The 72,089-nt window shown below is 45.4% G+C and overlaps 1 protein-coding gene across 1 annotated transcript; it reads right to left on the reverse strand.

Annotated features, from left to right (window-relative positions):
- Positions 1-17,335: 17,335 nt before the first annotated feature.
- Positions 17,336-22,650, reverse strand: SOX11 (SRY-box transcription factor 11). Its single transcript, XM_081068829.1, has one exon. It carries the CDS (start codon positions 22,594-22,596, stop codon positions 21,277-21,279), a length of 1,320 nt encoding a protein of 439 aa, XP_080924955.1. The 5' UTR covers positions 22,597-22,650; the 3' UTR covers positions 17,336-21,276.
- Positions 22,651-72,089: the final 49,439 nt, after the last annotated feature.

A 72,089-nucleotide genomic window follows, 5' to 3' on the forward strand; every position in this document is an offset into this window, starting at 1 on the left:
TCCATGGCAGTGAATTTTACAGCAACCGAGGTTACCCTGTTAGTGCTAAGCAGCTGAAATCTAAGTGAAAGCATTTTGGATGAAGAGCTTTCAGATATACATAAAGCATTTCCCTGCTTTTTCCATCAGGATACAGAGCTTATACATGTTTCTGTCTAGCAAGATTAATAATTCTAGATGGTGATGACACTACATCACTCATCTTTATAGTCCCCAAGTCTGGCATAGTGTCTTACATGTAGGAAGGGCTGAATACATGCTTTTGGAATTGAAATGAATTGAGTGCCAAATATAAAGTCTTATTAACAAGTTGGCTTAATCATAGGAAACATCAATTATTTATTATACTGTGTACAATAAAGTGACCCCTTCAAAGGGACTCCAGGGGTGTGGGGCAATTTGGACCACCACTAAACATTTCTAAATAACTACCATGTTTCCCCAAAAATAAGACCTAGCAGGACCATCAGTGCTAATGTGTCTTTTGGAGGAAAATTAATATAAGACCTGGTATTATACTACATTACATTACATTATATTATATTGTACCCGGTCTTATGTTACATTAAAACGGGGTCTTATATTAATTTTTGCTCCACAAGGAGCATTAGAGTCGATGGTCCGACTAGGTCTTATTTTCGGGGAAACACGGTAGTTATGCCTACATTTGACAGTTTGCCTATCTTCCTCAGCAATTTTTTGTTGTTTATCTCCCTTAATAGCCTTGACATCATGCCTCCTAATTTGTTATTTGTCATCAGGAGACCTGCTCTTGCTAGTGCTCACACCCATCCAGGACATACCCACCAAGGGCACACCCATCCAGGGCAGGCCCACCTCAGGTGCACTTCCATCTCAGGTGCTCTTCCTGTTCCCTCTCCCTGTCTTTCATCAACTCTCTTCATGGCTTGGACCCGCCCCCACTCATGTCTCTGCTCCAATGTCACCTAGGCATAGGCACCTTCCGTGAAGACGCTGTGTCCTTTATCAAAGCTCATCCTACCTGCATAATCCCTCTCTATCCCCCAAATCCACTTATATTTTCTTCAACAATCTATATACATTTGCTTGTTTATTTAGTGCCTCCTCTTCTCATCCCATGAGAAGGGAACTGTTTGCTCATTGCAGTTCCCCAGCTTGTCACATGGAGGCCCACGATGAAAACGTGTTGGTTGAAAGAGACAAGATTGAGACTCTCTCCAAGATCAAATATTAATGAGACACTGAAGAAGCCTTCTGTAAGTCACGGTAACAAGGTACAGACTTTGCATAATCCATTTCAACTCATCAGAGGCTTAGACAAGTGGGGAGGGGATCTAGCAGTTGTCTTTCCAAGTTCTTGGTTGGGCTCCAGTGGCTGGGGTTACAAAAAAAACTTCCCAAGAAGCAGAGTGTTAAGGGTGTAGTTACCAACACCTTCCTCCGGTCTGAGTTGGTTTTGTTTACAAGCACTTCAGTTTGTAGAAATGTGGAAAAACACTTGTTGTTGACTAAAAGGTGCACAGCCAATTATTCTCTGTGTCTGCAAAGGTCAAATTCGTGGTTTCTGATCCTTCACACACTGACATCCGTAAAGGATTATATCCTGACAAAGTAGCTTGAAGGTCTTGGGTCCGGTGTTCAGAGCCAGCTCCCAGCAAGGGAGCTGACCCCACACCCAACAGGCTTTCTCCAGGTGACCGCAGGTTTACACACGGTGGCCTTTCCCAGCACCTTCTTTTTAGAGATGACAGACTCAGAGATACAGGGTCTTATTAGGGGGCTAACTGGGGTAGAACTGAAGTTCAAAACACATTCCCACAAACGCGGGCTCAATTCCACTTGGAGGGGCCCTTCCTAAGGCCTGGATAGGGTGAGGGAGGGCCCCCTGTGTCTCTCTGGCTGCACAGACCCTGCTCCTCCTCTCATCATATATGAAACCCATAAACTATTTTTGGAGCCACAGAATGAATACCCATACCTGTCTTACCCAAATAAATGCACATTTTACTCATCCTTTTCTGTTGCTGTTTTCCTCCTGATTGTGTTAACAACCTAAATAAAGGATTTGATCCATTTCACATTAAGCAGAATGCATGTCGGTCAAGTACAAAAGTACGGTGTGCTAAAGGAAGCCCAGCTGTCAGTGACAGGGCATACAGGTGCCTTCCAGGGCTGTGACACAGACCCCCTCCGATGAGCAACACAAAGCCATTCCGCGAGAATCAAATGGAGGAGAGCCATTAAAAAGATCCGTGTGTCTGTACAAACTATGTAACATGCCTACCAATAGGGGGAAGGCTAATTAACTCATAATGTAAACACATTATGTTAATCTTCTGAAATTATTCATGAAAAAAAGTAGTATCAAAAGCTTACTTATAATATTAGGCGAATAAAAGCAAAGGATGAAAAACGGTCTTTAGCACGCTGCCAGTGTTGTAAGATTCTGTGTCGGTGTGTGTGTGCACACACTGGGTGGGTGCAGAGAAAGCAAGAACCACACCGATATTAAGCACTGGTTGAAGCGGACAGGGTCATGTGTGTGCTTTTTTCTTTGTTTTATCATTTCCTGTATTCGAAAAACCTCTATGATGTATGTATTCAAAAGATATCAAAGTAAATTTGTTTTGATTCTATTTCCCTTCTTTCAAGCCACCACATATAATAAAAGGGTTTCATGAAAGATTTCTAGCACTAGTTAAAATTTTCTAGACTATACAGAAAGTAGGGCTCACAAATTCTTTTTAGATACAGAATAAAACAGGCCAACGATGGGGTAAGTTATATACAGTTGTCCCCCACCTTATAATCGGGGGATACCTGCCAAGACCCCCAGGGGATGCCTGAAACCATGGGTAGCACCAAACTCTGTGTCTACTATGTTTTTTTCTATACACACATACTCTTACGCTTCTCTTTGGCATACGAGTATATGTCTTGTGCTTTAGGGCCATTATAAAGTAAAACAAGGGTGACTTGAACACAAACACCATGATACCATGACAGTCAATGTGATCACCAAGAAAGCTAGTGGGCACAGATCCACTGGACAAAGGGACGAAGCAGATTTCATCGCACTACTCAGAACGGTGCCCAATTTAAAACTTATAAATTGTTTATTTATGGGATTTTCCACTTAATATTTTCAACCGCAGTTGATGAGTGAAGCTAAGGAATGTGAAACTGTGGAGGAGGGAGGGAAAACTGTATCTGTAATCAGGTGTAGTGTGTGTTTGTATATGTGCAAACATACGTGTGTGACATTGGTCTATAGGTCTTTTTTATTTCTCCAACATCAAAATCCTCTTCCCATCTTTGGCAAATGTCCCACCTTATAAGTGCTGCTACCTCTCACTGTCGAAGCTACAAAGGGCCAGGACACACACTCCCTTCCCAGCCAATTAGATGCTCCTATTCTGCACGTGGTATCAGAAATGTGAAGACGTGGTATTTCTGGGGAAGTCCCAACTGTGGGGACAGTGGGAGTGAGCCATATGGAGCGCTGACAGAGGGTGCAGGCTGTGAAACCCAGGGTTTCCCCAAGGCAGCCCAGAGGGCCTCACCAAACGGATTTGTGTCCAGGGTTTGGGGCATGGTGCTGGCTTCTACTAGCCATCCTTGTTTCTCTCTCTCCAAACGATGTTCTGAAACTTTCCACAAGGTTTTATTGTTCAATTTGTTTGTTTTCTACTTGTTAACCAGAGTTAATTTCTACCACTTGTACCTAAGAGCCCCAGTAGCCTGGGGTATTTGTTACATGACAGTGCACAAGGCATATGTGGTCCCAATGTGACCTTGAGAGCACATAACCTTATAGTTCAGACACTATCACAGACACACCACACACAAGGGCGACTGGCTTAAAGGCTAAAGAAAGATACAACTTCCCATTTAGGAAGCCTGAGTCCATTACTGAACTCCACTAATAGGTCAAGAAAAGTAATAGCTAGTAAATATTTTATTAGCACTTTTTCAATGTTGCTAATGGGAAAACCAACTATTTCAAAAGTAACATTCAACATCAAGCCATTACTCAATGCTTCGAGTCTGCTTTTCTTCTGACTTTTTATGGAATAATTAGAGAACGTCCAATAGAATTATGTAGGCAACTGTGAATATTTTTATTTTTCTATTGAAAAGTATCATATATTCTTACCTCCGTATTTACCTACATTATGTATTCAATATTAATTTTCTATTTATGGCACCATAGATTTATGTATGTTAATAAGTTAATATTTCTCCAACTATGAAATGAAATGAGTGATATTTACATGTTTTGTTTTTAAAATATTAACTACAAAAATGCGTTAAATAAAATAAGTCATTACATGGCATCTTTCATCCTGAAAATTATTACAGGCCTTTACAAAGTAAAAGAAAAATAACCAACAAAAAAAGAAAAATAAACACCCCAAAGCTAATAGAACCACCATCCATCACTGAAATAGAGCTATAATTGTTTTCTTTTCTTAGCCTTTCTGAAATGTTACCTCTCAAGAAAAAAAGAATCAAGTTTAAAATACTAAAAAAAAAAAAAAGCCAAATATTTTTCTTAATAATTAATATGACTTGCTGATTCTCTTTCATGTAATGTGTTTTACATAGTTTGGAGTTTTAGAGAACGGAATTAGTTGGAAATAGGAGAAAAGTCATTCTGGATTTAAAAATAGGAACAGGGTCTGCATTAGCCAGAGCTGTCCAGAGAAACAGAACCAATAGGATAGTTGGATAGATGGATGTAGATAGATAGGTAGATACTGATTGATTGATAGATAGATAGATAGATAGATAGATAGATAGATAGATAGATAGACAGACAGACAGACAGACAGACAGACAGACAGATACTGAATATGGGAATTGGCTGATGTGATTATGAAGGTTGAGAATGCCTCGCTCTGCCATCTGCAAGCTAGAGACCCAGAAAGCTGGTGGTCTAACTCACTCTGAGGCTGAAGGCCTGAGAACCAGGACAGCCACTGGTGTCAGTCCCCAAGGTGAAAGGTCCAAGAGCCCTGAGCTCCGATGTTCCAGGGCAGAAGATGGGTATCCCAGCTCACAGAGTCAAGAAGGGGTTGGTGGGGGGGTGGAGTTAGTGGTCAGAATTACCTAGTGGAGGGGAAAGGGATGTTGAGATTGTAATCATGATATCCACTACCAAGAGCTTCACAGAAAAGGTGGAATGCAGAATCTTGGATAGTGCAGCGCTCCATTCCACAGAATCAAAGGGTGACTTCTTGTTCAAAGCGTGGGGGAAGTTAGGGGCAACTCCAGACAGCAAGACAGCAAGTCTGCAGAAGCCAGATCCCTGGGTCCAGCCCCAGGCCTGTTATTTACTGGGTGTGAGAACTTTGGCCAATTACTGAAACTTCATCTGTAAAATAAATCGGAATAACGAGGACCCCTGCTTCACTGACGGCTGTGAGGATGGAATAAGCTACGTAATGTGAACCCACTAGGATAGCGCCTCTCCACAGTGGTCCTCCATGGTGACTACTGGTACTATTGTACCTCCACGGGCACTATTGTTCCCAGACCAGCTTCCTTTCCACAATAGCATCTCAGGGCCCTGGAGAAAGTCAGCAAGGAAAAGGGGCCAAAGGAAGTAGGAAATGACATGTGCAAGGGGCAACACAAGAGACCAGTGTCACAGACTGACAACTTTCCCAAAAGGTAAGTAAACGCAAACTGAGTTTAGGGAAAAGGTTTGGGACCAGATAATAGAGGCCTTGAATGCCAGGTTCGAGAGGTTGGGCTTTACAAAAGGCATAGCGCATTATATATGGTGTTCCTTAAGTTGTTAAAGGGCACGTCCAAAATATTCGGAAATACTTTCACAGCATTGACTGTCTCCTAGAAGCAGACTTCCATAGTTTTAGGGGCAGAGGCCTTTCACATTCTTGTCATTATTCAACAGGTCTCTGCTCTTACCCTCTGTGATGGGTCATTTTTATGTGTCAACTTGGCAGGGCCATGTCACTCTGATATTTGGTCAAACATTATTCTAGATGTTTGGGTGAGTATGCTTTTGGATGAGACTAGCATTTAAAGTGGTAGGCTGTGAGTAAAGCCGATTGCCCTTCATAATGGGTGGGCCTCATCCAATCAGATGAAGACCTTAAGAAAACAAAAAGAGTGATCTTCCCCAAGCAAGGGGGACTTCTGCCAGCAGACCTCATCTCAACATCAGCTATTCCTGAGCCTTCAGACTCGAGCTGCAACTCATTCCTGAGTCTCCAGTTCAGGAATGAGACTCCATTCTGAGTCTGCTGGTCTACTCCAATAGATTTTTTCTTTTGGTTTACCAAGCTTCCATAAAGCCGTGTGCCAATTCCCTCGAATGAATCTTTCTGTATATATACACATTCTATTGGTTCTATTTCTCTGGATAATCCTGACTAATAGCTCTTCTAATCAAGCTGCTTAAGGGAGCAATTCTGTAAGTGGACTTTGATGGAGGGAATGGCGGCCCCATCAATACTAAGTTGCTTCCATGGCCTCCTTGTAATTCTTTGAGGCGTCACGTGTGTTATTCTCCCGGACCATTGTCTAGGCCAACTGTGCAATTTCTTCTGGCCTAAGTTCCTCATGGGAACCACCTCTAACAACACAGTGGATGATGCTGGAAGGGCCTTGATTACATCACTTATCTCAGTTTCCGTGTAGCAAAAATAAACTGTGTTTCTGGGGCATGGCTAATCTCTACTTTACAAAGTTTTCCACCGATCTTGGACTTTAGCAGAAGATCTGCCTTCTGGTTCTTGAGCCATCATGGGTTCTTGCTCAAGTCTAGTCTAGTCAATGGTAGCAGCCTTCTGCTGCAAAGGCACTTGTGTTTTCCGTCCCTTTTTCTATCTGAAGTATATAAACACCACTGTCACTGTCGAATTGTATCTCGTTAACATGATAAATCATTCAGATGCACAATACCATCTTCTCCTGTTCTTCCTGTCTCCTATATGTATCTGTATTGACATTCTAATTCTGAGAAGTCTTCGATCAACAATATGTGGTATTCAGGAGGTAATAATTCACCTTACATTACACAGGGGCTAGCTTTATTTTTTTATCCGCTCCTTGCAATTAGGTGGGAAACGCCCTTTGGTTTTATTCTTTGTGATCTCTTGCAGAACATCTCCATCTTCTGTTTTACGTCGTATGTTAAACCAGATAACATCGTCTGTCCCAAACTGGACTTCTCCTATTTTCCTCCTCTCCTTTAGTACCCAGTTCCACAGCTCATGTCACTCCAGGCCAGTTTTAACACCAGTTAATTTAAGTCCATTGGTCTAAAAAAGCTTTGCAAATGTTAGTCAAGCAAATGAAGCAAGGATGATGAGCCTTATTTTACAGGTGGGCAAAAAATCCAAACACACAAGGCTTGAGTGACACACACTTGGCCATTATTTGAAAACTGTCATTTTCATGGCCATGCCTTACAGTATCAGAAATATGGCACAGGTCAGCCCTATCGTCTGACTTTTTAATGAGAAAATAGTCTGAAAACTTGTCAATTTCCGAACTCTTAAATATTTAGAAGTGCTCAATATTCACAGCCTACAGGGTTTCCCATTTTTCTTTATCTTCTCCATTTCCCTCCCCACCCTATGGTAATATCACTCAGCGAGCCAGCAATGAAAAAATCAAAGTGTGGATTTAATAAGGTTTGGTTTTCACTATCTCCCAGACTTATGACATATGGGTCTCTGGTCTGATCATGGGGGCGGGCAAGAAGCACAAAGAGAGTGGGGAGGCACAAAGACGTTTACACACCAGAGACGCAATTCGAAACACACGTGTCCCATGCCAGAACCACCCCAAGAATTCCACCAGCATGTATGTCCTGGCCCCCTGCACTGCACCGCTATTCCCCCTACACTGTAGCTCCAGGCATGGCTGCTACCCTCTTCCTCCCAGGTGGCCTCCAGGACTCACACATCCCTGCCTGCGGTCAGGCCCTGTGCCCACCTCAGCCACAGCTCTCAGTGTGTGGGTGGACATGGCGGCTGTCTTCTAGCTGGGCTGACGGTGAAGCCCTAAAGATAAGGGCCATCTTGCATGTGTGTATGCCCAACAGTGAATTGAATTCACCAAAGGAAGCACGAGCATCAATGGAACACAGGTGGCCAGCCCAGTGTGTTGTTTTTAATATAAACCCCAGTATTTGTTCCCAAAACACTGATTTTTAGCAAAACAATGTTTGTTTTGTGTGACTCCCTTCCTCACTGATATAGAGCCATGGCTTTCAGAGGCTGCCCTGTGGCTCCACAGCCCCAGAATCAGCTGGATACAGTGATTAAAGATACAGCCTCTTGGGTGTGGCCGGTTAGCTCAGTTGGTTAGAGCATGGTGCTGATAGCACGAAGGTTGCTGGTTCGATCCCCACATGGGCCACTGTGAGCTGAGCTCTCTTTAAAAAAGAAATAGATAAGTACAGCCTCTGGGTCTCATCCCCAATGCACTGCATCAGTATTTTGGGGAGTGGGCCCCGAAGTCTGTATGTTCGACGGCATGGTTTTAAAGTTTGTTTAGAAAACAGAGTCACAATTCATTAAATGTTATAGTATCTGTATTAACGTTGGCACATATTTATTCCTTCTCAAAAAGTCTGTCAGCTCAAATAGCAATATAAAAAACATGCCTTTTTCAAGGAATTGTATCAAAGTTGAGTTTGAGAATTTGCTGGCCAGGACAATCATTGTTTCTGCTCGCCTACCTTAAAACGTGCAGCTCGGCAGTTCTCTCTGGAATCAGAGGGACCACAGCCTCGAAAACCACAGAGCAGGCCCCACACAACAAGACACAATGTGGGCCCACGGCCCGAGTTGGGCCAAGCGGGTGTCTGAAATGTTCTGCCTCTGAACAACTTCAGTCAGCGCTTGGCGCTCCCAGAGGCCCTCCAGCGGCTCGCCGTGTTGCCCTGTTCTTCCACTGACATTACCTGCCATCTCTGAAAGCCTGGGTTTATGCCAGCGCCTCCAAAGCGCCAGGCACGCTGAGGGCAAATAAATAGTCGCTGTTTGTGTTATTTGTTGGCCCTGAAAGGAACCTCAAATGCGATCTCATTCCGTCCCCGACTTATGCATGAAGAAACAGACCCCGAGAGGCCAAACTAGTTACCGAATACTGCGCAGCGACCCTGAGAACTCAGTGCGAGTGGGCAGCCATCCCTCTACTGTCCCAGCCAATGTCCCTTACGGCGAAACCCGTCACCTCCTCTCTGTTCCAGGACAGCGGCCTCCAATCTCGTCTCACCCTGCAATTCTAGCCAGTGAATTTTGTGAGCAGGCACCCCCAATATATGTGTTATTTGCAAAATTATGTACCTGTGTTAATCCAGTCGCTGAAGGTTAATAAAGGACGCTCTCTCAATTTTCGTAAGCTGGAAAGTAAAGACGAACAGAACACTACCATTTCTTCCCACCCTTCAAGCGCGTCCGCGCAGGGAACCACGGCTGACCGCCCGTCCCGAGGGTCTCCTGTGGCCTCCGGGCAGCACTGTGTCCCCTGCTTCCGAGGGGAAGGACGACGCCGCAGAGAGACGTACCCGATCGCCTTTCTGCCCCCGGCGTCCTCCCAGGGGCCCTGAAACCCCGGGCCTCGCCTCGGGGGCCTCCGGTCGCACAGGCTGTGCCACGCGCTGCTCCCGAGGGCGCGCTGCTCCCGAGGGCGCGCTGCTCCCGAGGGCGCGCTGCTCCCGAGGGCGCGCTGCTCCCGAGGGCGCGCTGCTCCCGAGGGCGCGCTGCTCCCGCTCCCCCACAGCCCCACACAAGACGCTTCCGGTTGTGCCGCTTCCGGTTGTTTTCACCTGCGAGCCCTTCATTCGGTGCGTGTTTCCGGAAGCTCCCCCCAGGCTTCTGGGCCAGGTTCTGGGCACGTGGAGCCCAAAAGGCGCAAGGGGCCGTGGCCTCACACGCTATGGCGCCCTGACTTCTTTCTCGGACCCCGGAACCTCATTTCCTCCTCGCAGCCAGCGCCTTGCGGACACCCAGACGAACCGGAAGCGGCGGGCGACCCGGAAGCACACCGGTGCACTGGCCGGTCGGCCTGTTGAAGTCGCTTCTCCGGGGCACGTGGCCGGGAGCCGCGGGGCAGGTTGTGGCCGGTAGGCTGTTCTGACCACGGAGCCTGGGCTCGGTGGACCGGCCTCCCTCCAGGCCGCACTGTGTCACGTGGAACTGACCCTCACACCGGGAACAAAGGGTGGGAGCGAGGAGGCTCGAACACCCGGCCAGGCCCAGGCGGAGACGGGCCCTCCCGGGCGAACTCGGCGGCGAGCACGTGTCTCTCCAGGTGCTTTTCCATCAACTGAACGTGTAGCGGGACAAGAGGCACGTTCCTGATCGCTCTCAAACAGCTCCTCCCCTACTTCCCCATCCCCGTTAATGTATCTTCCAAGCAAACAATCAGATTTACTGTTTCCTTCCCCCTACTCTCCCTTAAACCGAACACAACAAGACCTCTTCTCCGCCTCGTGCTGTATTCGTCCTCCTCCTCGGCTCTCCGCAGGCGCCGCCTCCGGGGCAGGGGCTGTCGCTCACGGCGGTCCGGCGTGGCAGGCAGGCGGCTGCCTTCAACCCCGCGAGGCTTCCCGGTCGGGCTCTCCGCTGCACGCGCTCCGGCTGCACTTGCCGGGAGGGCCTCTCCCTCTGCCACCCAAGACCCTCGGCTGCTCCACAACGCGGCCCAGACTCCGTCCCCAGGTAGTTTTGTCGCAGGACTCGTCTGCCTGCCTCCCTTCTGGGTCTCACACACTTGGACTGAACCGTGGGGTCTGCGTCAGGGGCCGGTGGCTGCTCCGCGCAGGCCTCTCCGGTTGAGTCGAAAGCAACGTTCTGGCTCGTCGCTGGCTCACGTGCTCCCCAGAGCACACTGCTTTCATGTGTGCTGTCTGCTGCGAGCTCTCGGACCCCAAATACTTGTATTTATAGCACACTAGCAAATGAAAAGGATTTGGTAAAATGATTCTTTCAGAACTTTCTGGTCTGATTAAAATTACATTGAATAGAAATATTTCACAAAAGATTTCATAGCTCCCTGCCTTCTTACACAGGCCATGATGCACAAGACTTAAGCTTTTTTTTTTTTTTTTTTGATGACTTAGTGTCACTGTTCTAAACACCGATTTTTGCATGTGATATAATACAGGGATGCACTCAAGAATCACTCGAGTAGAGCTTTTATCCTCACACGAAATTATCACAGACTTTTGAGCTTTTCGTTTGCTTTTTGTAGTTTCCTCGTTAATCTGTCTTATCCTTCCCCTTCTTCTTCCCCTTTATTTCTTCCCGTCTCCTCCTCCTCCTCTTCCTTCCTCCTCCTCCTCCTCCTCCTCCTCCTCCTCCTCTTGCTGGCTGCTGATTTAGGTTAACTATTCACTCCTCTAAATTTATTGCTTTTGGTATTCTATGACTTAGGAGGCTGAAATTCAAACTACTAGGGACAAAATAGGAATAAGTTGTGTTGGAGGAGCGCTTCATTTTGAAATGCTGTATCTGAGTCCAAAGGGACTTAATTTAATCCAGCCCTAGGAAAGGTTGTGATGAGGGGATGCCCCTGGAAAAGCTACTTGTTGGCAAAGGAGTCATGACCCACTTGAGGTATGAAATAGAAAGATGAATGAGAGATCTTGTATCAGCCTGAGGTTGGAAAGCTCTACAAATGTAAAGCAATTCTCAAATAAATCTTTCATGTAAACATTTCGTTTAAAAAATCCTAAAATTTAACTGGGTAAATTCAATGTCCGGACTGTGATGATGAAAAACCTTGATGCTTCTTTACCACTTTTTTAAAACTTTTCTTCAAATTTTGTGAGTTTTACTAAACGCCATCTGTTTTCCAACACTTAACACTTCACCCTAACTCTTTGGCGATTTAAACAGGTTTTAGTTTTACTCATTGGGTTAAAAGAAACAGTCTACTCAAATAATCCCAAGAAAATAGTGGTTGGTTATGGTTTGGTTTGGCCACATTTAACAGAAAATCTGAGTAACTGTGACTTACCCAAGCACAGACAGTGGTTGCTGATGATTTGGCGGCTAGTCCAGAATTCCAGAATTCCTTTTCCTCTGCTTCATGCTCATACCCAGAGCTCCAGCCATCATGTCTATATCCCAGATGGAAGGAAAGGGCAAAGACAGAAAGACACATCCCCATTCATGCACTTCCTTGTTGAGGGGTTTTTCTGGAGGTCTCCCTGAACAACTTTCACTAACATCTCCTTGATCAGAACCATGTCACGGGTCCCCTCTCTTGGAGGCAAGGGAAGGTTGTTTTTTGGCTGCTTATATTGCCATTCAAACCAGAATAAGATTTTGTAAGTAAAGAAAAATGGCCCGATACCTATTGGGAAGGTGCTAGCGGGCACTGATTTATTGTAATAAACCCCAATGAACTCCGGACAGAAAGCCACTATGGGCCTCCTATCCCCAAACCATGGGATTCCATCTTTAGGCGAGGGGCACGCATGCTCCCTCATTTCTCTGCTTCCCCATTTGTCTTCTAGGTTTTCCTTTTGTTTTTGACACCTCGTTTCAGCTTATAATGGCTTCTCCAGCCTTGATTCCCTTATGATCTCTCACCTCAAACCCTGCAGACAGCTAGGCTAATCTGTGTGTTTCTCAGCCCAAATCTGGGAGGGAGGAGTCTGGTTATTATTTCAGACCAAATGATTTCCTGGTTACAACCACGCCTATCACCAAAGAACTACCCCTTATTTGGTGGCCATCTGTCCCAGTTAGCCCCGGTCATGGGGCACTGGGCAAAATGTGGGCATTTAGTCCAGCTGCTAATGGGAGTATGTACAATCCTATAGACCAGGACATGCAGAGCAGCAATTGATTGGCACCTACGGTATGTACACTCAAGCTGAATACACATTGGTAATCATCACATAAAGAGAAATCTAAAGGGTCGATCTTATCTCTGCTACTTTCTTTTTTCAGATGTACTAATGCACTGCCGATTAAGATTAGACCCAGGTTCATTTGACCATAGATAACAAAAGGTAAAGTCACAGTGAGTTGTTGGGCTCCAGCCTCCTCCCCTCCCACTATTCTCAAAATATCAGAAGGAATCCTATTTTTCATGAAGTCATTTGTGCTTCAACCAGTGTCAAAATCAGGATTCAGTTATTTCAAATTCACGTGTCATAAAATCATTTACTTTCACATAGAACCAGTGTATCCTCTGACAAGAATATCATCATCCGTATTTGGGTCAAAAGCTCCTGCCCAGGTATCCCGTTTTCATGGCACTTTATAGATCATTGGTCATGGGAGTAAAGGTATACCACCTCTTCCTTTCCCTTCCAGATTTACCGGGAGAATAGCTAAGTCGGTTTTCAGATTTTATATGTTTTCTTAAAAATCCTGCTAGGGACATTTTAAGAAACTGAACTACTGAATTTAAAATAATTTCTATTAAAAATAAATAAATATATAAAAACCCACACCAATGAAAGTCAAATAGTATACTAGATAGTAGCAGGAGTCCCAGTGAGGAAGTTGAAACACATTCAGGCTCCTGCAGTGCTAATTGGAAGGAACTTTTTCTACTAGGTGAAACTTCTATAGGGTTTACTTTTGTTTCCTTCAAAATATAAGAAAATAAAATTATACAGAGGTGAAAGACATCCTAAAATTCATGAATGAAGTTAAAACATCGAAAATATATTGATTAGACAGAGTTGCCACAGATTAGGTCTGAAATTTGTTCTTTGGTTAGTAGTGAAAATTGAGATAACTAAGAACCTGCGTGGTTGTGTTAGTTGCGCACTTTGAAATTTGTTACAATACAACACAAACGTTTCTACAAAACCAAATTTAATATACAACAAACACTCACCATGTAAACACATGTTTAAAAAAAATCTGGTAATTCCAAGGGTCACTTACAGGCTTCCATAAAAGCATTTCATATCAAGAATCTCAATACAGAATGATTTCTATTTCAAAATACATTTACACCGTAAATTGTTTATAGAAAAAAAAAAAAGACAGAGAAATGGAGTTTGCTGGCATTGAATTCAATAGCAGCAACTGCCCGATATTTTTCCTTCATTTCCTACTTCAAACATTTCTGACACACCATGTTAATCTACCCTTCTATACTTTGTCTATGCTTTTATTTACTCAATTGGCCAGTTAAAAATCTCGAGACATTACTATCATGCTTATTCCAATTGTCAGCAGCTCTCAAACCTGCCCAAAGCATTCCCATGGGACCTACTCCTCTCCCATCTGACACCCAGCACTTTTCAAGCCTGCCAGTGATATCAGTTCTGAGGACATTTTAGGAATTGAACAGTAGTTATCAAATGCAAAACTGGGGGAAAAAAGTCACATAAAAACCACAAGCGCAGATCGATCACACAATTTTATTAGAGTCTTTTGAACAAATGTATTCCTCTGTGAAAAACTCTTGCAAAAGAGACATTGGGGTATACTATTTTCAACCCTGAGCAATAACACTGCATACCAAGGAGGGTGGGTCAAGAAGCTGGTTCCATTGAAGCACAAGCACGAGCCACTGATATTCTCTATGTGATCAGGTTTTTACAAAAAAATACATAGTTTTCAATAAATAATGCTTAATTTTACAACTTTGATACAGCAATGTCATACACTGTTTCAACACACTAAACTCTGCATGCTAGATAGTCTACGAGAAGACGAAACTTGGCCATGCATTTTCTGTTTCCCTAGTGCTATCACACTCCGTCCTCCAGCGCACGGCCCAGGGAGCTCTCCCCTCTCTCTGTTTCACAGCATTAGGGCGTGCGCTGGCATGCAAACTCTAAAAAGGTCCCCCCCACAAACCACTCAAACTTCTAAACAAAAGAGTTTTTCGGCTTTTCTGCTCCCAAACCTGGAGTGGCTATGAAAGTAAGTTTCATGTGGCCTCGGAAAATACAGACTTGTTGACAGGGTCATGCTGAGAACTGCTCTATAGCAGTTTTGGTGGCCATCACGAAGCATTGTAAGATGCCATAACCACTAGGAGTCCCAAACAGGAAAAGTGGGCCTCCGTTTTAAAACAGTCCATTCAAAAAAAGGTGTCACGGAACAAATGCAAAAGACTCTTAAACCCACAACATATGTACAAGAGTAAAACTTGACACAATGGGAAATTGATGGTAATGGCATATAACTTTTCTCCCTATGTAATTCAACGGATGGGGCATCGTGTTTTTCAACGTAAGCTAGATGAAGAAAAATGTGTTAGAGGGCCCTTGGTCAGTATCTATTTGATCAAAATTCTTTCTATGGTATATTATTATTTCCAGTTACTGTTTTTTTTGTTTTTGAAGAAGGAATGTAGTATGTCTAATAAAAGCACGTTAAGCATCAAAGTCACTTCAAGGACCCTAGTCTCAATGCTTTTTAAGCATTTTTGTCATATTGCTTTATTTTGACATTTTCACAGCAGAGCAAATCCAAGTCGACGTGACTACAGAAGAGAAGTTTGATCAAACAATGAGAAGGGAGCCTCCTTGCACATCCAGGGTGTTTCCATGGTTCATAAGAAACCACAGCTCAACTCGATCCTATTGCTTTTAGTGGTTTGTTTCCTCTACAGAGAAGTGATGTGTTTGCAGCCACAGGCAACCCGAAGTTCCCAAGTCATTGAACACAGTCCTATCTGTGCACTGGCAGAGGTATTGAATCTTTGAAGAGTATCTCTACCCAATAAAATTATTACTTTTATACACGGAACATTATGAACTTATGTTTCCCTTTGTAAGCCATTTTATACTTTCTGCACTTTTGTGCTTTTATTGAGTATAAAAATAGGTCTCCTTTAAAATTCTGTTTAAGTTCACTAAAAAACTACTTGTTTGTGAAATTCTCTTATAAACTCACTGCATCCACATGTAATAGGTAAAATTAATTAGGCAGCTCATTGAGATAGGTAGTGTTAAAAAAATAATTACAATGAAAAGAAAAAAAAAATGAAGATATGGAAGGATTCAAGGAAAAAGCCAGTAGCAAAGTACAATGGAAGAGAGCTGAGTTTAATAAATTTTGTTTCATCTTTATTGTGATGGAAAACATGGACTCCACTGAAAGGGGCAAAAGAAGCTGAGTTCATATCAAAGAGCAGAATTTGCCAGATCAAATAAAAAGGGGATATGGTAGAATCAAATAAATGAACAGTGAGAAAGAACAGATAATTAAAATAAGCCCAATCTCTGAAAAGCAAGTGCGAGTCATTCCATGGAGACGGTTACTTTGGGAACTCGGAAATTCCTGTGTTGGGATAAGTACTAAGGCTCAGTCTTGGTTTCCTCCCGGGCCTAGGGCTATACAAAGGGTACTTGAAACTGACATTCCTAATGGAAAGTTTATAAAATTTGGCCCTTAGAATAACTGAGAAATATCCTGAAAAGATCTTCCCTGAAACTGTAATAAAGAAATTTCTTATCTACTGATAAAATTGACAACTCAGTAAACTATTTTTGCTGGTCATCCTACATAAGAAAAAAGCACAAATATAGTTGCCTCAGAAATCTGTTAAAAGCAGGGGACCACACAGTAAAAGAGTATAAAGATTCTATAAATGGGAGAGTCCAAGAAAAACCTCTCTCCAAAATGTCCACAAGGATACATATGCCCATTAGAAGAAAAAGTAAGAATATACATATCATTAATTATATCAGAGAATAAAAAAGTTAAGATTGATATATATATTTATATTGAATGACTACTTTTAAAATAGAGCAACTTATTTGCTGTATTTCTCAGATTCCATGGGCAAGTCATTTAAATTCTGAAGTGAAAAACACGTGTACATTTCTTATACTGTACCACTATCAAATGATTATGGTTTCAACTCCCAGAGAAGAGAAAAACAAGTCTTGCCTGCTGAGTCTTTTTGTAAAAACAAAAACAAAAACCTAAATCATCCTGACTGCTATGTGCATGCATATTTAAATCACTTTCCCTTGATTAATTAACATTTAAAAAGAAACACCTTCTGCCCATAGTTTGTAATTTTTTTCTAGCTAAAAGAGAATCATTCTACAAATAATTTGCCCTGTGAATGTAGTCATTCATAACATACATCATATTTGCAAAGCCGTTTAAATACACTGCCTTTTATTAGCATTTTTTTAATAAAAGGGATGCAATCAGAGTGTAAGAACTGGAAGATTATTCCCACAGTTTAAAGAATTAATAAGAGAATGCTGGTTCAAGTTCTTAAAGATGGAAATCTTACCAAAATGCTACCATCAGAGTCTGTGAACTAGTTAGAAACAGCAGGATACCCAATGGCTAGGCTGCAGTGCACCCAGCCCCCACCCCCACCCCCAGGTTACCATTTTAAGATATTCTGTCAATGCTTAAAAATAAGACTTACTTAAGAGACTAAAAAAAATGCAATTAAACTTTTATTGAAGACTATCCAGTGGCAAGAATACCGTGTGTATTATACTATGTTTTAGACATTCATAAAGAATTCATTAAGACTGATTTTCACAATGCATTCATCAAAACAGCCTTAAATATTGTTAAAAGCGCATTCAAGCGCCTGTCCTGAGTTCTGACAGGTTTTTAATTTAGATCGCTGACAATATTTTTCTCTTATTTTACTATCAAGAAATTAGGCTACATAACTTTAAAAGTCAAGACTATTTGTTTCCATTCTGAGGCCAAATTACAAGATACTAATTTACTCAAAGTTCCTACCTCACCACAGAAAACGTCCAAGATTCCTCTATGATTAAAACATAAAACACATGCAAAGTTTTCAGATTTTCAAAATACATAGACTCAGTCTTATCAAGGGGTTCGTGTTTTCAACCAGATTTAGAACTGCAGCAGAGGGCAGCCACGTAAAATCACCAGCACAGAGATTCGTCAATTGTAAACCGCTGGTTCAATTATTCGTGGCTAAATAAATGTCCGACCAATGACTACATTAGTCTATTATTTGGAGAAAAAAAAAAGTAAACAATTGCAGAAATCCAGTTCTATATTGAGAACCTTATTAACACCATCAGCCCTTTCTCTTCCCAGGTGTATTACTGAAATCTGATGGTTCATCGAAAGGAAGAAGCCACAGAAATCTGTCCATCTGCAGCAAAAGCCTGCTGGCTTTGCATCCCAGGGGTGGGGGCGGGGGCGGAGGCTGGCGGGGAGCCGCAGGAGGCTGCGGGAGGCCGGAGCTCGGAGCGCGGAGGCAGGACAGGCAACGGAAAGTGGGAGGGCAGGCGAGGGTGCGAGGGCCCCCTTCGGCCTAGCAGCTCCTGGTAGTGTGAGGACGCTTCCTTTTGGTCTCACCAAATCTCAGTAGAAATGGAGACCATACCTTGGGAAATCGTTTCAGTAGGTTAAAAAGAGTCGTGGTGATTTGCACCGACTGCACAAAACCTCCCCCATTGCAGGCGCCACGCTCGGAGAGGGTGAGCCCGTGGCCTCCCCGCCTCCCTCGGCGCGGCCCCGCAGAGGGGCGGCAGGCACCGCGTGGGCCGGAACCAGGGCCCGCCGCGACGGGTGGGAGACGCAGGCCAGGGCTGAGAAGTTGCGCGCCGGGGAGCAGAGGGCGGACTGCCCAGGCGGACGGTCCCCAGGGAGCGGGCAGCGCGCGCCGCCTCCCGAGCCCCAAGAAGGCAGTGGTAGAACAGCCAAGAAACCGAGCCACCTCCGAGGCTGCCCTCGGGAGACGAGTTCCCGGCGGCTCACGAGCCGGCGCGCGCCGGATACGCCGCGGCCTCCCCGCGGGGTTGCTTTCTGCCTGTCGCCCCGCAGCCCGGCGACAACCCCTCCCAACCCGGTGGGCCTCGGGGCACCGTCGCGGGTGTCCCCGCCTGCCTCCAGGGCCAGAGGCGGGGTGCTCCAAGGCGCCCACGGCGGCCGGGCTCTGCCCCTTGGGTAGGTACCGGGCCGCCACCCTGGCGCCCTCGGTGCCCCCACCCTCCCACTGGCGGCTCGGGCCGTACGGATGCCTTGGAGGCCGCGGGTCCAGATCGCGGTGGCCCTGCCTTCCTACCCCAGCCTCCCGCTTGCTCGTAGCCTCCGCCCCATAGCGCCCCGCGGGGCTGGAGCCTTTCTCCATCCCCACCGCGGTACCAGCTCTCGGGCCCGGGATACCGGTCAAGAGACAGACACCGACAACCTTTCCCCTGCCCTCATCACTACTCGAGGTCAAGAACTGGGGCCGCGCTCCCCGCCAGCATCTACCACAGCGCACACAAGGAGATGCAGCGTCCAAAAAAAAAAAAAAAATTCAAAACGGTAAACGGTTGCTCCCACCCTCCAAGTGAGAGCGGCAGGGATCCGAGCGCCCCCAGCCCAAGGGCGCGCCACCACCACACGCAGCCCTGCGCAGAGAAAGCACAGCCCCGGCGAGCGCAGGGCACTGACTGCGCGCTGGCACCCGGTCCTCGCCGAGTCTCCCTCCCCAGACAGGTCCCCAGCCTTTCCGCGCAGCCCGCCCGCCAGGATGGGTGGGAAGAGGGCGGGAGTGGAGGAGGAGGTGAGAAAGGAAGTGGGGGGTGGGGGGCAGGAAAGAGGCAGAAAGAATCTTCCTCCGGTTTTTAATAACTAGTCATCGAAGAAGAATCGGCCTGCCAATTGAGCACTTTTCAGCCTGACCCCTCTAAATGTGAACTTCTCTTCCGCCACTCCCACCGCGCACACAACAGCCTCGTCACTGAATGCGCTGCGACCACAGGCTTCCAGTTTGACTTTCATAGAGACTATTGGCGATGCGAGTTTCTATCAGTTCCAGCTGATTTATTAAAATTGTCAAGATACAGACTTCCAGCACAAAAAAAAAAAACAAAAAAAAACAAAAAAAAACAGGCAATGATGTCGACAGTGCATTGAGTCTGCTTTGCCACCATTTGCTACAAAATATGCAGATGGTCTGTACTTTATTTAGATTATATTGCACAAAATGAGAAACTTTTTAAACTATGTGCCTTTTTTTTTTTTTTTTGCTAAAAATCGAGAATCCAGTTTCAAACCTTCCATCTGGGGCCCCATCCACATATCACAGCGTATGAGATACATAGTCCTACTATATAGTACAGTACATATACAGTCTTTAAACTAAGATAACAGCTCTGAGGTCTATATCACCATTTTCAATAAATCTTTACCTACAAATATTGAACAAATCTCTACTATAGCTGTACAAAAAAAAGTTTGCTTTTTTTCTTTAAACCACAAGGCCTTTAGATGCAAGGATTATTTTTAAATTTTAATCCTTTTTAAACCAGGACATAACGTACCAACATACTTGCATGCTAAAAAAACAGAGGAAAAAAAGAAATCGAAAGGGAAGAAGTGCCTGAAAGTCTTACTGGAAAAACACAGCAAGAATGTTCCCTTTTCACTGTACAAAAATACGCCTGAAAATATATTAATTTTTAAAAAAGACTGAGGTCTGTTATGTATCAAAAATGTTTCAATACCTTTTGTACTGAGGTCTAGGCTGTCTGGTATTCAATCAAGGAGGTATAAGGGAACAAGTTACAAAAAAAAAGTTGGCAAGTAGAAATCACATTTGTAAAACCATAAACAATTTGATCTGAAAAGTAAACTCTGATCTTAAATCAGTTCACAGTTTTTTTGTAAGCGTTTGTACAGTCTGCATTTTTTCAAGCTCCCTGCAGTTTTGTTAAGAATCGGATGCATAGAAGACATCAGTTTTCTCCCTCCAAAAAAATAAAATTAAATTAAAAAGTTGCAATGGTCCCTTTTTTTGTTTTTGTGTTTGTTTTTTTCTAAAAAAAAAAAAAAAACCAGTTCTTTAAGATCTCTTAAGAAAAAAAAATCTCCAACCAACTCCCTAGCGTAACAGTTGTGCTGCCAAAAGGGTCCTCTGCAGACGTCTTCCAGACTTCAAAGACCGACAAGCTTCAAACCGCGTCTTCCGGAGCGGGTCCTTCCTCCCCTCCCCCGCCCCTCCGCCTTTGTTGCCAATCACGAATTTCAGGAAAAAGAAATAATTACAGAAACACATTTTGGGGGTAAGGGGAATCACAACTCCAGACTAGGTATGCAACTACCTTGAGACACGATAAAGGAAGGGGGGAGGAGGGGGACAAAAAAATAAAAAGGACAGGAAAAATGTTTTAAAACTACTCATTTCACTTTAACTCCACCAAAAATTCCATCCTCTTTTCCAATTTCTTTGTGTCACCACATCACATCAGCACCTTCTCTCCCCTCCACCCCACCCCCACCACCAGCACCACCACCGACACCACCAGCACCACCACGACTTCCTCCCAAGGACCCCGGCACGGCACCCGCCGAAGGAGGAGCAGCGGGGCACCGCTCAATACGTGAACACCAGGTCGGAGAAGTTGGCCTCCAGCCAGTCCCCCGCGATCATCTCGCTGAGCTCGGGCGTGCAGTAGTCGGGGAACTCGAAGTGGGAGCCCAGGCTGCCCTCGCTGAACGAATCCAAATCCTTATCCACCAGAGACAGGGACAGGTTCCCGGCCGCCGCGCCGCCCCCCAGCTGCTGCTCGCTGGCGCTGTGCGCGCTTTGGGAGAAATTCAAGCTCAGGTCGAACATCAGGTCGTCGGCGTCCTCGCCGCCGCTGCCGCTGCCGCCGCTGCTGCTGGACGAGGACGAGGAGGTGGAGACGGAGCGCGAGGACGCGGGCGACAGCGCGGGCTGCGCCAGCGGCGGCGGGTGCTGCTTGGTGATGTTCTTGAAGCTGTAGTAGAGGCGGCTGCCGCCCCCCGCGCCCGAGGCCGCGCCCGCCCGCACCTCGTCGTACAGGCTCGCGCCCTCGGGGGACTCGGCCGAGCTGCTGAGCGTGGGGCTGGCGGGCACTTTGGCGACGTTGTAGCGTCTCAGCAGCTGCGGCGCCTGCTGCCCGGGCGGCTGCGGGAGCGGCGGGGGCGGCGTGTCCTCGTCGTCGTCGTCCGCCTCCTGCTTGATGCGCAGCTGCAGCTCGTCGTCGTCGTCGTCGTCGTCGTCGTCCTCGTCCAGGAACACGCACTTGACCGTCTTGCCCGCGCCGCCGCCGGCCGCGCCGCTCACGCGCAGGCTGCCGAGCACGTAGTCGTCGGCCGCGCCGCCGTAGTCCCCGGGCTGCGCCGCCCGGCCCGCGCCCGCGCCCGCGCCCGCCTTGGCGCCGCCGGCCGCCGAGGCCGCGGGGGCCTTGAGCTTGGCGCCGCACTTCTTGCTGGAGCCCTTGGCGGCCTTGGCGCCGCCCGCCGCGCTCTTCTCGGGGCTCTGGCTGGCGCTGGGCTTGGCCGCGGGGTCCATTTTGGGCTTTTTCCGGGGTCGGTACTTGTAGTCGGGGTAGTCGGCCATGTGCTTGAGCCGCAGCCGCTCGGCCTCGCGGATGAACGGGATCTTCTCGCTGTCCTTCAGCATTTTCCAGCGCTTGCCCAGCCTCTTGGAGATCTCGGCGTTGTGCATGTCGGGAGACTGCTCCATGATCTTCCGGCGCTCGATCTTGGACCACACCATGAACGCGTTCATCGGCCGCTTGATGTGGCCCGACGCCGTCTTGCACCAGTCCGGGTCGCTCTCGTCCAGGGCCACCGGGCTGCAAGCCATGAATTCGCCCTCCTCCGTGTCCAGCGCCTCCCGGGGCAGGTTGCTCTCCGCTTCCGAGCTCTCCGCCTGCTGCACCATGATCCGCTGCAGGGCTGGGCGCTCCAACCCGGGCCGCTCGGTCTCGTGCGGAGGTCCCCCTCCCCCTCTCGCCCCTCCACCTTCCCGGGCAAGTTGCAAAGTCCTCGGCACCCCGCGGCCGCGGCTCCCCCCCTCCCCCCGCCCCCCCTTCCAGGCTGCACACAGCGGCTGCGAGGGCTTTGGCGGCGACGGCCGCCCGCGCGCGGGGGGCTGCGGGCCGCGACGGGAGAGGCAGCGGCGGTGGTCGAGGCAGCCCGGGACCCTTCTCTCCCGCTCGCGGCTCCCGCTGCACGCGCCGGACCCCGAGCACTCCCAGGCGCGCGCGCTCCTTCTGCAAAAAGTTGAGGGCTCTCTCCCAACTAGTTATCAGGGTGTCATATGGGTGACATCACTCCCCGCGCCAGCCAATGGCTGGCCGCCGGCTCCGCCCATCTCCCTTTATTAATTCTGAGACCCCGCCCCCACCCCCGCCCTCCGGGCTGCTTTGCAAAGATGGGGGTGGGGGGCAGGAGGCCTGTCTAGAAATATGTTATTTTTAAAAAATCCGCGTGTGTGCACAGATGCGCCTCTCCCCGGGATGCTGGGGGGCCGCGCGCGACACCGCGGCGAGTGGGCGCGCCCGGGCGAATAGGGCTAGTCCGAGCGCCCGCGCGAACCGACCACCGGGTCCCGGGAGAGGCCCGGTGCCCCTTTGTGCCCGGTCCCCGAGAGGCCCGTCGGTGTGAGCAGATGGGGCGCGTCCCTCCCGGCGTGCACACACGCGGGCTCGCGCACAGCCTGAGATGGCGGATGCAGCCCGACCCGCCCCCCGGGTGGGCGAAGCTGCTCTCCCCCACCGCGCGCCCCCGGGCCGAGCCCGCCAGAGTGCCCGCTGCGTCGCCAACCGACGGAAGGTGGCGCTTTAACACAACACCTTCTTGGGCACGTGGACTCTTTTATTCTTTTCCCTTACTCCCTTTTTCGAAAGCAAAGAGATCCATTGAAAGCCCTAGAGGTTTGCATGCTCTCTCCCCCATTTGCATTTTTCTGTTTTATTCTTTTTCTCCATGTGTTTCCCCTCCTCCGTGGGGTTTGGGGACGCCGTGGTGCGAGTTTGACTGCGCCGGGCTCCGCGCGCTAGATTTGCGCGCCCCGCCCCAGGCGGAGGCCGGAGTAACGGTCAGTGGGGTTTGGCTGGGGCCGGGTCCTCGCGTTCAATCTGGCCATTTCCAAAGCTGCTCTGGGCCGGGTCCAGGGCCTGACGAGCTTCAGCACAACCCCGCCTCGGCGTCACCTGTCCCCCTCCTCTTCCAAGTCCCCTCCCCCCAGCTCCTTCTCTCGCTCCCGGTGCTCCTCTTCCTCCTGGTCCCCTCCCCCTTCACAGTCACCAGCGCCCTTCCGAGCAGCCTCCTTCTGACACTTAGCAAGGAGCCAGGACATTCTGGGTCATTCGCCTTTCAGGTGAACAACAGATCGTAGAGAAAACCAGGTGCACCCCAAGTTTTGAGTCGAAATATTTCCTCTGTCTGTGAAAAGGTGGGAGGGACAGCTCTTGGCACGTCGACGCAGGGAGCGGGCTAGATTATGTGAAGCAGCCACAGGATTTGGCGATCTCGCTGTGCCACTTCCAAACCCGTTTTTCTTTGTGTCTCTATTTAGTCCCTGTTACCCATCTGCGGTTATTCTGGGGGCAATTAAAAGAAAACCGCCGCGTCCTACTCTTTGTCTGTCGTCATCCGTGTCTTCACACCCGCCAGCACTGGGGAGCTGGCAACTTTGAATACTTCCTAAGATACTGCCCAGGATATTTTACAAGTCAGCAGCAAAGACTAAGAAAATGACCCAAAGCCACTTCCTTTCAGGTGCCCTCCTCCTCGCAAATTGTACTGCATTACCTAAGCGTTGTATTCCCCCCCACTCGAACTTTAATAACACAACGGTACCATGTTTTCACAGAACATTATTTGAAAAAAAAATTACCACTTTACTACCCTCTCCCCCATATTTTTCCTAAAGAAAAACACTGTATCCAATACTTGTAATCTTCAGGCCCAAAAAGTCTGGCAATTTATATTGTTAGGGTTATCGGAACCGAATTTACAGTCATTTATACAGGCCACCTGAAGTCAAGCTGTAATGAAGCCCAAGGCAGGGTGTGAAGATTCATTGTCACTCCCCCAAAGCCAGCACTGCATCTTGTTTTTCTCTCACTTCATACATTTTCCAGCTATTGGGGACACCATGGAGAGTAGAGTAGAGAGAATGGTGAATTTGCACCCTTTTTCCCTAACACATGACAGATCCACACTTTAGAGGGCTGGGAATAATTTAGCTGAGTTGCGTTATTTTCACCCAAACTGTCTGGGCACCGAGCTTTTTAGACTCCGAGAAAATGTGCGCTTGAAAATCGTTGGCAAATCCAATATATATCTGCCTTCTACACTCTATAGCAAAGATTATTTTCCAGTGAGAATTATATGAGCATAGTAGGACTGAAAAATAATCGGTTTTATTCTCATAGTGCTCTGATCTTCATAGACAAAATGTAAGTTAAAATTTAGTCTTCCAAATAAGAAACATAAAAGATGGATCATTTGTTTGAGAAGATAAAGCCAGAGGGGTGGGGGGTGGGGTGGTCCTAGTGTGAGGATCAGACAGAGGAAGTGATGTCACTGTCTCAGTAAACACTCTGCAGAGACTGGCGATGGTAAAACAGGCGTGGGGCTTGCACAGGAACTTCCAGAGCCACCTTTCACCGCTAGACTGTAGACAAGGGAACACAATTTGCAGGCAGGATTACCTAGATTGCTATTTTATAACATAGATCCACCCAACAATTTAATGTTACTGGATTTAGTGAGGGCTTCCAGTGAGGAAAGGAAAAGAGAAATAAATAATTCATCTGTATACCTTTTTTTTCTTTTTTGCTTGTTAAGGGAAAATTTGAACATCAGTATAACGTTTTTAAAAGAGAAATGGGAACACGTTTGAGACCTGCATGTTTCTTGCAGGAAGAGTACTTACTCATGAAAAACAGATGTTTGCACCATCAGCAGTAAGCAACTATTGAAAGGCCTTTTAAGCTAACAAACAGAAAAAGCGGCCTTCTCTAATGACATACCGCTTGAAAGTCCAATTTGGTAAAGTGGACATTTATCTGTTATTTTTTAAACCACTGACTATTTCAGGATTAAGCCCATCAGTCATCTTTTTATAGCCAATATACACTTCATTTTTGTGTGTATATCTATCAATGCACTTATTTTATAAACAACATGGGCAATTTTCCCACTAACAGTAAACATTGTTGGATATATAATTAATGTTCAGAGTCTTAAGATTTACATACATTCGATTAGAGCCACAAATGACTATTTTATGTTTATTACTATTGTTATCTTTTTACAATTGCATCTTTACCAAAAAAAAAAAAAAACTTCATTTATAAGGACTATTATATAAAGGGGTAAGATAGTCTACAAAATCTCAAAATTATGATAATGCAATCAGGACAGATATGAAATGGTCCCTTTTCCTCTGAAGAAGAAACAATTTGCTAAGCAAATACTACACTGAAAATATCACTGGGTAAATATCCCACTCATTGACTGGGACACGCCCTTTTTACAAGTGTTCTGAGGATGCTGGAAGGGTGCCACACAGGAGGACCCTTCTCTTCTCTCTAAACCCACTCTCCCAAGTGCACCCCTCCGTCCCTCCACATCGAGCTGGGTCTTCACATCTCTGCCTCAGACCTGAGTCCTGCATCTGGACCTGAGTATCTTCTGTCTGCAGGGCGGTCCCCCATGGATGGCCCTCAGAAGTGGTCATGCGTATAGGTTGGCTCACCCTAGCACAGACACATACACACACACTCACACTCTCACACACTCTCACACACTCACACACTCACCCTCACCCACACCCTAGGCTTCCCTGCTGAGCTGCAGTTTATGTATATCCTAACCTGGCAAAACTTATCACTGAATACATGTCGATGAAAATAGAAACGTGGGCACTATCTCAGAATCGTTACCTCACACACATGCTGAAACACTGAAGTCTTCAAAAGGTGAACACGTTTGTATCAAAGAGTCTTGCAAGGCCTGTATGATCGGCTGCTGCATAAGTCTAAATGTCATTTTGTCCCATTCTTCTCACCATGCCTCAAAGTTTTTGCATTTTATTCTGTCCGCCCAGAACTTGCTTTGCACCTGGCCTTTGCACCCTGAGCTCCTTCACAGCATTCAGACCTCAGGTGCCAGATACCCAGGTGCCTCTTGAGCACCTACTGACCCCCCAGCAGGTGCTGCCAGTCACTGTCAGGACCCAGCTTGGTTCCTCAGAACACCTTTCAGTAGCTGCAATCATCTTGTTGGCATTCTCACTCGTTTATTCTCTGAATCACCAGCTCACGGTGAGCTCCATGAAAGCACATGCGGTGGGCCAAACGGCATGGGGCAGGGACTCTGAAACTTAGAAAACACAATTTTACATCCATCGTGACCTACTGCCTGCAGTACAGACATGCAAAGCAGAAACTAAAGTGTCACAAATCACTAGCTCTCCTTATGAAGTGCAAGTCAGGCTGTTTTTCTATTTCACTAAACAATGTTGGTAAAACCCACTGAATTGACCTATTAATGAGATGCTATTAAAGTTGGAGAAACTCTAGCTTAGGTGTCCAGAACTAAGTCTCTGGAATACTCTGCCTGGAATTGAAAATTCTGGTTCCAGCTTCTTGTGTTTCTCCCTCCCTCCTTACCTCCCTCCCCTCCCTTCCCCCCTCCTTTTTTTTTTTTGATGGATGTCATCAGGTAGCCCTTGACTTTTATTTAATAATAAAGAAAAATTCCACAAACCTGCCTCCTCCGAAATTCAGGTCTTGTCTTTTTTTATTATGCTTATGAGCTATGTGTTCATTTAAAAAAAAAATAGACTTTACTTTTTAGAGTCGTTTTATATTCACAGCAAAATTGAATGGAAAGAACAGAGAATTCCCATATCTCCCCTGTCCTCAGACACTCACAACCCCCCCCACTGCCCACCCCCACCAGAGGGCACCTGTGTTCCAACTGAGGAACTTATATTGATACATCATTATCACCCCAAAGTCCACAGTTGACATTAGGGTTCAGTTCTGGTGTTGTACATTCTATGGGACCTGACACATGTACAGTGACATGTGCCCACCATTACAGCTTCAGACAGAGTAGTTTCACTACCCTAAAATCTTCTATGCCCCCTCCTTCACTACCCAACCCCTGCCACCCACTGATCTTTTTAGTCTCCATAGTTTCGCCTTTTCCAGGTCATATAATTGGAATCATACGCCATGTAGCCATTTCAGACGGCATTCTTTCACTTAGGAATATGCATTTAAGGTTCCTCCATGTCTTTTCATGGCTTGAGAGCCCATGTCTTTGTAGCACTGAATACTACTCCTTGTCTGAATGGACACAGTTTATCCATCACCTACTTGGGGGCACCTTGGGGGCTTCCTAGCTTTGACAATTAGGAATAGAGCTGCTATAAACATCCATGTGTGGGTTTCTGTGTGGACATGTTTTCAGTTCTTTGGGATAAATACTAAGGAGTGTGATCGCTGGATCGAATGGTAAGAGTTCGTTAAGTTCCTGCTGCTCCACATTCTCACCAGCACTTGGTGTCGTCCTGTTCTGAATGGTGGCCATTCTAATACATGTGTTGTGGTATCTCATTTTAATTGGCATCTCCCTGATGACGTGTGATAGGGAACATGATTTCATGTGTTTAATTGCCATCTGTGTTATCTTTGATGAGGTGTCTGTTCAGGTCTAGGGCCCATTTTTAAATCAGATTATTATTTATGTTTATTGTTGAGTTTTAAGAGTTCTCTGCATATTTCAGATGACAGTCCTTCTCCAGCTGTGTCTTTTGCAGATACTGTCCTCAGTCTGTGGCTTTTCTTCTCATTTACTTGACAGTGTCTTTTAAGCTAGTTATTCAACGGTCCCTTGCCTCAGTTTTCTCATTTATAAAATGGGATAATAGTGACTACCTCTTAAAATTGTTGTGATGATCGAAAACATATCAAGTTCTTAGAACATTGCCTGTACATTGCAACATGTCCACAAATGGTATTAGTGTTATTATTTTAATCTTCCTTTTTCCAGTGCCTAAACACTTCTTGGCACACAGTAGCTATTGTATAAATGTTGATTGGGTGAGTGAATTTTCACATTCATCCACACACCAGGTCAGCTTAGTCGGGTTTCCCACCTGAACGCCTCCTGAATCCATCCCTTCCTGCCGTTTCTACCAGCACTGTGTGCACACAGTTCTCCCGAGTCCCCTACTGGAGTTTTATCAGCAGACACCCCACCAGTCACCCCATGCCCACAATGCAACCAGACTCTTCATTCCAACACATGGCTGGGACCCTAGCACTCCCAACTTCACGTTCAGTGAAGCCCTTCACCCTTGAACAAAACCCACTCTCCTTTGCAATGCAAGCAAAGCATGACTTCTTTCCTTCTGCTTCTCTAGCGTCATCTCTTCACAATTAACAAACGCACAGACGAGCATAGCACAGTGGCTTTCACCCTTATTTTGACCATGACACATGTAACACATTTTTACACCATGACGCTGAACACACATACTCTACACAAATAAGCCCAACTAGCTACAGGGCGGATGTGCGTGGTTCCCAACAAAGCTGTTTCTTTCTCATGGCCACTCTGGTCCTTTTAACCAGGCATCTGCTGGAACTGGATGTTTTTTGCAATTTAACAAACTTTATTTTCATTAAACCTTATTTTTCATATGAATTCAACTTCAACTTTCTTTTTTAACCTGCTCTGGAAAAGGCATTTGACTGGGCACCCCAGGGATTTTTAAAAAATAAATAAAGTAAATAACTGTTTCCTAAAAATACATACTTCAATGTTAACTAAGCTGCTGTAGCAGCTTAGCGCTGCAGCGCTCTGGGTTTCCACCTCCAGAAAAGGAAGGACAGAGCCTCAGGGTGGGGAGGGGATGTGGCTCACACATTATGTTAATCTTTTACCATCTGAACAAAAGAGAGGGACAAAGTGACAGAGAGGCCGGGTGTGCGTTTCCTAGAGCTGGAGTCTGTGTGGAGATTGAAAGGCCCACTGTCTGCCCTCCCCAGGCCTGAGAAGGCCATTCGTGAGAGACTACTCGTTTTGTGTCCGCATTGCTGTCTTACACACTAAAGAAGAGGGTATGTGTGTTTTGGATGTTTGAGTATGAGTGTGTGTGTGTGTGTGTGTGTGTGTGTGTGTGTGTGTTGATGTGTTGATAGGTATAAAAACAAAAAAGGAATGGATAGGCATTTTTAAAAGTAAAATTTTTTAAACCACCAAATCTGATTTCTTTACACATGGTACTATCCAGGTTTGTGTGTCTCATTCTCTTCTTAGAGAAAACATCCATATGGGCCCAGGGCTATGGATGTGTCATTGTTTTTCATGATGTCTCCCAAGGTTCGGGGACACTAGAGAGCTAGTGACTGTCTTGCAAAGGATTGTCCTATAGAGGCCAGAATGTGGTTGGGACAGCTTCAGGAGGAAGGTGCCCAGAGGTTGGCCTGACCAGGAAGGTGACATCACTGGTTACGTCAGATGCAGCATCTTTTCTTTCCCCTCTGGGTGGCATGAGGCAAAGCCCTAGCAATGACTCTTTCTGACTAAGCCACTGCAGCCTGTGCTGCAACACCCCTCCCAGCAGGAGCCCTGTAATCAAATTCAACTGAGTCTTTCCTTAACTGACTCCGGAACTCTGCAGTCGTTTTCTTCTCTGGCCATGCTGAATCTCTCTCTCTCTCTCTCCTCTCTCTCTCTCTCTCTCTCTCTCTCTCTCTCTCTCTCTCTCTCTCTGTCTGTCTCCATCCTCTTTCTTTTTGTGTTTGGAATAGCTAAGACCTTTAAAAAAATTTTTTTGCAGTGAAGCAATTATATGATTTTTGCTATTCCTATGATATAGAGCTCTGTGAAGCACAAGTTATTATTAAATTCTAAATAATCATAACATGAACAAGAAATAAAGTGAGACAAAACAAACCTATAGAGAGGCACGGCTTTTGCACCTTTTCTTGGGGGGGGGGAAGGGGGGAGGCAGTCCCTAACTCTGCCATCTACAGTTCCCACCAGAGGAGCTAGCTGTCAGATTCTGTGGAAAAGTGAAATAAAAAGCAACCACTGGCAGGGGCAGAGGACAATGGCTGGCAAGAGGACCCACATGTCTGCATATATCAGTGCAGGTTTACCTGTGCAGAGAGCAGAGTGAGAGGATTGCATTCTGGATCAGGAAGACCTGGCTGTCACTGTCCTAACATTAATGAGCGGTGTGACCCTCAGACCAGTGGATGACCATGTGGGGCCTCAGTTTCCTCCTTTGTATGCGGAAATTTCAGAGTGAATGTATTTTTCATGTGAAAAGAAGTGAATTTTTAGTGGCCAGAGAACAATCCTGATGGGTTGAATCGTCATGTTCACCCCAAATTCATATGTTGGAGCCCTAACCCCCAATTCCCCAGAATGTAACTATTTGGAGAGAGAGGCTTCGCAGATGACCAAGTGGAGATGAGGTTGCCAGGGATGGGTCCTAATCCAGTGTGACTGTAGCTGTTAACACAAGGGGCAGTTTGGAGACAGACCCACAAGCACAGAGGGAAATGACGTGAGGAGACTCAGGGAGCAGATAAAAATGGTCAAGCCGAGGAGAGGGGCCTGAAACAGATCCCCCGTCACAACCCCAGCAGGAACCAGCCCTGCGGACACCTCGGCCTTCTGGCCTCCAGACTGGGAGACACAGTGCTGTTGTTTAAACCTCTATGGTACTTGGATATGTCAGCCCCAGTAATAAAGAGACAGCGCAGAACAACCATAGCGCCGTCTTCTCTTACATATTCTCTTCAAAGATTTTGTCCCTTTAGTGAATTTCTAGACTTCTCTTTTACAGACACTGAGTCCAAGAGGGTGGGGAGAGGTGCAGTCACGCACGACGTGGCAGGACTTCCATTGTGCCCTCTCGTGGGCACAGCTTCAAAGTGTGCAGGCTCCCCCATACCATCCCGTTTTAACTGTGGGGGCTCCGCCTAACCTCTGGCGGGGGGGAAGTACTATTTAACATCTCATTCAAGCCAACTGGGTCCGTCGCTAACCGAGGTAAGTTTAGAACTGCAAGCTGTGTGGCTGAGGTGACGGCGTCTCACACACTGAGAGCTGCAGCCGAAGAAATATTGTGGAAATGCAGTGCTTGTGCTTTGCAAGAGCACAGACATATTTTGTCATAACATTTCTGGACCACACCTCCTGTCTGTGAGGGCAGGGAGAAATCTGCTCAGGTTGCCACACCCAGGCGGGCCCATCCAGGACACTTGGGGGTGATAAAGGAAGTTCCATTACAAAGGCACTTCCTCTGGGTTATTTATAAAGACTCGTTGTAGTTATAAGATGCTGTGACATGAGGAAGTTCCTCTGGCCAGTTTCCCTAGTATATTCTGGACACAGGAACAGCTGACAAGTACAATAAAATCAATGTGAATTTCAGTTTACAAATTCTGTTGCCTCCATCATGGTGGGTGTTACAGGCAGAAGAGTAAAAATGACACCGTGGCTGAAAGAATTCCTCTGTGACCACCAGTCCCCTTAAAAGTCCCTTTAATTTCCCACTGCATATACCTGGCACCCAGTAGGCAGTGGACAGTTCTTGGTTAGGTGAGAAAATGAAGAAATGATTCAGAAAACCCAGGGGTCAAAGTCACTTTGAGTGTGTGGCAAGAAAAGGAAAAAGAAAAACTGAGAACAAGAAAGGGGACACACTGTCTCCCTTTCTGTCACTCATTGTTTGGCTTCTGCCTCATGTGATAACCCCGCTCACAGCCCAGACCACTGTACCTGGTATTTGAACAATCTTCTCCTTGAACTTGTCCGTTATTTTCCCAGTAGGTGCAGTTTGGTGCTTTCCATATCTTACTGTAATTTAGTGAATCCACTCTTCCAGTTTTTTTTTCCTTTTTTTCCCTTGCATGAGTCTACAGGTGTTGGTCCAGAGGAAACTCCAGTGTAGCATGAAGCGTACTGTTCTTGGAAACCTTCATTTACCTCATTAGTCATGCATTTCCTGACAAGGGAAACTGTAAATAGCCACACAAATCTGTGTATTACAACATGTCATTATAGAATCTGAGGGAATTTCTTGAACCCCAAAAGTGGGCAGGCTGAGGACATCTCAAAGCAAAGGGAGGACGTATGCATGATGAGTCTTTCGGTAAGTCTGAGAGTGAGGCGGGACACCCCAGTGCCCACCATCCCTCTCCCACCCGTGCTCCATGGAGCCGGGGCACCAGTGGGCTGTAGACAGGATTCATTGGGCAGTTCTTACCTGAAAAAGGTGATGGCTATAGGTTCACAGTTTTAACATGGCTTTTCTACTCCCCCAAAGCTCGGTACGTATCCTTCCCCCCCGTTCTCAGTCCATTTCTTTCAGTGACAGAGCTTGTCCACGTATATTTAGTATTCATCCCAGGACTTAGATCTGCCGTTCCTAATACTGGTGACATGCCTCTCTTTTCCCTCTTGTAAGCAATAAGCGAGGAGACATCTCATAGTCTTCTCGGTGAACAAACGACAGCATGAGTGAAGTACCAGTGTGTGTATTTTTGGTTCGATTAGAGAAGAATAGGATCTCAGGCATAGAGGAAAGTTATTTATAGTGTTTCCTGGTCAGACGTGGACACACTCAGCTGCCCCCGTGGTGGCTTACTTCTTGTCTTAGTGCCACTGGCAGCCGCGCTATAGATCCTGTTATGCCCTGGACAACCATGGTCACAGTGCTACATGACACGTTCGAGACCAAGCACGCGATCGAAATGAAAAGCTCGACCCCATCGATATACGTCAAGTCTAAATTTGACTGTGTTTTCCAGAAGGGAAATATAAAAACATGCAAACTGCACCCACCCCTGTGTGTGTATGTATGTATGTGTTGTACCTACATGTGTGTGTATGTATACATATACACAAACCACATCTCCATCCATTCACCTGTTGACAGACACTTAGGTTGTTTCCATATCCTGACTATGTTTTTCTCTTGACTCTCATTCCAATATTGTACAGTTGAGGAAAGTCTGAATATCACCCGGGGCTCTTTTGTTGCCATAAAGACATCAAAACATCAGTCTTTTGAAGGGAATGTGTTTTGGTTTCTTGCTAGACACAAATCTTCTTCTATAAAATCAGGAAAGTTACAAGGAGTTTAAGTGGCCACGGGAGAAATGCGTGGGCCCATTTTCAGAAGCTGCTTGCTCCATGGCCTCTGTGGTTGTCACCCACCAGAAGTGACCCTCCTTAAATCCAAAGGCAGTGTATGGCATCTCGGTGTTCATGGTATCGACCTGAGAGAAAAGCAGAGTACAGTTCTCTTGACAACAGTATTTTTAATAATCAGAATGACGGCTTCAAACTTCTGTGTGCTGCATGTCCTGCAGTGTGGACCCTGCTTCTCCAGTGTGGTCTTCACACGATTACAGGCACCTGTCTGTCCCCTGTGCTCTGAAACGCACAGGTAGGTACACTGCAAAGTATCTGTCACCACATTTTGAATCAGAAGCTCTGACTTCATGGCTTAGAATCTCCACTGACAGCATCCATGACTTAGACCAGCACTTACCTTTTGTGGGCCTCTGTGTTGTCATTGGGGAAATAGCTCGGTTTTTCTCGCCATTCCCCAAGGTTATTGGGAGGCTCAGAAGCACATGTAGGACTAGAAAGCATTTGGACAAAACTACGCCAACACGTTTTCAAAACTGAGGTGGAATCCTGGAAAGAAGGCATATCAGCCACCTCGTCTAGAGATGGCTGAGTGTGTTGTGTGTTGTGCTCATAACGTAGGAGGTCCTTGTCTGATAGTCTCTGGAAAGAAGAGATAGTAAGCAGAGAGAGCAAAATTTACATCTGCCTGACTAATATCGCTAGACAAAGGTTTCCTGAAAGTTTAGGGGCCTGGTTGAAATTAAGTCATGGGCACCCAAGGGCACGGAATTCAGGGACAATGATTGCTAAGTTTCAGGGTCCCTGTGAAACTGGGACAGCAGGAGGAGATGCCAGGCCAGTAGGGAGCAAGGTCGGCCTGGCTAACTAGGCTGACATTCAACTGCTGTGTGTCGCACTTAAGCCAGGCCAACTGTGCTATCTGTGCTGTTTAAAAGTTCTGCAATTTCAGCTCCATGGGGAGTGACAGAAAACAGGGCATCATCAGTAAGCAGCACCGTCAATTATAGACCACCTTGCTATGGCTGATTTTGTCATTCAGGTTCTGTGGTATCTTCCACCTTCAACTCAACTTGGAGTCAGAAGAGAACAGTATGATTGCCAAACCACACGATACCTGAATCCCAGAAAACCTGGACTCTCTCATCTTCTCCCACGTATCACCTGAGAGCGCTCCACTGCACTAGGCATTTCCACAGAGCTCAGTCGGGGTATTGGATCGGATATTATTTTATGCCTGTAAAACATGTGATCATGAAAACACCAAAGTAAAGTGCATGGCTTTAGATCAAATACTCCATCTGGCCTTGGATTAACTGGCATATATTTTATGGAGAACTCAAGGCTGTGCCACCACAGTGAAATTACAATTTGTGTTTAAAAGACGTAGTCCTTACCGATTTTTATAATTCCAATAAGAGCCGGTCTTCTTTGGAATGACTCGATTCTCACTGAAGGCATTCCAATTCAAGCTGGTGGTGTTTGTTCAAAAATACAGGTGGTTTTGCCTACAGAAAGTAGATCCCACGCTCAACAAAAGAGCAATTTATCTCTCAACTGTATGACAAATAAATCACTTCAGATCACTTTACATCCCAGTGTTTTCTGTTAGGGGGTATTAGTCTCCTTTAAGCATTCGTTCATTTATTTGTCTGTTTAATGAGTTTTTATCAAGCATGTGTTCTGCCTCAGCCGGCCTGTGCAGGACGTGAATGAAGAGTACACCTTGCATTTCAGCCGAATGTGTATTTAATGAGCACCTGTTATGGGCCAGACATTGATTTGAGCGCCGGGAATGTAAAGGGAAAAATTCCGGATTCTTGTCCTTCTGTCAGGGGAAACACATCCCCATGTAGGACGTTAGTGTCCTGTGTTAAAGGAGGGGGCTATTAGAAAGGATGTGGCTATTAGAAAGAAATGCTATTAAGGCATTTTTGGAAAACAACTTTCTTCTAGGAGTCCCTTTGGAATATTGTCCACCATGGGGAGTTCGGGGATGCACTCATATCAAAAGAGAATGTGCTTGGCGTTCTCTCCTTTCTGGTGACAGGCTTGTTCGGGAGGGGAGTGGGCAGCACAGTCTCTTTGGAAGAACACAGGCCTGGGTTAAAACTATCAGATTATATTAATCAATCGAATGCAGTCTATAAAGAAGAGCCTTAAAATATTAGGACTCTCGGTTGGCATTGGAATGTGGGCTTCTCACAGCTGTGTGGTGGTGTAAGGCCTTAAAAATACTCACTGACTGTTATTTTGCCATGATCACCGTATTTTACCCTCTCTATTCCCATCCCCTGTTCTCCTCCCATTGCAGATGGGCTGCCCTGGGCTCCTGGGCTCTGGGAGGAGACATCAGGGTCAGGAGGAAGTGGGCTGTCGTCCCCTCCCGGTTTTGAGAGCTAAAACCCTAATGTCTTAGGAGGTTCCAGACAAAACGGTTTAGAAAATGGGGGTGTAAGGAGCCCTCTCGTTTTCCTCCTGACCACCAGCACACCGTAACTGGTATGAAGATTCTCCAATTTCTTGGAAAAGAGAGAAGAGGGGTGAGGACAGAGTTGTAAAGGTGGGGGCCCTGTTCCCCGATTCCTAGCAGGAGCCCAAAGGCAGCCCAAGCGAGAGGTGATAACGCAGAAGTAGATCTGGGGGCAGGACTGGGACTCGCCCATGCCCCAGGGTGACACCGAGGCGGGGGGACAGTCCTTGCCCGATGCCGAGTCCTGGAGAGTGACCGGCCTGGTGGACAAGCCTGAACACAGCTGTGCACCAGTCAAACGCATTCATTGGCTCAACGTCCAGGATCCTGCACAACGATGGTTCAATGCGACACGGTGATTGGTTCCGTGCAGGCCAATCACAAGCCGGGTCCGACGGAGCTCTCAGGAGGTAAACCGTGGGACACGGGTGGCTTCAGTACCCGCGGCCTGGCTCAAGTACCTCACAGCCCACTCCCCCGGACTTTGAGTTCACCCCAGGGAAAGTACCCCTCCATACCTGAGAGTTAGTCTCTGCTCGCTTTGTTGATTGGAGACTCAAGACAAAAATGACCCCAAATGACAGAAAAACAAAAAGAAAATCATATTTCTTGCAACATCTGCATAGGGACTGAGATCTATACCTACGATGTCTGACTGGTAAATTCTAAGAAATTCAAAAACTTTGAAGTCATAAGTCCTTTCTCCACCTAAACTTTTAAAAATGGTATAAAAAACTCACAAATGGTTCTGTAAAGATGTCATGTGTCCCACCTCTCCCTTTAAACAGCCCAGAGAAAGCAAAGAACCAGTGAGACAAAAAGAAGAGACAGCTTGGAGTAGAACTCTGAAGGCTTGAAAGTCTGAGAGCCTCCACTCCCATCAGCCCTCAAACATTTCCAGGTGCTAGTGCCACTGTCACGTGAACAATGAGGGTCCCCTGGGCCTTCCTGTGGGACACTGTCACCTGTAGTGTACCGGCCACAGGCGGGCACTGGGCTCACCAACATTGGATTTAAATGACAACGGTGATAGTGATGACAAAGACAAAAGCTAGTTCCCATTCAGCTCTGTTTGCATCTAAATTCAAAAATTAACTAGAATAAACTTACTAAGGCCTGGACACGCATGGTCACCCTTTCACTTTGAAGGAGCATAAGTCTAATTTACCAGACAAACCCAGGTATATAATATTTAGCCCCACTTTACACATCAAAAGCAGAAAATTGGTTAAATGCAATAGAAACAATAAAAAATAACCATGCTCTCTCTGGAGGATCTCATTTGAACTTGTAGAGAATGCAGCGCAATTCCAGGTGCTATTTGTCCTCAACATCTCTCCTGACAGCCTGTGTCCAATAATCCTGGAGCAGCAGCAGAAGCATGCCTCAGGCAAAGTAGCTTTCCGACCAGTCCTTACCTCTGACTGCAGCTTGACCTTGGGAAGGGCAGGTGTTGCCTTGAGAATCATTCCTCATCCACAACATGAAATGAAACCATCTTCCTGGCCTATCTCCAGATTTGGTTACAGGCACAGGATGGCAACTGCTATGACAACGTTGTAAAGTACAACATGATCTAGAAAATATAAGGTGTTTCTATCTGGTCCTCAATTTTCAAAGGACCCTTATCTATGCGAAGGTGTATAATTGGCATGCATATGTTTTTATGCTTTCACATGGGCTACCAGAGAGTTAAGGAAGCCTGTGTGTGGGCTGTGTATCTGTGTGTGTTGTGTGTGTGCGTATGTCCATTTCATCTTTACCCACAAGCTTTTTGGATGAATTTCTCAGTACAACAGAGTGCACCAGGCCAACTTTTGAACAAGTAATACATTAAAAGATGAGTCAGCACACTGGTCGTGTGTGTAAGTGTGTGTGTGTGTGTGTGCATATATGTGTGTCCATGTGTGTCTGTGTCTGTCTGTGTGTGTAAATATGTATGTGTATGAATGTGTGTGTGTGTGTGTGTGTGTGTGTGTGTGTGTGTCTGTGTTGGTCTGGGGAACTCACAGACAGGACTCTGAGGCCTTTTGCTTTCCCCTGAAGTTTTCCGTGGAAACATCCGATGGCTCCCGCAGAGCTGTCCCTGTCCCAGGACTCCCTGAGGTACCACAGGATGGGGAAGAGCTGGGCTGGAGCGGTGAGGTCAGGGACAGAAGTGCTGTTCTGTCACTTCAGTCACTGGACAGACACTGTGTCCAGCACTGTCGGCTTCCCCTGTCGACTCTGAATTTCTTTTACAGTGTCATCCTCTGGCCTCTTCCCACTGTTACGCACTGCACACACTTCCAGGTTAATATTGAAATTCATGACTCACTCATCTCAGGGTTGACTGGCTCTCTGACTCAAGTGAAGGAAAACCTCTTTTTCTGGCCTTTAAGACATTTCTTCTTTCAATATGAACATTGCTCTAAGGAATCGAAACTTGTCAGTATATTGGTGTCAATGTGACATTAAGTCTCAGGCATGTCTCTTCTGGGAACGACACTAATTCATGTCCTCAGCTAAGGGAAGCAGACCTGATGGCTTGGAGGTAGAAGAGTGAGTAGCAGTTGAAATCAAATCTCAAGTGAAATCTCCATAAGATATGTAATGAATATTTAATATTTGGACACTGCTTGACCAATATATATATTTTAGTGTCAGAAAATAGTGCCGGATAAGAAGATAACTAATTGTATGTGATTAAATATGAAGCATATGCCAGGTAGGTATATAAATTTCCCACAACAGTGAATTACCACTGAAGTATAGATCTTTATGCTAATAATCCCACCTGCTATTCTGGATGACTCATTTTGGAGTGAATGGCTTTAAAACTCAAGAATTCCCGGGCTTAATTGAACATAGAAGAAAAAAAAGATCTAAGTGGAACTTACTGAAAGGCTTTTTAGCAGCTCTTAAAAAGAAACAAACCTAAAATACAATCATTTCCTCTATCTCTTTTAAAAGAAAACAGGCTGTATTTGTGCTTACCTGTTAGATGCCTTTGTTCTAGGTGAAGGCCAGGAGGCCTTTCCCAGATACACATTGCAGGAATCTTTCTTTGCGGGCCTCTGCTCTTTACCTGCCCCCCCCCACCCCACACACACAGCACCCTGCCCATGGCCCCCCGGCATTCAGCTCCAGCCTGGGTAACGATATCCCCCTTCTATTGTCACCTCCTCCTGTCTTCCTCTCAGCTGCTTCCAGACAGGCCTCTCCCCTTTTCTAAAAAGACTGCCCCCCACCCCCTATGGTCCCCAGCCACCTGCCTAGACCACAGCTCTCCAGAGACCTTCTTTGTGAATGCTTTTCCCTCTGCCAGCTGCCTGCTCCCCAGACACCTAGTGCTGCACTCATTGGCAGCTGGGGCCACCACAGTGCCATCCTCTGCCCTGGAGCCTGCAGGCCTGGCAGCCCTCCTGGTGTGGGCAGGTGCTAAGCTGCAGGAGCTGTGGCCGCAGGTGGAGTGGAGCCAGGCACTTCGTGGGCATTGGTGCTGCTAGAGGCAGAATCTGACAGGGAGGCACTGAATGGCAGAGCTCCCCGGACCCTAAGGAGACAGGGAGGGCCGTGGGTTCTGGCACAGGTCCTGCCCTGGCTGCAGGTGTCCACACAGTGTCCTGAGTTCCCCTCCCTCACCCTGCTCTCCCACTCCCAATGTGTAGCTCTAGCTGGTCTCTCCGCAGGCTAAGCTCCTGCTGTTAAAATCTGAACCCCGATTGGCCACGTTGACATAATGCGGCAGCTTCTTAGAAAGGCTGCCCCTGTCCCCAGGTAGTGACGCAAGGGCAGGTGGAGATCAGGGCAGTGGTCCCAGACCACCTTCCCAAAAGGGAGGGGACCTCACGCTGCTGGCCGGATGACTCACCTATCATTTCCCTGCTTACAAACCTTTCAGATTCCCATCATCCCTTAAATTGAGGGCAAAGTCCTCTCTGGCCACCCCGGTCTCCTAAGGCAGACCTGGTCCACCCTTTGCAGGCCAACCCTCACTGCCCCTAACTGTCCCTTACCTTCCGGGGGGCATGCCACCCAGTAATGGTGCCAAAGTAAAAGAAATGTTCTCTTTATATTTTTCAAAGTGCAATTCAGGCAGCTTAGAAAAATGTGTATTAAACAATAAATGATCATCAAAACAGGAGCAATTCTGGAGAAAGGAAAAACAAGGTTAGAAAAAGCCAATGCAACAGTAATTAAGCTCGGTCCCTTCAGCACATCCCATGAGGCCCAGTATTCGTGGAAAGTCGGACACTTGGCCTTGAGTGAGCAAGTCGCAAAAGCCAAAACCGGAAACAGGATTCGTGACGCTGTGCTGGCTGTGACATAAAAACTGACCAGCTGCCTCTTCAGAATACAGTTCTTATTACTGAGGCACTGGGGACTGGTTTCCCCTAAAATGTCATCATTTTTAGGGAGAGTACACTTTTGTGAAGAGCAGCTCCCATGGGAGATTGACAAGGTAAATCTAATAACACTGGGAGCGCTGTTCCTTCTAATGTCCTTCAGTGTGTGTGGGGGGTGAGCCCACAGAACCAGCCTCAGGCCAACAGGTAAATAAAACCTGTGAGGTCCAACACAGTGGGGCCCAGGGGCCGCCCCCCGACCAGTGGAGCACAGGCCGTCTGAGCAGCGGCCCTGAGCCGGGCGCCATGGTTGCTGCGGATCCCATGACTCTCACATGATCAGAGCTTCAGCTGAACTCTCTAGAAAGGGCCAGAACTGCAGAGACTAAACTTTGGTGGTAAAAGGCAGATCTTACAAATCAGTGTGAATGTGTCTCAGTTTTCAGATCACGCTTGTCCATCCAATCTTCTGTTCTCGTTGAAATCAGGACCATTTTCACATATTCGGTTTAGGCCACTGTTTCATGGGGAACTGAAATTTTCTTGAGGTAGACCTACCGTTCCAAAGCAGTTCTGTCTTTAGTCCATTGTCCTAATAACTTTGGGTGGCAACCACAGAGGCCATGGAGCAAGCAGCTTCTGAAAACTGGCCAATAAATTTCTCCCGTGGCCACTTAAACTCCTTGTAACTTTCCTGATTTTATAGAAGAAGATTTGTGTCTAGCAAGAAACCAAAAGCATTTCCTTCAAAAGACTGATGCTTTGATGTCTTTATGGCAACAAAAGAGCCCCGGGTGATATTTAGACCTTCCTCAACTGTACAATATTGGAATGAGAGTCAAGAGAAAAACATAGTCAAGATATGGAAACAACCTAAGTGTCTGTCAACAGGTGAATGGATGGAGATGTGGTTTGTGTATATGTATACATACACACACATGTAGGTACAACACATACACACATACACACACAGTGAAATATTATTCAATCGTGAGAAAGAAATCTCGCCATTCGTGACAACATGGACTTTATACTAAGTGGTACGAGCCAGGCAGAACAAGACAGACATGGTATTACTTATAGGTGGGATTAAAAACAAAACGTCAAATTCCTAGAAACAGAGAGTAGAAACATGGTTGTCAGGGACTGCAGGTGGGGAAGTAAGGAACTGTTGGTAAAGGGTACAAAGTTTCAGCTGTGTGATGAATAACGTCTGAGGGTCCAGTGTAAAACATGGAGACTCTAGTTGATAACACCGTATTGCTGACATTTACTAAGAATTTAAATGCTCTCACCAGATGAACGAGTGAATGAATGAAGGAATATGTGAGGAGACGGATGTGTTAACAAACTAGATGGGGGAATCTTTTCATAATAAATACAGGCATATCAAATCACCATGATGTACATTTTAAATACCTTACAATTTTACATGTCAATTATAACTCAATCAAGCCGAAATGCAATAAAAAGAAAAGGAAGAAAATGGAGGAAACTTTGGACCTACTGCATTTTAGGTTCTTTTCTTTTACCTTATTTAATCCTCCAGGCCTTCGAATAAACTAAGGATTAGAAATGCTGTTTTAAAGAAAAGGGCGCTAAGGCTCAGAGGCGGTATGTCACTCTATAGTAACAGTTAACAAGTGTGAGAGGCTGATCCTGACGCAGTGCCCGGTGGGAGGACCCAGGGGCATGATTCACTCTAACTCCTGGGATCAAGAAAGCTTCAAAAAGCAAAGGGTGTTTGATGTTGGCCCTGAAGGACGAGTAGGATGCCAGCAGATGGAGAAGGTGGGAAGAGTATGAAGCTCGATTATGGGGCTCCTGGGCGCGGATTTCTCAGAACGAGGAAAAGAACACTCCAGTTCCACAGTTCACACGTCACAGGAGTCACGTTGCCAGACCGCGACGTGAGGGTCCCTTTGTCTGGAACGACTTGTTGGAGGGTCGACTGTCTGGGATTTCTTGTAGCAACTCCCCCTTAGGACGAGGTCATCTGAGTTCACATACGAAAATGGACGACCAGTGTGGGGACAGAGCCCCAGACAGCGGTTTTCAGGCTCTTGGCCTCACGTGGAAAGGTGCTGGCTCCGGTAGTAGATGGCCATCAGCTGTGACTAGTTAGCCATTAGCCACTGATATAACTGCCGGGGCTGAGCTAGCAAGCATGGATTGCAGCTAGCAAGTGAGGTTGGCAGGCAGAGAAGCAGACGGCAGGTTGCGGATCATGGGGCTCCTGCTTCCTGTGTCTCCAACCCAGCCTCCAGTGAGAATATAGTAGTATGACTCCCCTACTTATGGCTCCGTGGGTGTTCCTTTTTGGCCTCACCATGTCCTGCGTTCTTATGTGGGGAGTGGGAGCTGAGACCCTGCGTGACACCCTGCCTGACAACCAGTTAGAGTACCCTGCAGAGGAAGACAAAGATGGCTCTGTTCCTCCCTCCCTCTCTCCCTCCTTCTCTCTCTCTTTCTTTCCTCTTAGAATCTTAGAGTCTGTTCCTCATGGCTGGTTTTGTCTTCTCTTCACCAGCAGCCTTTCTCCTGAGTCCCCAGGAACATGGCCCTTAGGCTTGTCTCACTTCCTCACAACCCGGAGTAGCCCACCCCCCATCCTCCATTTAATGACCTTCAGGTGGAAAGCAGGTGGTATTCTGGAAATGCTCCCAGCCCAGCAGGGGGCTGGGTGGGCTTAGTGAGGGTGGGGTGGGGTAAGGGTAAGCAAATCCAATGATTGACCTCTGTAAATAAATGGGGACACAGAAAGAAACAAAAAAGGTTTTCTTGGTGGAGTTCTAACATAATGGTCGCTCCTAAGAGCGCATGTGTCTAAATTCCTCTTTTGTGAGATTCACAGAATTGTGACGTTTTCCAGGAGCTGTCAAGTGTGGGAGCCCGTGTCAGGCCAGGAGCTCCATCTGTCCCTCTGAGGTGGCCCTTGCATGGAGCGCTCACAGCCCCACAGGCTTATTGAAAGGAGTAAAGTCGAAGGGCCAGGACCGCCTCCATGTCTTGCCCTCTCTCCCTTTATTCTTCAGGAGCAGCTCCAACCCATTCCTGGGAAAGCCTCTGCAGTTTTTCACTGTACGTCCGTCTTTTGTCTCTGCAAATTAAATAAACTCTGTAAATTAAACAAACTGCAGAAAACCTGGTGACCCAGAAAAGCCCTTAACACTCATTGTCACGTGAGGGTAGAGGATTTGAAGCAATGGTGTATCCTCACCCTCAGAACATGCAGTGGGCTTTCTGACAGCACCGGCCGGGCGTGGTGCTGGCGGCAGCGTCTTTCCCACCGCCCGGCTTTCACGTGCCCGCTATGCTGAGTCGGGCTGTCTCTGAAAAGGATCATATTTATTTTTTAAGGAAAGTTAGAAGGGTCAGATAAAATTCTCTACAAGTTCAAATGAGATCCTCCAGAGAGAGCATGGTTATTTTTTATTGTTTCTATTGCATTTAACCAATTTTCTGCTTTTGATATGTAAAGTGGGGCTAAATATTAAATACCTGGGTTTGTCTGGTAAATTAGACTTATGCTCCTTCAAAGTGAAAGGGTGACCATCCATGTCCAGGCCTTAGTAAGTTTATTCTAGTTAATTTTTGAATTTAGATGCAAACAGAGCTGAATGGGAACTAGCTTTTGTCTTTGTCATCACTATCACCGTTGTCATTTAAATCCAATGTTGGTGAGCCCAGTGCCCGCCTGTGGCCGGTACACTACAGGTGACAGTGTCCCACAGGAAGGCCCAGGGGACCCTCATTGTTCACGTGACAGTGGCACTAGCACCTGGAAATGTTTGAGGGCTGATGGGAGTGGAGGCTCTCAGACTTTCAAGCCTTCAGAGTTCTACTCCAAGCTGTCTCTTCTTTTTGTCTCACTGGTTCTTTGCTTTCTCTGGGCTGTTTAAAGGGAGAGGTGGGACACATGACATCTTTACAGAACCATTTGTGAGTTTTTTATACCATTTTTAAAAGTTTAGGTGGAGAAAGGACTTATGACTTCAAAGTTTTTGAATTTCTTAGAATTTACCAGTCAGACATCGTAGGTATAGATCTCAGTCCCTATGCAGATGTTGCAAGAAATATGATTTTCTTTTTGTTTTTCTGTCATTTGGGGTCATTTTTGTCTTGAGTCTCCAATCAACAAAGCGAGCAGAGACTAACTCTCAGGTATGGAGGGGTACTTTCCCTGGGGTGAACTCAAAGTCCAGGGGAGTGGGCTGTGAGGTACTTGAGCCAGGCCGCGGGTACTGAAGCCACCCGTGTCCCACGGTTTACCTCCTGAGAGCTCCGTCGGACCCGGCTTGTGATTGGCCTGCACGGAACCAATCACCGTGTCGCATTGAACCATCGTTGTGCAGGATCCTGGACGTTGAGCCAATGAATGCGTTTGACTGGTGCACAGCTGTGTTCAGGCTTGTCCACCAGGCCGGTCACTCTCCAGGACTCGGCATCGGGCAAGGACTGTCCCCCCGCCTCGGTGTCACCCTGGGGCATGGGCGAATGGCCAGTGCTGTCCCAGTCCTGCCCCCAGATCCACTTCTGCGTTATCACCTCTCGCTTGGGCTGCCTTTGGGCTCCTGCTAGGAATCGGGGAACAGGGCCCCCACCTTTACAACTCTGTCCTCACCCCTCTTCTCTCTTTTCCAAGAAATTGGAGAATCTTCATACCAGTTACGGTGTGCTGGTGGTCAGGAGGAAAACGAGAGGGCTCCTTACACCCCCATTTTCTAAACCGTTTTGTCTGGAACCTCCTAAGACATTAGGGTTTTAGCTCTCAAAACCGGGAGGGGACGACAGCCCACTTCCTCCTGACCCTGATGTCTCTTCCCAGAGCCCAGGAGCCCAGGGCAGCCCATCTGCAATGGGAGGAGAACAGGGGATGGGAATAGAGAGGGTAAAATACGGTGATCATGGCAAAATAACAGTCAGTGAGTATTTTTAAGGCCTTACACCGCCACACAGCTGTGAGAAGCCCACATTCCAATGCCAACCGAGAGTCCTAATATTTTAAGGCTCTTCTTTATAGACTGCATTCAATTGATTAATATAATCTGATAGTTTTAACCCAGGCTTGTAAGCGCCCCATTTTATTTATCTCTCTCATTCTCCTGACCTCCTATCCTTTGTCCCCTGAGCCCAAGCCAAAGCTTGATACACTGCCCACTATTATTTGTTAAGTGAGTGAAGAATTTTCAGATTCCTTAAAAAAATGTATAAAACAAAAACAGCCTCTCTTTTGATTATCTTCTGTGTATGTCTCTTTGTTTGGGTGTAGTGACATAAAACAGAGCCGTTACCAGGGGTGTCTGCCTCGCCAATGGTGCAGGTGAGCAAATGCTAGTTTGCTTGATGCCACAAATGGCTTCTGCTCGGAGCAGGTGTAAATCAGACTCTTCAGTCTGGGAGCAGTTCAGTGCATGCAGATGGCACTATGGAAGATCTGCTGATTAAATCGGCCAAGCCGAAAACAGTTACCGTCATTCCAGACTCCGATTGGATTCCAGTGTCAAGGCAAATCACTCGTGAGGGCTGAGCTCATTTACGCCTAGGAAATAAACAGCACAGGAGAGCTGCATGGGCCCCCCACGCCTGTGCCCAGCTCCAGCATTCATCATGGTGTTCAGAACACTGCACATAAAACTGACATTAAATACTGTTGTGGAATAGGTTTGCTTCTTCTGCACAATTGACTATAATGTGACCTAGTAGATTGTGTTAATACTTCAGTGGAAACGTAGGGTTTCTGTAGAGGGGACTCCAAATCCTTTTTATTTTTCTTTTATTTCAAGAGAGGCGGGTGCTGTCGGGGAGAAGTGAGATATTATTTCTAAATATGGAACCAAGTGAAACTTGGTTGGTAGGCAGTGGCGCTACTTCTGCATATAGTGGGACACACCTTGGGGCGGGCGTTACTCCATGGCTTAAACAACAGTGGATTTGGTGCCAAGGACATTGGACTCCAGTCCTGCCCCAGCCCCTGTGCATATCTAGGACCCTGGACAATCCACTGAGCTACTGTTTCTGGACTTTTCCATAAGTATGAAATGAGGGGTTTGTTCTCTAGATTCTACAGCATGAAGAACAAGCCATTCCAGATTTAATGGCTTTTGCATATTCCTTTGCTCAGTAGCTTCTTGGCTGGGGATAGAAAAAAGTAATTTGAGATGACAATTTTGAAAAGCATTGGGGCCTTAGAATTTTGTGGAATGTATGAGAAAGAGTCTAGGCTTTGTAATCAGACAGAGTTGCGCTTGACTTCTGAACTGCCTTCAACTAGTACCATACCCAGGCAACTTCCTTCATCTGTTTGGCTCAGTGTCCCAGTCTACACAATGGGGGCAATATTACCTAACCTGAAGGGTTGTGGTAAGAACTGGAGAAAACGGGTAAATCACCTCACAGAGTCTTTGGCACAGGGCAGATTTCCTATAAATGTTGGCTAATTTCTTTAGTAGCAGCTAGATCCAATTATAGTCATAGCAGAAGGACTCATGTCATCAAAGACACAGAAGAGTTTAGAATTAAAATGTGGTCAAAAAGAATGAGATATCCCACAGCCACTTTTTCAGTTTCATCTGGTTCCCAAGTCTCTTAGGAAACACAGAGTTTGGGAATCATCAATGAAGAGGAGGGATGGAATCTATTATTGGCATCCTGTTCCAAAAAAAGAAAAAAAGACACTTGAATATATTGCAATAGTAACTCTAAATATTAATTCTAAAATTAATAGAATATTTTTAGAGCAGCTTACATTTTTAGAAAAATTGAGCAGATAGTACACAGTGCCCATATCCCTCTCCTCAAAACAAAATTTTCTCTCTTATTTATGTCTTGCATTAGTGCGTACATTTGTACATTTGTTGAAATTGATGTACCAATATTGATATATTCTTGTTAACTAAAGTCCATCATGTACGTCAGGGCTCGCCCTTGGTGTCGCACGTTCTGTGGGTTTTGAGAAATGGATGGTGACATGCAGCCACCATTACAGCACCACACCGAGTCCTGCCACTGCCCTAAAACTCCCCCAATCCCTCCTCTTCATCACTCTTAGGTGTTCAACCAAATGAGTTGAATCTTCCTGTCCATACTAAACCCTGCACACAAATGTTGACAGCAGCTTTACTCCTAATCATCAAAAACTGGAAGCAAGTAAGATGTTCTTAATAAGTGAATGGTTAAATACACTGTGAGAGACCTGGGCTGTGGAATGTTAGACAGAACTAAAAAGGAATTAGCTCTCGAGGCACCACAAGTCACAGAGGCAGCTTCAAGGCACGTTGCAAAAGGAAAGAAGCCATGTCCTATATACGGGCTACATACTATACAATTCCAATCACACGACATTCTGGAAAAGGCAAAAATAGAGACTGCTAAAGGACAGTGGTTGCCAGGTGTTGGATAGACGAATAGATGGGGCACAAAGGAATTTTAGGGCACTGTAATGACTCTGAATGATGCTATAAGGTGGATACATGTCATTATACACTTGTCCAAACCCATAAAATGTACAACACCAAGAGTGAGCCCTAAGGTGAACTGTAGACTTTAACTAATTATAGTGTGTTACTATTGGTTCTGAATTGATCGATTGTAACACATATACCATAATTTATTAACCTAAAACTGCTGTAAAAAAGTATACTCTTTAAAAAAGTATAAGACCACTGTGAATGTACTTTCATAAAAGATTGCAAAAATACGTTGTCATCTGAGAAGTCAACATGCAGAACAATATATAGTGTATTTTAAAATCTAGCTTTTATCCCTGTGTTCCATCAACTGAGCTATCAGTTTCATGCATACCTTCCACAGATAAGAGCCAGTTCACATCTACTATATACTAGTTTGCATATTTTGAAATCCCACCTGCATTCTCTTGCTGGTTCTCCGCGAGGAGATGGGTATCACTAACCCTGACCCCAACCATTTGGGTCCCAGCAGGTGATGGTCCTTGATTCTGAAAGCCCTGGAGAATTTTGAAGAGGTATGTAATGGAGTCAAAGCCATTCCTTCAGTGGATGATTTCAGGTCTTGAGAGGAAGACAGAAAGAGATGCAACGAAAAGAAGAGACCACCATGATATTCCAGTGGAGAGGCGGGCACAGACCTTGACAAAGACTTTGTGGGTGGTTATAGAAAGGAATGAGTGACAGGTGTCACGTGGGGTCTCTGGTCTGGCTCCCGCATAAAAACGCAGGATGTGGGGAGGCCAAAAAGGAACACCCACGGAGCCATGGATGGGGGGTTTCATACCACTATAGTCTCGCTGGCGGCCGGGTTGGAGACACAGGAAGCAGGAGCCACACGATGCGCAATCGACTGCCCACTTCTCTGCCAATCAACCAACCAACGCAGCCACGACAGTTATACCAGTGGCTAATGGCTAACGGGTAACAGCTGACGGCCAACTAGCCCCAGCTGATGGCCATCTACTACCTGAGCCAGCACCTTTCCACGTGAGGCTGAGAGCCTGGAAACTGCTCTCTGGGGCTCTGTCCCCACAGAGGTCACCTGAGGTTTGAGTGCTGGCCACTGAGAAAATGCTGGTGTGGTTTACAGAGATGGGGAGGAAAGAGGGTGCTGTGTATTGATGTGATTTTTTTTTTTTTTTTACATTTAGGAAATTACATTTAGCAATGCATCGTTGGCACGAACTTCACATCACAATAAGAAATAGGAACAGAATTGGCCCATGATATCACGAACTTGACAGGTCACAGAGTGCTTCCAATTGCAGAGTTATCATCACAGAAAAAGACGTACAGCTGTGAAAAACACATGTTTTGCTTTTGTGGCAAATGAGCTATATATTCTACTTGTGGCTTCTAATAAAATTAGGAGAAATGATAAAAGGATGTGGGAGCAGCCTACAAGCTGTGTTCATAACAACCATTTGTTCTTTGACTATGTCAGAAAGGAATCCCCCAGTTACGGACGCATAGAACCTGGAGGGTTTCCTTCGGAATGGAAAAGCAAGTTAAGATCAAATGCCCAGTTTTAATCCAAGAAAGCTACTCGTTGCTTTTATGTGGTGATAGTAACAGAGAGAGTTGAGGGAAGTCCTACTATGTTAGGAGCTCTGAGGGTCCCCTTTCTGAAGGCAGCTTCTTTAAGGCAGGAAGAGCCGTGTCTTCCCCGCCGCTTTTCCTGGGCTATGAGGGCTTTTGCTCTGCAGCTTTCTCTTCTCTCCTGCAGGGACCCTTTGCAGGAGGAGAGCTGCTGGCAGCATCTGCCTCTCATGTGTTCGGCAACTCTGGTGCTTACACGTCAACTCTAGTCCCCTTCTGCGTGGACTGGGGTGGGTGGGTGTGTTTAGGGGCGTGCCAACCTCTCAGCACGCCCCAGGCGGAACAGATAGAACTTCCTATAATCCCAGAAGATGCCTGTGTTCTTTTTGTCTGAGAAAGAAATGCTTCCCAAACCACACAGCTCTGGGGTTTCTTCTGCAGCCTGAGTCAGTGGCGTCGTGTGCAGAAGACGCAGAGATGGTTGTCACCCTCTGAGCATTAACAGGTAAGTGAGGACCTAAACAATGGCATTTAATGTAAGAATATACAGATGCTGAACAAGGGTGGGAGGAGCTTCCAGAGAGCAAACTACGACATTGAACACATTGATTTCTTAACATTTTTAGGAGTGCTTAGAGACTTCTGTGGCTTCAATTTTATTTTTCAATTCATTTGATATATTTAAAGATGTCATGTCCGTGACCACTGTGAGATGCTGCTCTGGGTATTCACTGATGAGGTACGGCAAAGCTGTTTGGCAGGGAAGACGAGGGGGTGCAGGCTCAGGAAGGATTGCAAGGAGGAGAAGCCACGTGTGCTGGGCCCAGAACAAAGAGACAGGAGGTAATATGAAGGGGTGGGAGTTGGCAATGTGGCTGGTCATGTATGGCCCACAGAGCAGCCCAGGGAACAGTGTCACTCTCCTCCGTGGGAATCGGTGTTGGGAGTGGGAAGAAACGACACCCATGAAAATCAGCCTGGGGTCTAATTTGATTGAAACAGGCTTTCTCAAATGGCTTGAATTTTGTATGTAGACAAGAGAGGGCTTCATGGAGTAAAGGAAGCCTATGATGATTGCTACTAACTTTTAATGCATTTTTCTTTTCAATGCTCTCATTCCCCCCTCCCTCTCACCCCCATCTTTAGAATATGCATGGTTGTGGAGTTTGGAGGAACATAATCCTGATTTCACCCTTATGTGACTTTAGACTCATCCAGAGGCTTAGCTTCCTTGTCAGTCAAATAGAGGTGCTAATTCAGGGCTCATAGGGTTGGCGTTGGGCCAAATGGGATGCTGCAGGCTGGGGACCATGCCGTGCGCCTGTGGGGGTGCTCTGGGACTGCTGAAAGACCAAGCCTTTCTGAGGGTACAGGACAGGGTCCTTGTGGGGACACAGCTCCTGGTTTCAATGGGGATGAACATCAGCTTTGAACTTTGCCTTTCCATTTATGTGACAAGTGTTTCAGATACAGTCTCTCTTCTTCATGGGCTTTTTCACTCCTGATTTTTTTGAGGGTACGATTCTTGGAAGAAGGTCTTCGATTACGTGTGGTGTGGTGCTTGGGCGTTTTCGAAACCCAATACACAGCAATAAGGAATAAATCATATTTGAAATTCTTGTCACAATGCAATGTGGCCTGTGTGCTGGTGGGGAGCCTGCAAATGAATGATATCTGGGTTCCTAAATACCAGGGAGCTCACACCCACCCTCCCACGGAGAGTGGACATAGCGAAGTGGTGCCCAGGCCAGAAATAGGTCAAGATCTACATTCCTTCAGGGCATTTGGACACAGCAGATGTGGGCAGGTCCACAGTCCTGGAAATATTGCCTGACTCATATTTTAGTTTTTCCTTCAGTGAGGGACATTTTAAAATATTGATTTTTCTCTTTTTCTTATTAAACAAGCAATAGAATTTAGACCATACAGAAAAACATGAAATTTAATTAACAGAAATTACCCATAATCACACTGCCCAGTGATAACCACTATTAATATTTTATTTTCAGTAGCTTTCCATCCTTTTTTATATCTATAAATATTTAAAAAGCAAAGAAAATTACAGCACACAGGGCATACCAACCTACTATCAGTTTGTGTCGTTTAATAGAGCAGAGGAAATGCCTATGTCATTCTTTGACTGCAAAATCATTTTCTGTGTCTGAACAGGAGCCCATCAGGTGGGTGTACAATTTTAATCTCTTATTGTTACACACTTAAAACAGTTTCTGATTTTGAGTATAACAATTCTGTGAGCAGTATTCTTGAGGTTAAATGCTTGTCAGGTATATGTGATTATTTCCCTAGAATAACTGCTCAGAGTGAAGGGTATGGTGGAAAGGTACGCGCACGTACTGGCAAATTGCCTTCCACAAAGGTCCTGTGATCTGTGAGTACACACACATTCACCACCAGCGTGGACAGACGCGCCACAGGCCCCGTGCTTTTGAAATGCTATTATTATTTCCGACACCTTTGCCCATTTGATGGCAAGTGATACTGCCCTCCTGTTGCCTTCTGTGCGCACCTCGGTGAGTGTTCTCCACTTCACGGATGAGTTGAGGAGGACTCAGCAAAGCTGAGTGAGTCATCAGTGAGGACATGGGTAAGGGCGGTGGGCAGCACGCCGGTGTGCCCCATTTCTGACGCTCGAGTCCTCTCTGGGCCAGGGGCAGTGCCAGGCTCTAGCAATTCAGACATGGGCAGCGTGGCCCCTGGCCTGAAGAAACTACTCCCCATCAGGCTGTTTGGGTGAGGCTGCCTGGATGCCAAAGACGGTGTGGGAGCCGCAATGGCTGTCCTCGTGCAAGTCGCCGAGAGGTTTGTCAGCCCAAGACGTTCCTGAGAGCCAGGCAGGTGGTACGTAGGAAGCAGGGAGGCTGGAGAAGGGAGGTGACTGGCAGGAGGGAGGATGCAGGCGGGGGCGGGGGACAGGCCTGAGGTTCAGGTGACAGGTGCAGGCCACAGCCTTAGTCCCAGGGACCTGCGAGCTCATAGGGACACACGCCGTCCCACAACACAGTGGCAGCCAACTTCAAGGCCTTAAACACCCGGAGCCTGAATTCATTGCTTTGGCAGATCCTCGGAGGGGAAAAGGGGCTTCAGCGTTTAGCTTATTTTCCTGGGTTCATGACTTACTATTTTGCGTGCTACTGATGCTTTTAAGAACATATATTTTGGAACAATGATAAAGGACAAATAAAGTCTGATTGGATTAAGTCCCTAGTGGGGTTGGTGTGTGATTTAGGGTCTTCCCATGTCGTAGACCAAACAAATGTTAGAGAAAACATTTATGAAAGGATGAAGCCAGCAGTCCAAATGAGAGACGATGGACTTTCACATGTGTTTAATAAATACCTAAAGTGGCATTCCTCTGATCAGTTACAAGTTCGCTGCATGTAAGGAAAATGCTTCCTAAAGAATATGTGACATGTCACAAGGACCACAGAGGTGTTTTGCTTGCTTATTTGTTTCAGATAACGATACATTTATGGACATTGTTGTGAAAAAAGGACCAATCATCTACCTACGCCTTTTCAAAATACCCAACTCAAAAAAATAAAGCTTTTTCAAATCAAATTAGATTCTTTCCGATTTCAAATAAAATACTGTGTACTTACGATGTATTCTTTACCACAGAAACGGACATGGCATTAATAACCCAAAGTAACGATGAGGCATGGAAGTCCAGTAAGAAGCCAAATCGCCAGCACAACAGACTTAGAACACGTCAAGAGAAACTAGAACATCATAAGACATTTGAGCAGAAACAGCACATTCCTCTACTCTCTCTGTGCCTTGATTTGTGCCATTTTATTCTTCCAAGCTGCAAGCTTCAAACGACACATTTCACAGGCCCAGGGAGGCCCAGTGAAAAACACGGCATAAAATGGCAGAACTAAAGTTCCACACCATTCTCAGTAATTTGGTGAATTCGTTGTTCAACACATAGGTTTGGGCTTCCTGTGAACTAACTGGTTTATATACTGCAAACTGCCTGTAGTCTGTTTTTCTCCCAGAGCCACGCCCTGCTTCTCCAGTAGGTTTCTGATAATGGTGTCACTGGCTACCTAGCCATCCCACCTGCACACCAGGGAGCCGTTAACCGCACGTCTTCTCTCCTGACCCCATTATGACATCGTGAACTGTGGTTGCGTCATCACAGCCCTTTGGAGGCTGTCTTCTCTTTCCTCCCCTTGGAGCTATCTCAGAACTTCCTCTAGGGCCGCGCTCCTCTTCACTGTGTTCTTCAGTCTCCATTTATGTTTGTTGTAGGTGCTGGGAACACTGTCAGGAGGAAGACAGAAAACGTCCCCTGACCTTATGAAGTTACATGCTGGTGGGGAAAGGCAGACACCACACAAAATAAATAAGAAGATGTGGGGTGTTGGAAGGTGCTAAGTGTTGTGGAAAACATGAAGCAGGAAATGGGAAGATGTAATTTTAGAAGAGGATGTCAGGGAAGCTCTCACAAATGTCTGAATAAGTTTGGGTGCTTCCCATGAAGGCAATCAGGGGAAGGAAGAGCACTCCGGGATAGAAACGACAGCCTGTGCAAGCAGCATGGCAGCAGAGTGGCTGGGAGGCTGGGCAATGGCCACAGAGGTCAGGGGTGGGGCACCTGAGGGGTGGGGCTGCCCACAGGTCTTCAGCATGTGGATGGAGAGACATTTGCGGGTCTTGAGCAGAGAAGTGAGAGGACATGATTGGTGTTTTAGCAAGAATGCCTTGGATGTGGTGAAGAGTATGAGCTATGGAGACCAAGGTGAAAAGGGGAGCAGCGGGGAGCTACAGGAACAACTTACAGGGTGGCGGCCAGTGCCAGGGGGATGCAGGACATGGGGTGAGTCTCTGAATATATTTCAACGGTGGAGCTGAGAGGATTTCTTGATATGTTTTGTGTGGAATGCATGGGGCCGGAGGGAGAGCGAAAACATTCGCGGTTGGGTATTAGTTTTTGGCTAGAGTGACTAGATCAGTGTGGTTCCACTAACGAGGATGTGAGAGTGAAGCAAGTTTGCAGGAGGTTATTAGATGTGTGGTTTAAGGCATATTACATTTAAGAGGCCTGTTAAACATCCAAGCAGAAATGTCAAAGAGCCGACTGAAAATATGGGCATTCTGCCTCATCGAGGTACTTTATTCAGACTATTGTAACCATTCCCGTCAACTCTGCTTCCCAAAGAACATATAAGTCCTTTGAAGGCGATAAACTGGCTTCATTTTTAGATTAAGAAATCAGGTAAGAGACCTTTTCAAACAGATTCTGCACAATGGTCTCTTTACAGTTTTCTTTTGAGTTACAGTTACTTTCTCGCTCACCATTAAACAGCCCTTTGAATTGATTGGCTGTGTGAGTGAGGGCTGGGTACGGTCGAGTCTATGTTATGTAACATATTACTGTAAGCCACTTGTCGTTACAAAACAGCTCAGCGAATTGTGTATGCTCATCTTTTTGTAAGAGAAAACACAAAATTTATTTTCAAGTTACACCATTGTTTAATTTGCCAAGAGAAAACCAGCAAACTGCTGTCTGAATAAAAGAGTCTCATGATCATTCTCTATTACCCAATGTGCATTATTTTTTATTAAAAAGTACTTCATCATTGTTCATTACATCTTTCTCTTAAGTAGTTTCTAAAACAATTATTTCTTTATTGATTTATTACTGAAAGAGTCAAGAAAATTCCGTAAGCTGAGACCTGGAAGACATAGCAGTACTTTTCAACAAACCTCCTACACTGTGTAATTCTTTTTGATACTAATGTCTTTACATGTTTAGTAATATTTTCTATATGTCATCCAGTAATAAGTGAAGACCAAGAAATATATTTCAGTTTGCTAATTTTTCCCTTGTTTTACTTATTCAGCTTGAAGTTATATTTTTCTTTGTTTTATTTCTCTTGTTTGTATCAAAATAATAGAAAAAAATAAGCTTTTATGTTACAAGTAAGAAGTTTTCTCCCAATAGGAGGCATATTTTTGATAAAATCGCACAAGGGACTTTTAAATGAGACTTTACAATTATTATCCTTAAGTTTAATTCAATTCTGTAAAGTAGTTGCTTAAGAGTCACAAGGCTTTAAGCGTAGTAATCAAATTGTCCATGTTTTTTGAATATAGTGTCAAATTTAAATCTCAACTTGTACTATGCACTTAGGACGAGGCTCAGTGTTGAGGCCGGTAGATATAATCCGTATCTCAAAATGCTTCCCCGGAAGTTTAGAATTTTTAGCCAGCTTCTTGTCAAACTGTTATGTGACAGACGAGAGCATATACAACTAATTGAAAAAATAAAGCTCTGATATTTTCTTCTTCACTTTAGCTTGCATTATCATATTACGTCTAATTTTCTATTTCTCTGTAGGAAACTTTTTAAGCCACTTAAACTTTGGGTGAGTTTAGTTTAGTTAAAAGCAGACAAGTTAGTCCTAAATTCAGTTAACTGAGTGAGAAGAACTCTACTCTATAACAATATGCTGCAAAGGAACTAGTGAGTGAAGGTCAAGGTCGACTGCCTGGGCAGTGCCCACTTTTCCCTTAGGAAACCAGCAAGTCTCTGACTGACAGACTAAGTGAGGGCTCCAGGTCACTCTGCATACTTAATACCACGAACGAATAGTTCCTATATTTTGAGATAATAAAAATTCTAACATTTTCTTTCCAGAGCCAAATTGACTATTTTTCTACCCTGCTTTGAATATCTTTGGTCCAGTGGACCAGGGAAGTCCAGTTACTTCTATGTCCATACTGAGGTCTTAGTTATCTTGTATTCCTGAATGGCATCAGCTCCATCACCCTGGACTACTGATGACCTAGAATTCCTTTCTCTTTGAAGCATCAGTGGTTGTCAAAGTTCTACTCTCATGTGCCATGGGTTAGCCCGAGGGGAGTTTGGTCTGGGATTGCACAGGAAGAACGACCTCATTGTGAAGTCAAATTTCTCCACGACGATGGTTGTATGCTGTGGTCTTTCAGAGTGACCCATTCTCCCTGATGAGAAATGAGACCTGGTTGAAAAATGCCAGAATGTCATCCTGGAACCCAAGGATATGCACAGGACTCAAATTTCAAAGGCCAGTTTTCCTTTTTTTTTCTTTTTTTTTTTTTTTTCTAAAATGGCTTTTAAAAGAATAAAGTATGGATCGAATTGTCTCTTATACAAAAGCAAGTCAGAATTTGTAACCTGTGTAAATGCTATAATTAAAACCTTGTTTTTACATGCATTCATTATGTTAAATTTTCCACTAATTACTGACATTTTCTTTAATGTGAACATGCGGGGAACATGAGGATATGATTAGCTGGAGTTAAAAGTGTAAGCAGTAATGAGCATAACGTGGGTGTCCTTTGTCTTTCTCCGGCCGCTCTAAGCTGGTTGAGAAGAGGGCCTGCATTTTACTGGTTGGGTTGGGCACACAGAACAATTTTCTGTAAGCAAATACACACATGCGAAGTAAAAAGGACAATATTCATACGTGTTGAATGTGTTGCTCACTTTACATCCACTGTCCCACTTGCAGCCTTTCTCTTTGTGTAGGTAGAAGCAAGGGAGGAACCTACAGACTTCCCAAAGGCAGGACTGGGGCTTCTGAGCATCTCGGTGCTAGGGGATGGGAAAAGGGGGGAAAAGAAGAGACTTCATGAGACGTTTTGCCATCTAGTGTGCTGAGTTCTCTGATGTCCATCTCTAGGGAACACTTTTTTTTTGCTGGAAGAATCTTCTCAGGATCCCCTTCCCTGGCCATCTCAAGCTGACGTCTGTATGTTCCTTTCGCTTTCTTGCAGATAACTCATGCAGAGACATGTCTCCTCTGCATCGTTTCTTTTTCTCATAAGACTCCTTGTTGAGTTGGTGGTTGGGGGCCTATCTGCCAGATCTGATGGCCAGTGAGACCACAGGACAGAAGAAGTGTCCCCCCGGGACCTGCACCCAGCCTTCCTAATGCCTGCCCTGTTCCCTCCTCAGTGGGGGGCTGCCCAGTCTCAGACCTCCCTCTCTCAGAGCCCCATCACAGGACCTCTGCCCAGCTCAGTCTGCTCTGCTGTTTGTTTGGTTTTATTTTACTTCCTTTTCTTTCCTGTTTTCAACCCCGTCGTCTCTTTTTCTAATTATTCCCAACATGTGTAACTCACATACACTGGAAGAAATGTCTTTATGGAATTAAAACCATATTTACTAAAACGTCACATAAGCAGAAGTCACAGTTGGGGAAGGATTTCAGTAATTCCACCTCAAACTCACACAGGCAAAGGGAGTGAAAGGTGGCCTGGTGATGGTATGACACAAAGACCATGAGCAGAGCCAGCCAGAAATCTTAGACAAACAAGACTGAAGTCTGATTTTCACCTGACTTCGGGTAATCACTCTGACAATTCTTGTCTTGTCGGAAGCCACAGATAATCACTTTTGAAATGGGATTTCTACTCCAAGTTCACTGCATTCCCAAATGATTTTATCCTAAGGCTTTCTGATTTTCAACAGAAAGAGCCCTAAATAGAGTGTGTCCTTCCTCTTCTACTTCTGCTTCCACTTTTCAGAGCCTCAGTTTCCTGGTTCCAGAAAAACAGGTCTCCCTGTCTTAGCCACCTTTTCCCCTTATGCGACTTCTATCACACAGTATGCAACGCTCAGTAACTACCTTTCTTCACTTTAAAGTTTGTCAGCCATTAGATGAAACTGATCTTTTTATAATGGTCAAGACATCAATAGGAATAATTCATTCCAGGTGAGGAACGATGGCTAGCCCCTCGAGAATGGGTTCAAATAAGGTGTTTACATCTTCAAGGGGATACTTGCTAGTCAAAAGTTACAGCTTTCTCACATGGTGTATTTGAAGGCAGGAGGGAGGTCTTCCTGCTGCTTCTCAAATTATATCATGTTTGAGATAATGATTAATATCTATGTAGTGCTGTGCAATGTGCAGAACACCTTTCACACACGTGATCTCATTTGTCTTCGAAAAAGCTTGTAATGCATATGTTATTATCTCAGTTTTCAGATAGAAACATTGAATATTAGCGCATTTGAGAACTTTCCAAAGCAGAGCAGGCCTTGAACTTGATGCTAGGAGGTCTGACTTTAGGGTCTATGCATTCAACGTGTTACCATCAGTCAGTGGCTACAAAGCTATACCTTATATTTTACTTTTTATGTTTTTAAGAGACATTGGTAGAATGCCGTTTTTTCAGTGGTAAAAGTGTGGACTTTGTTGGCAAACTAACCAGGACCCCATCCCTGCTGCTCTTCCTGCTGAGATGCTTCCTGGGGCAAGTGGAATCCCCGGTCTGAGGCTCAGCAAGTGGAATCCTAATCTGGGAAATGATAACGATAATCCCTGTTGAATGCCTCACCGGGAGTCTGGCACAATTAGTACGCAATAAATGTTCCGTGCTTTTTAACTCACTGCTATTTGTAGGGTGGCAGAGTGTGGCTGTTGACAGGAGCGGTGATACAAACCAAGGCAGGAAATAGGTCATCCCTTGATTGTCTTTCTCGTGGCCATGTAGAGAATATTTGTCATGCTGGGAGGCCGCAGGCCAGGGAGATGGTTAGAAAACTAAAGGGAGGTAGGTCAGATTTCCAGGCAGGAATCTCACTGGAGTCGCAATGCAAGTGGTCTGACAGAGTTGGATTCGTGCTTTCTCGGGCTGGGCTGTCATCTCTTAATTTCCGGTCAATTAGCCAGTGGCATGGCCGAGTTTCCTGTTCATCCAGGCCTTCATCCTACATTCTCAACACAATCACTGAACCTGTTTTACACGAAGCATCACACCCCGGGCTGGGGTTGCAACAGTCTGTGCCCTTGGAGCTCACGTTCAGTGGGGGACGCTTTATTCACCCACTCACCCAGCAAACATTTGATGAGAACGTCGTCTGTCCGGGGCAGGGTATCTGAGGTAAGAATATAAGCCAAAGTTTGTGTCCTCAAGGAGTTCCCTGTTTCGTCATGAGGATAGACAGGCACAGAGATGAAATGGAATGAAGAGTCATGAATTGAAAGACAGAGGCAACTCAATGTGAATGCAAGTGCACATTGCACTTAGACCAGGGCCAGCTGTCCTATTACAAGAGGCAAGGCAGAGAACGAAGGTCTAGGAAGGCTTTCTGGAAAACCCCGAGACAAATTCTGAGGCTAACTCCCAATTCGATGGGTAAAGAGGAAAACAGTGCCTGTTGCATCACATTCACTGGACAAGTGTCTGTAATGGTTATTAACCGCCTGTCAGTATTGGAGACTGCCCCCATCCCTCATCATCTAAGTCGCTGTAATTAAACCTTCACTCCCAGCACTGCTCGGGACCACACCAAGCAAGAAAACATACATGCGATTGGAACGCCAGAAGGTGAAGACATAGAATGAGGAGTAAGAAAAAGGCATGAGAGGAAAAGCCCACTCCACACAGAGAAACACAGAACACTGGGGAGTTCTCATCAGAATTTATGTAAGACAAAAATGGAGAGACATCTTCAAGTACTGACAAGCATTTTTTCTAACCTAGAATTCTTTACTCAGCAAAAATGTAAGGGAATTTAAGCCTTTTCCAGACAGACAAACGCTGAGCACATTCTTTATTGCCACACTTGAACCACAAAAATGCTAAAGAAAATGACTTTAGTAAAAAGAAGATATTACCAGAAGGAACTTCTGATCTACAATAAAAAGGAAATAAGAGCACTGAGAAATATGTGGAAAATGCAAAACACTTTTAAAAAAAGTTGTATCTCCTTAACGGTTAATTGACCAGTTAGAGCAAAAACAACGACAACTGACTGTGAGATTTCTAACATATGTAAAATGCATGTCTTTCAAGTAAGATGTATGCAATAATGGTGCAATGGACAGGAGCAAAAAATGAAATTATACTGCTGTAAGTTTCTTACACTCCGTGTGAAGCTGTGGTAAGTTAAAGATGCATGTTGTAAACACTAGAGCAGCTACTAAAAATAAAAACAGGCTTGCTAATAAGCAAATAGTAGAAATTTTAAAAAATAGTATCATTAAAAAAATACCCAATCCAAAATGAGGCGGAAGAAGTGGGGACAAAGGAAGAAAAGAAATTGGGACAAACAGGAAATAAGTAAGAAGATAGCAGACTTGGTCTCAATTGTATTGATAATTGCATTAGACTTAAATTATCTAAACTGCCAGATTTGAAGTAGAAATTGACAGATTGGACAAACACAAGATTCCTCTCCATGCTGCCTACAAAAATGAGCTTTAAACATAAAGATACATGTTATAAGTAAAATAATATAAAATTATATATACTAAGTAGTTGATAGGCATAATTGAATTTTAGCATTATTTTATATTAGTGCATACAAACAGTGCATCTCTTCTTCAATGCTGCTTTAGGTTTAATGAAATTGTATGTAATTATTCCCATTTTACAGAATAAATCCTTCCTGTAATTCCATTTTTTGTTGGTGCATAGAACCTGTTGGTTCAATCCCCAGAGAACCCCTTTTTCTCTGCTTCGTCCCTTTACGGTGCCACTGCAGGGTCTCAGCAATTGTCTTCCTGTCACATAGAAACTGTCTCTGTTAGTGATCACACCGACAAAACCACATCCTTTCCAAATTTATATCAAACTGGTGTAAGGGGGACCCTGGAGTGAAAGACACAGGGATTCGAAACAGCAATGGAAACCCTGGAGTGTAAGTTCTACCAGAGCCGACAAATTCTGTTTTGTTCACTGGTATAGAAGTAACTTTATAAATATTTGTTGAATAACTTAATGAACAAAGTTGTCAATGAAGTAAGATCCTCCTGTCCTAGAATCACTTGGGACAGTACTAAGTAGTCACTGGGCCTTGCTCTTGGGGACAATACTGTAAAAATGCTATTTAGTGGTGTATGCTCATAACGCGGACCTTCAGTTTTCTATAAAAACACCCCAATATGCTATATTTAGGCAGAAAGCAAACAATGTCATAAAACGTAGAGAAAAGAACCTTAGGCAGATTTAAACTCAAAGTCCTGGAATTTATAGGCACAAGCTTCATTTATTAGGAAAAAAAAAATCACATTGTGTAACACTTTATTTCCCAGTGAGTCTCAGAAAATGAAATGATAAACCTTTTAAAATGAACTCAGTCAGAAAAAGGATCATTACCTCTAGGGCAGTTGCAAAATAAAACGGGCCGCCAATAGGACAGGGAATAACAGGCCAGGGCTGAGCAGCGTGGACAAGCTGTTTTCAGTGACCCTTGCCACCACTTGGCTTTGAAGACGTTGTCATCAAAGTGCCATCTCCCCATCGAGGACGACGTTCCCCGGATGCCCTGGTCCACGGTGCTCGGTAGTATCCATAGCTTCAATTTCTGCACATACCCCCAACTCCCACATCCAGAGCTGCTTGCAGCTCTCTTGATCCCAGACGCACCTGCCTCCTGGGTCCCTCACCTGGGCATCTCAGGGACCCCGAGTTCAGTGCTCATGGCTGACGTCAGAAAGACCCAGGAGCAGACCTTTCAGGTACAGGCAGCCCCGTCTCAGGTGGGTGGACACGTCTTAATTTACCTGACCTTTCTGATTTCCAGATTTTACTTCTATAAAATGGCAACAGACTTCACAGGGTTGCTTCTAGAAGATCATGACATAATGTAGGTACTACCTCAATACCTCCAACAGAGAGTCCCTCGCTAGGCAGACAGGCGGACAATGACTGGTCCTGGCTTTGTCTCCTTCCAGGACAAGCCGACGTGCCCCTTCATTTAATGGCAGCACGTGGAAGTCACTTACGTGGGTCTGGGATGGGGACTGACCCTATCTGCCCCCCCAACGTCTGTGCACACGTATTCTCAAATAACTTTTGAAGTGTCCTTCTCTCTTTTCCGCCACCTTCCAAAAAGCTTTCAATGTTCTCTCAACTTGAAGAGCCTTCTTGCTTGAGCCCATCCCCTCCCTTGGTCTGTCCTCCCCAGAACCCTGCACTCAAGACACAGGAATGACGTCTTCTTCCCACCCCTACACACACACACCACAGAGTGGAGCTCAAGTCTTCGGTGCGGCCATGGGCTGTGCACCATGTGCCGGCTACCTTGCTGGCTGCAGGGCCTGCTCCCACCCGTACAGCTGTGCGTGGGCTCTTCCTCCCCCACCCCCACCCCTTACACCCTACAACTGCTGTGCTTCCTACCTGTGCACGTTTACAATGCCCCTCCCTTTTCCTGCAGTTCCTACATGCTCTTTTCCTTTTCTTTGCCTGGAAAACCCTTGTTCATCTTTTACAACTTGCCTTAGATGTTACCACCTTCAAGAACCTTCTCTGACTGGCCTGCATAGAGATGTGTAAACCTGGTGTCAGTTCATTAGGCAGGAGGTGTGTGTGTGCTGTGAGAACAGCCCCACTGCTGGGGTCTGGGTGGGGTCTGAGGCTCTGCCTCACTGTTTCCTGCTGCAGCCCCCCCAGCCCAGGTGACAGAGCCCTCAGAGTCCCTTCCACCCCTCAGCCAGGCTCCTTGACTGTTAACTTCTCTCTCATGCTTCTCTCTCTTATAAAATCACCTGCTGATTCGTAAATTAACAAAGGTAACAAAAGATAGACAATTCCAACTACTGAAGATAATTACGTTTCTAGGGAATTTGTTTCAGATGGAGAAGGACAAAAATACAGTCACAATTCTGAATATTTTACACGACTATCTTTGCCTGGACAGCAGCAGCCGTGAAAATGTAAATGTGGCGTTTGAGTTCACAGGAAGCAGAAAATACTGCACGGTATCCTCTAATGAGAGTGTCCCTACCGTAGAGCTCCTGCCTCTGACTCTTTGGCCCCGGTTCTGATTTAGAAAAAGTAGGTCTGCTGTTGGAGTGGACGAGCCAGTTTGATGCACTGGACATCAGAAAACCTGCTTCTTCCAGCGAGTAGCTGAGGAATTTCCATTTCGCGAAATGGAAACAGCATACGTCTCACCCAGCTCAGGAGAACAGCACTGTGGTGTGGGGACACTGGACACCGTGGGAGGCTGAGGTCATTGGTCAGGTAAGTGTGGGTGTCATTGGCGAAGGTGTCTCACCTACACATGAACAGGTTGTATCTTGGCAGGTATGTCAGGAGCCAAAGAGGCTCATTTATTTCCATGATTTAAAAGCTTTGGCTGGAACTGTGGGTCTCTCTATTTTTAAAAAGAAATTGTAATATGGAAGTAGGAGGAGCTGATGCCATGGGCCGGGGGCCCGACCTCAGATCCCCGTGGACCAAGAGCTGGATCCACGTCTGTCAGTCTCTGGCTCTGTGTTCAACACGTCTCTTCTCCAGATCGGATCATACGACATGGTGAGGACATGAGCAGTGAGTCGGGGGTATTTTTAGCAGTGTGCACAGAGTGACTTGAAAACACTTGAGTGGGGTGTGGCACTGAGTCAGCCGTACACAGGGACACACAGTTGCTTTAGTTTGTAAAAGTTGACACTTCTGAAAGTGTCATTTCCTCTGTTGCCACAATTGGCCTAACTCACTCTTTACCCAGTATTGGTGACTCCTCGGTGACAAGTCCACACCCTCGCCCGGTGACCCCATGGCTGTCCCCAGGACAGCTGGCGGAACTCGGGGCTGGTTTGGTCACTGCCAAAGCATTCCCCTCTGGCCTGTGCAGGACAACCCTGCAGCTGTCGTATCCACATGCTTGGCATGCCTGCCTCCCCTAGGGCACCTGCCGGGCGTGGGCAGTGATGCCAGCAGTTCCCCTGGCTAGGCTGCCGTGTCCGCCTCCATCCCCGCCCCGGAAGCTCAGGGGCATTGTCCAGGTGTGGGGAGAGCAGCCGAAGGAAAGGGTCAGGGCTGGGATGCAAAAGAAGAGGAGGAAGTGATGAAGGATCCCTGCTCTTGGGATGGTGAAGGAAAGCGAAGGGAGGTTTGGGGGTAGATGACAGCCCTCCCCCGGTGTTTTCCAGCTCTCACAGTCATTCCAGATGGGACGCTGCACATGTACATCTTGTTGAAATACAGTGCACACAGGAGAGAAGGGTGGGGAGTCGGTCCCAAGCACAGGTGAGTCCGGTTACCTGGGCCCCTGCTGCCAGTGAGTCACCTCAGGGCTCAGGGCTCTGGGCTGCAGGCGCCACAACCAGAGCACAGCGTGAAGTGACATCCTGCTGTGAGGGGCCCTGAGATGTGCAGGTCGCTCCCTGAAAGACGCAGAATAGGGGACAGCAGCACTCTGCTGTCCAGAGAGGTTACAAAACACTCACATTACCCTCCTCTTCTTCCGGCGCCTGGCAGGCTTTTCCCATAAACTGAGTGAGTGGAGGAAGAGGGGGAAGTTTGTCACATTTATGTTAAATTCTAGACCTTTACACTTTGATTGATAGTAAGACTCAATCCTAAACAGTATTTTTACTTACTTTAACACTGACTCGTTTTCAGAAGCCTACAACCAAACTATCAGCCTGTGTATACCAGTTTACATTTAAAAAGTTTGTCTTATTTACCTTGTATTTCTTTAAATACTGAGACTTTTTTTCTATTTTTAAAATTATGATAAAATATAATAACATCAAGTTATTATCTTAACCATTTTTAAGTGTACAATTAAGTAGCATTGAGCACACTCACGTTGTATGACCCTCACCATCATCATCCACAGCACTCTCTTCATCTGGCGCAACTGATACTCTGTATCCATGAAATAAAAACTCCCCATCCCTCTCGTCCCCCAACCCCTGCCAACCACCATTCTACTTCTTTCTCTATGAATTCGAATGCTTAGACTGAAGTATCTCATACAAGTGGGATCATACTGTATTTGTCCCTTTGTGACTGACTTCTTTCGCTGAGTAGGGCTTCAGTTTCCATCCCTGTTCTAGTGTCTGTCAGCATTTCCTTCCTTCTTAAGGCTGATTATATGCCATTGTGTGTACATACATATTGTTCAGTAATTTTTAAGCTTCAATTCTTAGTGTAAGAGAGAAAAGGTGACATAAAGTTGTCAGTGAGACTGAAAGTTGAGCAGTTCTGATATGTATAAAGATAGGAGATACAATGATAATTGAATCTTCACAGAATAATTATTGGCCCACTGTGCTCAGGCCAGTTTGGCAAATTTTTCTCTCTCTGAAATACACAATACACAAATCTATAAACATGTATACCCACACGTTTTACTCGCACTCTCCTCCTTTTGCTCATGTGCTCATCCGTCCTCTCTTCAGGAAAAGGACACAGTTTACTTGGGATGAAAGTCATGGTACTTCTGTCACATGCAGGTGTACGTGTTCAAATGATTTGTACTTTATATTTTAAATTCAGTAAGTCTCTGCTGTAGGTTGTGGACAATTATGGCCAATTCAGCATTCTTTCTATCTGTTCTACTCTTGTCCCTAACACAGTCGACCTCTGTCCCTTCCCCTCAATCCTGCCTGACTCTACTTGATTTCTTTGACTCATTTGTGGAGCTTAACCATGTATTGCACCATCAGGTACAATGCTAATGATTTTCCATGTGCCTACATGTCATGTCCTTGTAATAATATCAGTATTACCGGCCCCACTTCACAGGTGAGGAAACCGAGGCCCAGGGAATTTGTGTAACTGCCAAAGGCCACAGGACTGTCTGCGTCAGGGTCACTATCTAGACCATGTGTACCTGAAGCCAAATCCCAGCTGCTGCCATGCACAGGATGGAGCAGTTACCGCTTAGGTCCTTCGAACCCCTGTTCTGTTGAACTTGCACGTGTGTCCTGTGATTGCAAACAGAACAGAAGGTCCTGAGGACAAAGTCCGTGACTGCATGCAGCACTCTGTGCACAGCACTTGTCATTTAATAATCCCTGAATAAAATAAGGAAACCTATGAGGAAGAGACAATTAAGTCCCAAGTAAGCAGAAAAAAAGTAATAGTAAAAAATTAGAGTGGAAATCAATCAGATTGAAAACAGGAAATCACCAGAGAAAAATCAACAAAACCGAAACCTGATTCTTTGAAAAGATGAATAGAATTGATAATCCAGACCAACTAAGAAAGAAGGAGAGAAGACACAATTAAAAATATCAGAAATGAAAGAGGGGACATCACTACAGATCCCATGGACTTTGAAAGGATAATAAAGGGATATTATGAAGAACTATATACACACAAATTTGATAACATAGATGAAATTAACAAATTCCTTAAAGACACAATCTGCTAAAACTCACACAAAAAGAAATAGATAATCTCTATAGACCTATATCTATTATAGACATTGAATCAATAATTAATAGCCTTTCAAAACAGAAAGCTTCAGGCCCAGATGGGTTCACTGGCGATTCTACCAAACATTTAAGGGAGAGGTTATACTAATTCTCTTCACCCTTGTATATCTCTTTTGCTGTTGTTTTCAGTGTGCTGAGCTAGTGATGGAAAATTCTGTTTGAAGACTCAGGTCCTTCTTCACTCCTGAGAAAGTTTCTTCTGCTTCTTCCTCCCTATTTCTGTTATTTCTTCTGATATTTTCTCCATTTTATTTTCTTTACTATTTTGGGGAATTTTTATCAGTCTGATGTTGGTCCTCTTGTAATGACCTTGTCTGTGCTTTATATTTTTAATGTCATTCGAAACTTTTAAATACCAGCCTCTGTGCTATTTACTAATTCTGAACCCACACCCTCTTTGAATTCCAATAGCTAGAATGCTTTTCTACTTTTTGAAGTCTCTGAGTCATATATCACTTTACTTCTTTCATCTCCCCAGCCTCTTCCATCTCCTTCAGAAATTTGTGGGAATCTCTCAACCGTTGTTGATTATTATCCACACAAAATCTACTCTCTTCTTTTTCTCCTTCTCCTTCTCCTTCTCCTTCTCCTTCTCCTTCTCCTTCTCCTTCTCCTTCTTCTTCTTTTTCTCCTTTTTTTAAAACTTCTAAGCTTTTAATTCAGTGGAGGTCTTTGAAGGATGGAGAACAAATGTGTTATGTTTATTCCTCAATTCTTAACTGGAACTGCCTTTTTAAGAAAGTGATTTTGAACTGATAGCCTTTATAATAATTCTTTCTTGTTCTTTTTGTTGGCATTTCCTTGAAGGATGAATTACTCTCCTGCCTAGTCGAAATGAAGACAGACTTTGCCAACAAGTAGTAGTGAGGTAAAACCTTAAATGGGCTTTGAAAATGTCGCATTGAAATCTACCTGTTATTTTAGGTGGTTGTTTGGGATCTTGATGAAATCATAGACCTTGTATGATATACCAGCTTTTCCATGTAGTCTTGAGTAAATTAATTACCGTCTTAGAGCCCAGGCGTATGTGGATTAAAAATACATCCTTTTCAATTTCACAAGATTACTGTAAGAAAATATAGCAAATTTCATGATACCCAGCCAGTGCTTTACAAATTGATTCTGTGGGAATTCATATTTGCATTCTGTTGGGCACTGAATTTGTAACGGGGGACAACCACAGAACCTGTCTCTAGAAAGCACGTTCTAGTGGATGAGCTCCATTAGTAACATTTCATTACAATGTTAGTTACTCTCTACCCTGCACCTGTTCTATCCCCATCACCCCTGGTAACATCGCCTGTGGCCACAGGTGAGCTCCATGGGCTGACAAGGAGAGAAGTTGAGGACTCTGGTGGAGCATGAGGAGATAAGGTAAGGAAAGAGTGAAGGATGACAATTAGGAAAGGATGCCTAACTCAGAATGATTCAAATAGGAGAACTGAGCTCATTATACCTTAGTCTGTTCGGGCCGTGCTAACAAAATATCACAGACTGGGTGGTTTATAAACAACAGACATTTATTGTTCACAGTTCTGGAGGCTGGAAGTCCAAGCTCAGGGCATCAGTAGAAGCAGTGTGAGGCCTACTTCCTGGTTCATAGGTGGCCATCTTTTCTCTGTGTCCTCATGTGTGGAAGGGACAAGGAGCTCTCTGCGTCTCTTTTATAGGGACACTAATCCTATTCACAAGGGCTCCTGTCAAGACCTGATCACTTCCCAAAGTCCCCACCTCCAAATGCCATTACACAGAGGTCAGGATTTCATAGATGAATTCTGAGAGGTCACAAACATTCAGTCTATGATAATCACCAAATACAGAAGAGATTAGAAACTCTGAGTAAAAAGCAAGAGTATTTAAAAATGTAAACAGTTCCTTCTGGGTACAGGGGAAAGACCACTAGACCAGGAGATTAGTGTTTTATGGTCTAACATCTGCTATTGGCTATGTCACTAGTTAGTACTTTGGCTTTGAGAAATTTTCCTAGATATCTGGGAAACTTTCCTAGGTTTCTTTCCATCATGAGGATTAAAGATAGAGTTTTCTCTCAAGATCTGACATGTTATACTTCTCTTAAGAGATTATGACACCTTCTCTTTTATGGAGTGAGAAATGAGGTACACATCTTAGGTGAAGAGTCACTGGATATATCAAGACAATAAAATATATAGAAGGTTAGAAATTAGACAAAACGGAGGCCAAGAGAATTTTGAAATGCTCAATTTTAGAAATACAAGTACAAAAATTGAAGGGGTTCACACAAATCTGAATAAATTGAGCCCAAATTTTGAATGAATTGCCAATTAATTAGTCTAATGTATGCTCAGACTCATACTTTTGTAGAATTGGGTTTACGAGAAAATAATTATAATCCCCAGAGAATAAGGGTTTTGTTTCAATTTCATTGATCAGATTCACATTTGACAACCATAAATACACCAACAAGAATGCAATATAAATATCTATTGTGATAATAAAATATATTTATTAAAACTGTAGTCTAACATTTCTCATGAAATGTGAAACTGTTTAAGTGCTTTATGTTAATTGACTGCCTCTTGATAAACCAGCAACTGAGTTCTCTCAACATTATAATCTTTTCAAAATAGTCGGTGAAAAAAGAGCTATATTTTTCCAGCAAAGCAATTGAACCAGAAGCCAATCATTGGTAAAGGGAGAAGAACTAATCTGAGGTTAGTCAGTTCTTTTCAGAATTTCAGGAAAGCCGAACGAGATATTTAATTTGTGTTTCAACAAGACTTGTTTCCCAATGCAAGTCATGGGTCTTAGAACATTTTGAGAGGAGGTACAATTGCTTGTTCCAGAATGAGCAACTCCAGCAAAGCTAGAGGAAATGCCTGAGGGTGACATACCCAAATCAGACCCCACCTCCTGCATAGCAGGAGCTCAATGAATGTTTATGGACATAAAATTGGAATTGATGGATTTGATTTCATGAGGCAGTGGTAGAAGAAGCTGAACTGGAATGTAAGGTGTGTCTCTCTCCCTTGATGAACCGTATAATCTCTGAGACCCAGGTCCTTCAGTCTCACGAGTGTGAACTCCTTGGCTGGGACTTAGAAATCACATCCTCAACAATCACAATTCTGGGACTATTTATGTTTCAAATCAGACAAAGGGTACTGTAGGATTTGTAAACTTCTAAGAGATGACTAGGCCTGGGCTTTAATGATTGTTTAGGGTACTTAAAACAAAAAAAAAGAATTATAAGTTTATTCTTCGTATCCTGTCCCTCTGCTTTTTCTACAAAAGCCCTGTCCAGTTTCTTTTCATACTGGAGGTTTGCCTGGAAATTGAAGCTTGCAGCTGTTAATGGTGCTGCTATTCAGATTTCAAGCTGTGAAAGGAGCCACACCCCTTCTGAGAGCGTCTTCCATTTGTATTTCTGAAACTGAGCAATTCTACAAAACATTCTTCTGTGACCTAGGGAGAAATGTTACGAACAAGCACATCAGCCAAGACACGCAGAGCTGTGCAGTGTCCCCACAACAGATCTCATGGACCAGTTTAGCATCCAGTGTGATGGCAAAACTGGGACGGATTAGAGAGAGAAAGGAGCGGCCAGCATTCCAAGGGATAAACACAACATTCCTTTCAGGAGACCACCTCGCCAGTCTTCTCCACCAGCTGCCATACGAGAACACTGAGCCCAGCATGGAGCTGGATTTGGAGAAGGAGCTGGACCATTTCATTAGCAGCCAGTCCATCTGGACCTGCACAGCAGCACAGCCGGGTTGTGCCATGCCCGTGGTCACCCAGTCGCCCCCACGCACATCCTCACAGAACTGCCAAACTCCATCTCTAGATCAAACCAGCCCCGCTCCCCAGCTGCCAAACCCTGCCGACCGAAACCGTGCAGATGTGCTGGTGAGCTGCATGGCGGATTTTTAAACTTCCAGACTCAGAGTGACCTTCACCAGTTCCAGCCAGACTTAAATGGATCTCCTGTTAGTTTTCTATTCCCTGAAGCGGTTGTGTCAACTTTTCAAGATGACGCACATTAACTTAATTCCTGACCCTCCCACTCTCTCAGGTGGTCTTTGCCTCATTTCATTCATGATAGAAATCACTAACAGTTAGCTCCTATCTACATTTTGCCTTTCCTCCACCTCAGTATTAAGTAATAATTCCCCACCTCTGTGCTTCCTTCTCGCTTATCTGGGGCGAGTGGGGAACAGTGTCCATTCCTACTGACAACCAAAACCTGCCTGTGTGTTATTTGAACCCTGGAATCTTCCTCCACAAAACATCCAGTTGGAATATTTCTAAGTTGGAGGTTCAGTTTCTTTCTCTTCACTCTCGCCTTCTATCTCATAATCATACCTTCCAAGCCCCATGTTGTGCAAATCACTTTGGAGACATGATACATTGTGCAGATATCCTGGTAGTTTTCTCGCAAGAGGCAATGACATTTCTTGATGGAGAAATAATGTTTTCAATCATGTCCAGAGGCTTCATATTGGACACAGGGGCTGATCTCGGAGGAAGTGAGTTTTCTTGACTTCCTCTCCTCTTCCAGCTACAACCCAATTCCATTTGTTAAACCAATACTTTCTCTTCTGTTTCTGTGTCTTGGTCCACGTTTTCCACCTTCTTGACTCCTGGTGATTCTGAGATGCCTAGCACCCTTCTGTTTCTCCAGTTTCCCTTACTGTTATTTCCAAAGTTTGACAGTGGGTCTTCTTCCTTTTGCTCCCCTGAAATGGGAGTGCCAGCCCTATCCTGTTAGCATCTCTCTGAAGGAAAGAAGTTCTTGGTCAGGGCACAGTTGGTCAATAGTTCTTTGTGCTGAATTTGGTTGTCTGAGGGAGGGCAGCCCCAGGGTCTGCTAAAGATGGGACCATTGTATGAAGATGTGTGATTTATCCATAATCATTTTTAAAGGACACACAGATTGTTTCCAGCGTTTCTCTATTATTAAAGAAAAAATTACCCGTGGGGCTTGTTGAAGATGGTGAGATACACTGTATTCAGGACCAACCCGACAGGTATGGGCAGCACTGCAATAGGATTTTACAGTGAGGAGAGAGATTGGGCTCAACTTCAAAGACAACATGGGCAAGTGGGAATGTATTCCCAAAGAGCACGATGGGGGGCAGTGGGTAGAAAATTACTAAGAGGCCACATCAGAGGTAAGGGGGCTCTGGGTATACTGACCTATCAAGATTCTTGATGAAGGCAGGCCAGGGGGCTTAGACATC

Source organism: Rhinolophus hipposideros (genome assembly GCF_964194185.1).
Source record: "Rhinolophus hipposideros genome assembly, chromosome: 12".
Lineage (NCBI taxonomy): Eukaryota > Metazoa > Chordata > Mammalia > Chiroptera > Rhinolophidae > Rhinolophus > Rhinolophus hipposideros.

Bases quoted from the DNA above. Each gene is read 5' to 3' on its own strand.
- SOX11 (XM_081068829.1), bottom strand. From the start codon at position 22,596: ATGGTGCAGCAGGCGGAGAGCTCGGAAGCGGAGAGCAACCTGCCCCGG.